This window comes from Peromyscus eremicus, chromosome 20 (assembly GCF_949786415.1).
Source record: "Peromyscus eremicus chromosome 20, PerEre_H2_v1, whole genome shotgun sequence".
Classification (NCBI taxonomy): Eukaryota; Metazoa; Chordata; class Mammalia; order Rodentia; family Cricetidae; genus Peromyscus; species Peromyscus eremicus.
This window is the reverse complement of record NC_081436.1, coordinates 44,983,157-45,055,245: the sequence shown is the minus strand read 5'-3', so window position 1 is coordinate 45,055,245 and position 72,089 is coordinate 44,983,157. Positions and strand designations below refer to the sequence as shown.

The 72,089-nt window shown below is 39.2% G+C and overlaps 1 pseudogene; it reads right to left on the bottom strand.

Annotated features, from left to right (window-relative positions):
• Positions 1-15,944: 15,944 nt before the first annotated feature.
• On the bottom strand, positions 15,945-45,096 carry LOC131896407 (eukaryotic translation initiation factor 1-like; annotated as a pseudogene).
• Positions 45,097-72,089: the final 26,993 nt, after the last annotated feature.

Here is a 72,089-nt window from a genome sequence, read left to right as displayed (position 1 = left end):
AGGGAGAGGAGAGGGAGAGGAGAGGAGAGGAGTTCCAATGTCCAGAAGGCAAGCCTGAGATGAAATGAAGAAAATATGACTTTTCAATGAGTTTTTAAGTAATATTATATTTATAAAGAACGTTGGAATACTGAGATCAGTTTTACATTGTTTTCTATGTAATAAAATTATAGGATAACGTTACTTTTGAATGTTCCTACTGACAAAAAAAAGAAAGAAAAGAAAAAATGTCAGGAAAGAAAACTGGCTCTCTGTTAGTTCCTACTACTTAAAAATGTCCCTGTTCATTTGATCTTTGAGGTGTCTTCTTCACATAATATTAATAGATAAAGATGAGATGTTTTCAATTTAAAAGACTCATATAGCTTGCAGAAAAATGCCTAAGACTTACCAACTTTAAATGAAACGGATGTTTCTAAAGCTATTGTACATGCAAGTCCTTTCACTTTATGGTGGTTATCTCACTTTTAGGAAAGAAGGGCAACATTTCCTTTTCACTAATAGAAGAAACAAACTATATGATTGCAATAGTTACTTTTCTACTTTTGTACTAAAACACCATGACCAAAGCAACTGAGGAAATAAAGAGCTTATTTTAGCCTATGGTTCCAGAGGGATAAGAATCCAGGATGGAAGGCACAGCGGCAAGTATCAGCCATTGCACATGGTGGCTAGAGCTCACATTTTGAACAGCAAGCAGGAAACAGAGAGCAACTGAAAATGGGGCATATCTTTAAACTCTCAAAGCCTGCCTCCAGGAGCATTCAACCACCAACAATGCTACACCTCCTCAGCTTCCCCAAATAGAGCTACCAATTGAGAACCAAGGGTTCAAAAATGTCTATGAGACATTCTTACTGAAACTACCACAATGGTTTATGTCAAAAGTCTGTGTATCATAAACCAAGGACAATGCATGGATTATTAGGTTTTCAAAACTATCTCTAGGATTAATTCATCTGCTAGTTCCTCTTCATCTAGTGTCTTTCTTTGGTTAGTGTACACCCTCCCCAGTGTTTCACATAACTTTGGAATTAAAACTGTCAAATAGATACATTGGATAAAAACAGCATATTCAACATTGCACTATTAAAACAGGATATCCACTGGTAGGTGAATGAAAACAGATCCACATCTTTCACCCTGTACCAAAGTGCATCTAAAACACTCAATTCAAAACCAGAAATGTTGAAACCATTAAAGGAAAACATAGGGAATATGCATAAAGATATAAATATTCGTAATACTTTTTGGATGTGACTCTAATAGTGCAAGAAATAGCCCAAAGAATTAACAAATGAGATTAAAGTTTCTGCACAGCACAGGAAGCAATTGACAGAACAAACAGACATCATATATACAATAACAGACTTAATGCTAGCTATAATTCAGAAAGTGGTTTAATATCTAGGCTATATGAAGAACTGCAAAAATAAACATACAACACATTTTCTAATCAACAAGTGGGCTAATGAAATAAACAGATAGTTTTTTTAAAATAAGCAAGCAAACAAAAAAAAAAAACCAAACCAGAATAGGATGAAACAAATAGAAAAAAAGAGCCAAAGAAAAAGCATATACACACAAGCATACACACACACACACACACACACACACACACACACACACACACACACACAAATACATGCAGCCGCAGACACACCCTCTCACACACAGAAATTCCATTAAAATGCAAAAATTGGAAGCCATCATATGTAAGCGAAAAGACTTGTAAGATTAAAAAAAAAAACTCGAGAGGTTTTTCAAAATAAGAAGAACAAATGGTCAATAAGTACTTTTAGAAGATTTCATTCTTAGCCAACAGATAAATTCAAATTAAAACTACTTTGTATTCCATTTCACTCCAATCTGAATGAATATCATCAAGAAAAGAGATACTAACAAATTTTGGCAGAGATATGGTAATAAAGAACAATTATTCACTGCTGGTGGGAGTATAACCTAGTAGAGTCATTATGGGAATTGGTATGGAGGTTTCTCAAAAAATTAAACATAGAATTATTCTTTTATAATACTCCTGAGATGAATCCAAGCACTCTAAGTCCTACCACAGAGTTACTCACACATCATGTTCGTGGCTGTACTATTCACAGTAGCAAGAAAATAGAACTGCCTAAATGGCCACCAACCAATCAATGAATGCATAATAAAAATGTAGTGTTGACAAACAATGGAATTTTATTGCAGTTGGAAAGAAAAAAGACCTTGTGAAATTTGAAGATAAATGAATGGAATTAGAAAGAATTGTATTACAGGAGGTAACTGAGATGCAGAAAGAAAACAGTTGCTTATGCTCTGTCAGATCCAGACTATACTCTATAATGTTTACATTTACATGTGTAAACGCGAGTCTAGGTTGGTTATAGTACCAGAAAAGAGACAATTAGAGGGGAAATAGAGTCGCTGAGGTGGGAATCGATGACAAGAGACATTAATGAGGAAGGGAGCTGTGGGTGAAAAAGTACAAGGCAAGGTCACTGGGATGGAAAGGAAGAGGTGAAACAGCAAATCGAGAAGACAACTTTTGCTTGAAAAAGAATTAAAGCAAATACTGTGTATGCTAATTAAACTTTTTCTCCTTTTACATTTAAAAACAGCATAGGCCTGATTAGGGCATAAATTAAAAGAAGTAAACAAAAATCTACATCATCAACCATAACTTTTCATAGTCCTGTTATTTTCAAAGAGAAACTTATTAACTCATTTACAAATTTACATGATCGTCATTATTAAGGAATGATGGGAGGGGACTGAGGAAGAGCTGGTGGAGCCAGCTGTCTGAAAGAGGAATAACATATGCTCCCCACTCCCTGAGGCGGCCGAAAGAAAGTTTCAGTGGATTAGCTCTAATTCTCTTCACCGCAACAGGTGACAGTGTCTTGTTCAAAACAGTCGCCGAGAATAAGTATTCGGTAAGAACACAGCACAGTCAGCGGGAGTATAACAAGTCAGAGCCAAACAAAGCTCAAGGGTTGTTGCTTTTCCTCACAAAGTAATATGTTAACATTAAATTTAATTTGTCTGTTAATGTGGTAGCACCATTAAAGTGTCTCCCATTCACCTGTGGTTACCTGTTTTGAGGGTGTTTGCTGGCTTTAGTTAGGACCACCTAAAGGACCCTCAAATATTCAACAGTGAGGAAAAATTCCAAGTACTTCTGTGTATTTTCCTAGGGAAATGGCTTGATCTGGAAGGTAGCCGCTGGCTAAATATTTGAAGTTGATGAAAAAGTGATGGGTTGATGTGGAGCTTTTGGTAGTCACCAACAAGACTGTGAGGGCCACAGTAGATAGGGAGCATTTAAAGTGTATGTGTGTGTTCCACTTTGAACTTGGTACACTCACTTTTCTGTATATCAAGAACTTAGAATTTATACCTGGAGTTTTGAAACATGTATTCTTCCGATTTGATATTAGCCAGCTCAATGCACAACCTTGAGAAAAAGCAGGGAAGGGTAGACACTCAACTCTTGACACTGTGTGACCCATAATATAGATTGGCTTATTCAAGTCTTTGGCCACAAATCTGGTGTAACGAAGGTTTAAGAGATTTTACAATGCTGAAGTGACCAGTGGAAAGGTCTCCTTGTTTATAGTCAAATATTAGTACCAACCCTGGGTTATGGTGAGTACTGAAATATAATCAGAGTTTTGGGAACATTTTAAAGAGTAATAGTTCCCTTTCATCTTTATCTCCAAGTAGGTCACATGTTTATGAATAAGAACACTTTGAGCTATCCCTTCCTTATTCAGATACTCCTACACTTTAACAGGTTATGCCTCTGGGTAATCATTAATATGACTTAAACGAGTATGTATTCTTTTTATTTAGAAAACCACAGTCTCATCACAAAACATGTTCTTAGGAAAAAACACCGTTTCATGTTATTCAAATGATGATCATTGCTCACAGTTAATGTGTGAGTGTCTTTCGGCCCAATCTCTTTTTAATAAGGAATCATTTCTTTTATTTGGTAATAGTTATGAATGGGTAATATTGTTTAAGATCTGGATGGAGATATTAGTGATTCACATTAGTGAGCAAGAAGAAAGTGAAAGCAGGGAAGAAACAAAAACCGAGGATCAAAACCATTCTAATCAAAGGTTCAGATTCTTCCATCAAACCTTTTCCTAAACAACTCCTTGCTTTGGTTTCTGTCACTTTTATTTTTACAAGGGAATTATGGGTGTACTGTGATTTGTTCAACAGTTCTCATGTGACTTTCCTAAGACTTAGTAAGCATTAGTTACACCATACTTGAACATCAATTAATATGGTTAAAGCTATGGATGAGGTGTTTGAACTCCTCCACTAATGTGCTTTTCATTACACCCTAGGAATTTGGTAGGTTCCAAACACTCTTCAATAAACTCTGGGATACACTTATGCTACTCATCTTGTGTGGTATATGTTCTTAAAAGTATGGTCCAAATCTTAAGAGTCTTGCCTGAACCCAAGTCCTGATTAGTTTCATAAAAGTTAGGTTGCCTTATTTCTGTTGTGCTTACAGCATGAACTATTGAAGATGTGAAAGGAAGGTGTTTCATTTGCGTTTTTGTTCCATGATTTCTAGTTGTGTGACCCTGGGTTGATGATCAGTAAAAAGAAGATGATGTCATCTCTTAGCACATAGTATCATCCCAAGAAGCTTGAATATGATGACAAGTGTATAGCACTTTGCATTAGTAGGAAGCAACTGATAAAATACTCATCACAGACAAATCACATGTCTGAATGAGTTCCTCTGCAGTCCTAGGAGAAACTACACTTAGCATGGAGAAGATATGAGCACCTGGAGGGAACATGAAAGAGCAGTAAAGTCTCTTGGGGATTCTGTAAGTGGCGGGGGCGGGGGAGGTCTCAGCATGTTGCTTCACATTTAACCTTGGAAACAAGAAGAGATGTAGAGACAAGAATCTGGTTGAAAAGAGGATGGAGGGAAGCCAATGCCTTTCCCATTGGTTTCCAAAGATCTGTAGACAACCATCAGACTCATCACAATTGTATTTGAACTTCCAGCACCCAAGCATCTGTTGACTAATTAATATGTACCAGGAAGTCATCTAATTGCTACATAACAACTGCGTGAGAAGAGAAGACTTCTAACAACTGGTTGTCAAATGAATCTATGAATTGTGGCACTGGCTGGTGTACACTCTATGATCAAGTCCTGAGATCATGTTTTATCTTCTTTTGATCCCCAATCTTCTCTTCCGTTTGAACCAGACTGAAAAAAAAAAATCAAATACTTGAAGTTGATGAAAGGATGGTGGGTTGATGTGGACTATAAGCAGCTACCAACAAGATTGTAAGAGCTTTGAATTAAGCTGATCTTATTTAGTCCTGGAATTCAAGCTCGGGTTTCACTGACTCTATTCCCATTTTCTCTTTTGCTGTAAGCTTTTCTACTACCGTCTTCTGTGAGTAGCCTAGACGGGGAATTAATACATTGCAAATCCTTGATTCTGCACTTCAGAGAGCATGGGAGATAGTACTAAATATAGGAAACAATAACAACCAAAGTAAGACAATACAATAACTTAGTCATCTCCTCTCATAAGAATGAGGCATGTGCACAGGTGAATTCCCAGGGAACTGAGGTAATCCTTTGTGAGTTTCAGTCCTGTTAGGATTTGTGCCCTCTCTTCTTACATAGCACCATTTCTACATGATTTTAAAGTAATTCTGAACATAATTTTTTACCTTTGTTTGAAAACTGGAACATCAAAACATTGCTGGCAATGTCCTATTGGATTTTTCATTCTCTCTGTCCCCTCTCTCTCCCCACTTCTCTCCCCTTTCCTCCCACCTCTGACAGGATCTCATTGTATAGTCCAGGTCAACTGACCTGCTATGTAAGCCAGATTGGCCTGGAACCCAGGATCATACTGTCTCCATCTCCTGCATGCTGGGATTATGGGACTGCCTCACTGTGCCTGGACCTTGCTTCTCTGCATCTTTTCCTTTTCGTTCTGACTGTAACCATCAATCTGTGTCTGTTGATTTCCCTCTTAAACTTCCCCTTTTTTCTTTCCTCTCATCTTCTCCCTTTGATGATCCTTTGTGGCTTGCTGTTGCTAATGTTCCTGACCTAAAATCAGATATCCAAATGAGTATAAAGTATGAACAACACCTTTTGTGCACAAAATAACAGGTAATTGTTAGTGAGGGTGCCACGTATTATGATTTTGTCCGAGTTTCTGCCTTTTCTCATAAACTAAGGGTGTATACTGGTGCAGTGAAAGGGGCTTGTTTAAGGACAGAGTCATCTCCAAGTGAGAAACGTTCTAACTCATCAAGAAAGGCAATTTGCAAAGATAAGTGGAGATAGTAAAAGTGGGTGGTGAGAGCTGGAGCCAGTCTCTGGGACAAATTAGATCAGGGCAGATTTTAGAGGCTGAGAAGATATGGAGAATGGTCAGAGCCAAAGTTCAAGAGACAGCAAGAGTAAATACAGAAAAAAATGGGCTGCTACAGGTGCACCTATGACAGCGTGGTATTCTAGCTAGTCTTCAGATTAGCATTGTATAATACACCATGGATACGCCCTTTCCTCTCCGTGCTTACGTTTTCTTCTCTCTACCTTTCAGTGTCTCCTCTGGCTGCTATTAATATTGGTTGGAGGAGTGGTACACTGGCTTGTTGCTAGAGTTTTCCTGCCTGGCCCACAGTCAGGACAAATCTCTGTCACCTGCCAGTCCCACAGCCACTCAGACCCAACCAAGTAAACACAAAGACTTATGTTGCTTACAAACTGTATGGCCATGGCAAGCTTCTTGCTAACTGTTCTTATAGCTTAAATTAATCCATTTCCATAAGTCTATACCTTGCCACGTGACTCGTGGCTTACCAGCATCTTCACATGCTGCTTGTCATGGCGGCGTCTGGCAGTGTCTCCTCCCACCTTCCTGTTCTCTCAATTCTCCTCTCTGTTAGTCCTGCCTATACTTCCTGCCTGGCCACTGGCCAATCAGTGTTTTATTTATTGACCAATCAGAGCATTTGACATACAGACCATCCCACAGCACTGCTTGGCTAGTAGAAGGTGATCGGAGATGAACTCAGAATAGTCATTTCTCTGAGTAACTGATAGATGCTGAATCCCTCTCCCTAAAGGACCATCACTTGCCAGGCCACCTGCCAAGAGCATGGTTCTAGTAACTGTTTCCTCCCTTACTTCTTCAGAACTTCAGTCACATAGTTGGTTCTTCTAATCCCTGCCTAAACTTTATGAATGGTCTTTGTATTACATCAGGACCCTGCTGTAATCATAGCTGGTCCAGGCTCTGTTTTATTTTCTCTTTTGTTTATGGAATATAAGTTTGAGGGATTTGATGTAACGTGCCCACACTCATACACCTAGTATCAGGTAGTTCCAGAACCATCTAGGTTTGTCCAAAGCCTGTGTCATATGCAAAGCACAAAAATGTGTGAAAATTCATGGAGTAGTTATGAACTAGTAATCTTAACTGAGAGGAAGTAACATTGTGGGATCATAGTGTTGGATACAAAATTTGAATGGTTTGTTCCTTCCAAAATTTGTTAAATTTTAATTTCTCCTAATGTGGTAATGGGAACTTTATGGCCATATAGAACAGTAAAATATCATTTTTAGGAAGATCAATAATACTAGAGATCATCATGTTAAGTGAAGTAAGGCAGATCAGAAAGACAAGTATGTTGTCTCTCATATGTGGAGTCAAAGAAAGTAAAATAAGATGACATGAAAGTGGAATAAAGATTATTAGAAAAGAGAAAACAGATCAAGAGGAAAGTGGATATAATCAAAGGATATCATACACGTGCATGAAAATGTCATGATGAAAATCACTATCCCATATAATTAATCCTACTAAAATGATATGGTTGGGTGATTAAAAGGGGTCAGCACCTTTCTGGTGGGAGTATGTTCTTCTCTGCTGGGTCTGTATTAATTATTACATAAGTGGGTTGTCATAAAAGAAAGCTGTTCTTTGTGATTTTCTTTTTTAGTGTAGGTCCGATTCCCCTTTTGTTTTCCTATGCAGAATTGAAGAAATAAGTAATTCTCAAAAGAGGCAACCACCTGATTTTGAACTGTTCTACCTTCAGAAAATGAAACAAAGTACTTCTAGATTCTTTATAGATTATTGGGTCTTGAGTGTTCTCTTGAAAGCAAAACTGAATAAGGATGGAAAAAAAACCACATTTTATACTTCCATTTGACCACCAAAATTAGGAGCCTACAGGATCATGAAACTTTAAAGTCCTTATCTGCATCAGTTTTCACATTGTGGTTATTGGATGCCCAGAACTTCCACTTGGAAGCTTCTGAGATTTCCACTGGACCAAAGAGGATAGCAGGAGGGTTTGGGATATCTCCTTCAGCTTTATTAAGAGCCAATACAGTTCAGTTACTTTTACTGTTTTCCTCTGTATCCAAAGGACAGAAATTACAAGAGCCAAGGGCTTCAGGTTTCTCTTGTGTGTTAGAACTTCTGTCATTTTGAAACATACATGAGAGAAACAATTTACAAAATAAAAGTTAACGCTGGTTTGTGATTTCAGAGCTTTTGGTCCCAGTTGGCTGGCCATTGCTCCTGGACTATGGTGAGGCAGAAAATGATAGGGGCAGGATGGTGTAAATGGCCTGTGATGCTCACCCATGACACCAGGGAAGCAGAGAGCAGCCTGGAGGGAAAGGGCATGCCTTTCACACTCACCTGTGAGAGCTAATTGTCACTGTCAACTTGACTGGGTTGTGGATCCCCCTAGGAGACAATGTTGCATGTATCTGTTAGGTGTTTCCAGAGAAGTTGAACTGAAGGGGAAAGACTAACGGAAATTGGAGAGCAGGAATGTGGGATATGGCCCGGGCTGAATAAAAGGAGAGAAGAAGCATAGGAACAGGTCACCAGCATTCATCTCTATCTGTTTCCTGACTACAAATGCACTGTGACCAGATTCTTCATGCTTCTGCTTTCACATCTAAAGACACTTTTTACTACCATACTCCAAAAGAAACTCCTCTTTCCTTTAGCTTCTCTTCCTTCCTTGCTTGCTTGCTGCCTTTCTCCTGTTCTTGGAATTTTGCCACACCCCCCAAAACAAAAACAAAGAAACAAACAAACACAACTTATACCTAGCTAAGTCCTACTTCCTAAAGTCTCTACAATCTCCTAAAACAGGACTGTCATACAAGATCCTATGGGGAATATTCCACATCCAAAATGAAGCTAGCACAACCCAAAGAATCAGTGGAGCTATTAATGAGATTTCATATATTAAAAATTTGGCTTTTAGTTAAGTGCCTACTTCTTTAAGATTTTCATTCTTTATGAGTATAACCAGTGAGGGAAAAAAATATGGTTTAGATTCTAAAGCTTATAATTTGATAGTGATTTAGTTGTGTGTATTTAACAACTGATAGTCTTCTACATGTGGCTTTGTTCTGAAAAACTGTAGCAACTGGAGGGTGGAGGAGACAGATGTAAGCTTATGCCTAAATATTGGCATATCAAGCATGTGACTTATGTAGGAAGATGTAGTAGTGGCCACTCTGGTTCACATTGACACAGATAATCACAGGGCTAATCCATGGACGGTACTCTTTCACCCACTTACAAGCAGTTAAGCAGCTGGTTCTAATGGCTTTCAGTTCCTTGAACAGCACTCTACTTTTCTTAGAGCTGACTAGGCACATCTTAAGTTGGAAAAGATGCTTGAGTAGTGTGTCTGTGGCAGAAATATTGGAGAACAACTGATATAGGTGAAGTATCTCTATGTAGATATGTATACTCAGTTTATGTGAATGCACAAATGCTCACATAACACAAGCATACCAATTCATTCCACAATGTAATGTTAGTCAATGAGGAATTGAACATAACCAGCCAATGACTCTCTCAAGTTTGGTTGCCTAATAGCCTTTTCAAATGATCAATGTCAATTAACTACCCAGATTATTTAAATCAGCAATTCTGGAAATGGACTGACTCCACTGACTTCTTAAAAAGAAAAAAATCATAATTTTCACCTTCACGTAAGGTTATTTCTGCTTCAGGTATGATGGGATAAATGTAATGGGGCTTTCCCACTCAGTAAACAATTAGAAAAATATGAGGTGACAGTCTCTGGACACTAAACAGTAGGCAGTACAAGAGTCTGATCTCCAAACCACAGCAAAATGGGAAAATGAACCTTGTGTCTTCTGGAGGCACTTTCTGAAGGACAGTTCAGGGAGAGGAAGTATGAACCAGAGCACAGAAGAGGACAGGCTGGAGTTTTAGTGTGAGATGTTTGTGTCCTGAGAGGTAGAGCATGAGAAAAGAGCAAGTGCCTGGAGAAAGAACTCTGAAATTTTCATAAAGCCCCCCTTGAGTGTTGAAGCTGGGTCAACAAGAACCAAAGAAGAACAATCTGAAGAGAACTAGGGTACACACAGGGTAGGAAGATGTGGGAGTTCTGGTCAACCACAGTGAAGAGTTCTTGTTGAAGCTTCAAGGGGTTCAATGTAAACAGTAGGCAGTCAGACTCCACATGAAAAACCAACTAGCTCTGGAGTCAAGGACTTGCTCAACCAGCCCTAACAAAGCTTGTAAGAACAACTTTGAAAGGCTCAATTTTATTTGCAAGTGACTTCAGGGTTTGCCACAATCTCACACAAGGTCTTAAAGGAAAAAAATATATTTAAACCTCAGTAACCAACACAATTTCCAGGATCTAGTACAAACCAAACCAAAACAGGCAACAAAGAAAAAACAACACCAAACAAGCAACAACAGCAAACAAACAAAGACCCGTGGAGAAGTAGAAATTTTAACTTAACCAAAGAGACACAATTTTTGCTAGAAACAGAACCCAGTGGGCAAATAAGGATCTTGAAACAGACCATAAACACCTTAAAGACAAAGAATCAAAGCCTAATGAGAGGAGTAAAAGATTTAAAAATAGAATAATATATGAAAGATACATTTTCACTGAAGGAGATTGACAGCTGATTAACATAAAGATAGAAAATGAGTATTAAACCATTGCAATTGAAATAATGCAACTGAAGAGGGGAGAGAAGGATTGAGTATGACTTTAGAACCCCAGGGATAACATAAGGCATTAACACCTGTGTAATTTGAGAGTTTTGATCAGTAGAGAGAGAAAGGAAAGTAAAATTATTTGAAAAAAATGATTCTTTAAGTTTGATGAGAGCTACAAATCCACATGTCTAAGATGTAGAACAGAATCCCAACCAGCATGGACACAAAGAAAACCTTACCTAACCGTTCAATAAAACTCACCATAAACAACAAATATTGAAAGTAAAATCTTTAAAAACAGCTAAAAAATAAAAGAAAGGAAGGAAGGATGAAAAGAAGAAAGAAAGAAAGAAAGAAAGAAAGAGAGAGAGAAAGAGGGAAAGAAAGAAAAAAAAAACCAAAGACCATAAACAAAAAAGAAAAGGGCTGGAGAGCAACACTTGTTGCTCCTGTAGATGACCTGGGTTTGGTTCCCAACACCTTCATAGTTGGAGTGATATATTGTGTACCTCAATAAAGCTTCCCTGAGGATCAGAAAAGCAGAGTAAGCCACAGCTAACCCCACCTTAACAACTACTCAGTCGATTTTGTTTCCTCCGACTGAAAGCTTCTGAGTCCTCACCCAAAAGGATCTTAGCTAAACTGCTTTAGTTCCTGTTTCCTCACACCTTATATACCTTTCTCCACCTCGTTTTCACTTCCTGGGATTAAAGGTGTTTGTGCTTCCCAGTACTGGGATTAAAGGTATGTGCCACCCTTATCTGGCTGTTTCTAGTGTTGTCTTGAACTCATAAAGACCCAGACGGATCTCTGCCTCCCCAGTGATAGTATTAAGGATGTGTGCCACCACTGCCTGACCTCTATGTCTAATCTAGTGATGGGCTCTGTCCTGTGATCCTCAGGCAAGCTTTATTGGGGGTACACAATATATCACCACACATAGTGGTTCATAACTATCTGTAACTCCAGTTCCAGGGGCTCAGATGCCTTCTTCTAACCTCCACAATCACCACTTAGGGCACCTAAGTGGTGTACATCCATCCATCCATGCAAGCAAAGCACTCACACACATAAAAAGTGGATCCAAAGAAATAAGCAAAAACAAAATTAAAACAAAAACACTTGAATACAGACTGAAAGGCAAGCATTTGCAGACTTCTAACTGAAGACAGTGCACGTAAGGAGACAATTGAATGTCATCTTTTAAGGGCTGAACAAGAAAAGACCAACTGCCCTAGAATTCTATATTCAGTGAGAAGAGCTCTGGGCTGTAATTTTGGGGCTATGATGACAGCACAAAGTCATATCTTTCCTACTTTAAATTTTTCCCACAGATAATGTCCCCAGCCCCCTGTACCTCAGTATACCATTGTCACTGTCCCATGTTTGGCATATTGCCACCTCTGTGAGTTTTTATTTCTCATATTTAAAACGAAGGCTATCATTATAGGTAGCAAATACTTGTTATGGTCCTTTATCAGGCAGGAAATTCTCAATGTTTTCCATGTTTCAATGTATTTAATCTTGATTACAATATTGGAAGTAAGGAGTTTTTTTTTTCCTTCTAATTTTACTGATGAAGAAACTGAGGCCCATGCTCACACAACTGAAAGAAGTTGAACTAGGTCTTTATTCAGACAATCTTACTTCACATAACTTGCTTTTCTTTAAAAAAAAAAGATTTAATTTTAAAAAAGTGTGTGTATGTGTGTGTGTGTGTGTGTGTGTGTGTGTATTAAGTGTGTGTGGGTACTCTTGGAGTCTCGAATGTGGCATCAGATCTGGAGGTGGAGTCATAGTAGTTGGTGAGCTGCTTGAGATGGGTATTGGAAACTGAACTCTGATCCTTTTTACACATTGCCTGTTGACAGTAAGACTGAAAATACAAGACTGGAGACCCTGAGATGGGAGAGACCAATTGGAGACCCTGAGATGGGAGAGACCGATTGGAGACCCTGAGATGGGAGAGACTGTTTGGAGACCCTGAGATGGGAGAGACCGAATAGTGTCAAGCCCATGGCCGATATTTAGAAGCCAAGAATAGCTCTCATGTCTCCTATTGATAATGATGTTTTTCACTTAAGAATTTGTAACAATAGGCAGAATACAGGACTTCCCAAATGTACCCAACTCAACCTCTCAGAAGTGGAAAGGGCTTGACATTTCAACTGCCAGCTCCCAACATGACACCTCTGTTCTGTCTGCCCCTAGAGAAAACTGAAGAAACGCTACAGGAAAAAAGAAGAAATGATGACATTTTGGTTAAATGAAAGACTGCTTTTTTCCTTTCAGTGGCCCAAGGACTCGTTTCAGCCTTTAACTTCTGCAGGATATCTCACAAGAACTCTCAAAAGGAATGTATCCTAAAAACATCCCCTTACCCAATCCAAGCCTTATATCACAGACAACAAATGGCATTTAGTATTCTAAGACTATGGAAAGATCACAGTTTTCTTTTTAACTTTTATTCATATGTTTTCATAAATATTTAAGGCATGCTATAATTTGCACAAAGCACAAACTTTTAAAATTTAATTTTAATTTAATTTATTCAATGAATTTTTATAAAAATGTGTATATATCCAGGTTTCTGAAACCTGCATAGATAGACTGTTTTGCAGTGTCTCAGGTGATTCTTTTGCAGTTCTTCAAAATAAAACTTCCCCTGCAAGGCAGTATAACTTTGTTTTCTATGAATTCAGGTTCATTAATTAAACCTCATACAGGCCGGTCAAGAACTGTACCACTGAGCTATATCCCCAGCCAGCTGCCCTTTTAAAATTGGTGAGTAGTATTCTATCTGGTGACTGTGTATAGTAATTTTCTTCTTTTTTCAAGACAGGTTTCTCTGTGTATCACTGGCTGTCCTGGAACTCACTCTGTAGGCCACTTTGACTTTGAACTCAGGGATCCATTTGCCTCTGTCTCCTGAGTACAGGGATTAAAGGCCTGTACCACCACTGCCCAGTGATAGTAATTTTCCAGTTTTAATTTTGTTATGTTTTATGGGTTTCTAGTCAATTATGAATAAAGCATACATCAAACTATAGTATATTTTATTTAAAGGGTATAAGAATTTATGTTGATTAAATTCATACATACTCATGGATTACACACATATATATAATACATACATATATAGTGTGTGTACATATAATACATATATTAATTATATATATTTATTATACACCCACATTAAAGTGAATAGATAATGCTAAGTGCTTTAAGTAAGTCATGCCAGATTCCTGTCCATCACAGTGTGAGGATTTTTATTGCTGTATATTCTCAGCAGCATTTGGCTTGGTTACCATGGCTTCTGAATAATCTCTGTTTTGCAAATAGCCTCATTACCATAGCATGTGTCAAATTACATGTAACTCATTAATTAGGAGAAGATAAATTCTTATAGCTTAAAAAATTTCATTGACAATGAAGTCTCAAGAGATGTAAGCATCTTATTCTTTTAAAACATCACCATTATTAAAATATAATTCACACAATAAAACTCACCAATGCTAAGCAGAATACTTATCAGGTTTTAATAATTATGCATAATTGTATCAACTCCACAGTAACCACAATATGAAGCATTCTCATCTTGCCCAAAGCTCCTTTATGTCTCCTTAAAACCCCCACCTCCTTGTTCTTAACAATTACTGATCTATTTTGTGCTATCATATGCCTATCCAAAATAACATTGCATGAGAGAAGTACAGACATTTCTTTCATTTAACAAAATGCTCTTGATACTTAGTCACGCTACTGTTTTAAATCAGTGGATTTTCTGCCATTTTTATTGCTGAGTTATATTTCACTTAGTCATTTAGATGGTGATCAGAATTTTAATTTTTCCCAATTTGCTATAAGTAAACATGCTTTTTGTGAACAAGGGTGAACTAATACTCATATATCTTGTGTAAAAACCTAAGAAAATAATTTGTGGACAAATGATTAGTGTAAGCATGTGGCTAGAGTACATGTGACTTCTTCAGAAACTGCCACTATTTCCCCTCGTACTAGTGAAGGAGAGCTTGGACTATTCCAAATGCACATCAATAATTGCTGTTAATATTCTTAATTATTGTGAGTGGTATGGGATTGAATTGATTTAATTTTCATTCATGTAATGATGAAAGGTAAACACAGTTTAACACATATGTTTTGTGCAGTACCACTGTATTATCTTCCATCTCTTTATTTCTCTACCTATCTCCCTACCTGTCTATCTGTCTGTCTTTCTATCATCTATCTATCTATCTATCTATCTATCTATCTATCTATCTATCTGCTATCTATGTATTTATCATCTATCAGTCATCTATCTATCTACACACACCCATAATCATATACATCAGATTATTTACCCTCTGTTCCTGTGCTATAAGAAATAGCTATGGTGTCTGGGAAGTAGATAGGACATTAGAGTGCTTGCCAAGCATGTACAAGGCCCTGGGATCTGTCTCTAGAACTATGTAAAACAGGCTGATGTAGCATATACTTACAATCCTAGCCATGGGGAGATAGAGGCAAGAGTATCTCAAGTTCAATGTTGTTCTCAGCTACACACTGTTTTGAGGCAAGCCTGGGCTACATGAGATCATGTTTAAAAAGAAAAAAAAAAGAATTGGCTATGTATTTTAGATGTGAGCAACATATTCTGAAGACTTCTCACCATCTATTATTCTCCTTTCTGTTTTGTTGGTAATAGTGGGCTTTTTGTTTGCTTTGTTTTGTTCTGGGCTCTTTTCAGTTTATTGCTTGAAGGAATTACTCTAGTACAAGTGAAAAGGAGACTCCAAATGGCTATATGATATAAGTTGCAATGTTTTTAAACTTGTGACTAGAGACAGAAGGGAAATTCTACTTCCTGGAAAAGAAATCCTCACTTAAACTTCAGAGAGCCACAAGCACCTAAAACCCATGGACCTTCAGCTGATCCGTTAGCTGGTCCAATCTCTATCAGGAACTAGCATTTGTTCTTGTGACAATCACACAGCAGCCAAATCCCTTCTCCGTACTCCAGATGCTCAATTATAGGACTACTGTAAGCAAATTTCTTTTTAAATGCCTTGACTGACTGGGTTTTTGTTTTGTTATTATTATTATTATCATTATTTTACTCAATGATCAACGATGCCTTGGACAGTAGTTAGGATTTTCCTATCATTTCTCTGTTGAATTTGAATATGAGTAATCCTCAGTGCCAACAGGAAGCAGGTCATCACCCTTACTTGCATCAGTAAATGGGTTGAAACTACAGAGGATCTGGGATAGCAGACACAGAATAAACTCACCTTTCCTCAGTGGAAATCACCTGCAGGAGGTGACTGCAGAAGGAGAGGACTCAAGGCATTGGAGAAGGGATAGAGCTCAAGAGGGGTGGGCCGTGGGGGGGGGGGCTGCCTTTTCAAGTCTTAAAGTGTCTTCTAAAAAGTGGAGGTTAAATTTCAGTGAAGTCAAATCAGACCTTGTTCTACTATTCTGTGTTTTGTGGAGAATTCTGTGTTTTGTGGAGAACTTAATCTCCTTAATCACAGCTGAATCTAGAGTCACACAAATTTTTATTTTTTTTCCTTGAAATTTGCATAAGCTCTTCCATTTACAGATCAGTTCGAGTTTTGGCATACCATTTTTATAGGTGGTATGATGTAAGAGCCAAGGGTTAAAATTTTTGTTTTATTCTGCATCTGGAAATTCAGTTGTTAAGCTCCTGTTTCTTGAGTATATCCTTCCTTATTGAATTACATTGAGATAACTGACAAGACCCCCATACATTACTTACCCATTTGTGTTGTGAACTCCAGTGTAGTCTCTTGGTCTCAATGCCTCTATACTAATACTACACTCCTTCTGAATGCTCTACCATGGGAGTAAGTACACATCTTTTGATTCATTTTCCTTATGAGGAATATGGGCTTATGCTAGTTCCTTGGTGATTTCATACACAGTTTAGAATGAGCGTGCCAGTTCCCTGGAAGATCTCTGTTGGCATTTGAGATGAGATCACACTCAATTTACAGAATCCCACAGAGAGAGTCGACATCTTGACCTTCATTAGCCATTCAGTGTTTGATATCTCTCTCCATTTATTTAGATATTTTTAAACTTCTCTTAGCACTGTTTGGCATTTTTAGCTTACACATCTTGAATTTTTATTAAACTTATTGCTAGTTATTTTATATTTTTACACTTTTGTAAAAATGGCTTATCTACACATTTTCAATTTTGGTAAGAAATACCATAAAGAATGGATTTTTTTTTCATATTGATTTTGTTATTCAGAACTTTGCTAAACTCAGTCACTCCTTTTCATATTTACTTTTTGTATACTCCACATGAACAAAAAAACATTATGTTCTGCTAATAAACAGAAATTCTTTGTAAATTTTGTTTGTGTTTTTCTTGAGCTAGCACGGTCAGTCAGTGTTAACTAGATGCAGAGAGGGGAGGATGCTTTGGTCTTGTTCTAGTCTTAAGGGTAAAGCTATTGATCTTCACCAGGAAGGATGATATTAGATGTGGAATTTCTTGTGGATTTTTATTTGTTTGTCTTTTGAGACAGAGTTTCTCTGTGTAGCCATAGCTGTCCTAGAACTTGTTCTGTAGACCAGGTTAGCTCTCCTCTACCTCCTGATGGGACAAAAAGTGTGTAGCACCACACAGGCTTTTATTTCATTTTTGTAGATTGAAAAAAAAAACAAAAAACAAAAAACAAAATCCAGTTTGAGTGCTGGAGAGTTAACTAAGTGGTTAAGAGCAAATACTGCTCTTCCAGAAGATCAGAATTTGATTATCACCACCCCACTACATGACTCACTTCAGATGTTGTATTTTCAAAGACTTTTCAAGTTTGGTGTTTGGGGTACATGTCCTAAGTGTTTTCCTCTGTGATGATGGCTCTTATTCTCAAGATGTTGGTGTGGAAGACATAGGCGACATGGCTACTCTGTTGGCTGTGTTCAATTTCCACAAGTCTATCAGCTTCCCAGACATCCTGCCTTTTAGGACACCAGGCAAGGCTGACATGTTGGAAGGTCTAAAGTCCTTGCCGAACCTTCTTGATTTCCTTAACCTTATTCACATTTCTATAAATAGTATCTCCACTTAAATTTTTCAGTGTGTCTGTCTTTTGATACAATCAATGTTCTTAAATATCAGGTCTTCCTTAAGAGTTAAGCTGTGTTAACACACTCAGAATTATCTACATCTTTTCATTAAAGAAACAAAAGCCTTTAGAGGTAATTTGATCTTAAGGTCAGGTGGGCTCTTCTAAATGCCACTTGATTACTGTGACTTTATACTTAAGCATATAATTCTTTTTTTAAAAGGCAGTCTTAAGGTTAGTCCCCCTTCCTAAAACAAAGAAAACTCAAGGAGTTGAACTAATCAGCTTATGTTTTAACTGGTCTTTGCCTCTCTTTTCCTCTGTAGTAAATAGAAAGCATTTTTGGTGATGCTTTGGAGACATTGTGGTGTCTATGATATGGAGAACTTGGAGTGTCATTATTGCTATATAAATTTCTTTTCTTCAAAAGCCTGAGTTCTTTTTTTTTGTAACCTAGTCTCCTTTGACTTTCATTTAGCTATATTATTTGGCTTTCATTTTTCTAAACTATTTCAATAAGGTAGCATGTTTGCATTTCTAATTTTAAGATATGCCTTCATCAACCTAAGATTTCTCCACTTGGAAGTAATGGAAAGCGTTAATTTTCTAGTACACATTAAGGCAAGGTTCCACTGTGTTTGGGGAAAGTTTTGTTTGAGCACTTTGATTAAAAGAGAAGAGCAATTATTACAGACTATCTATTCTTCCTACTTGATTACATAAGCCAGCTCTTGGGGTCACTATCTGCTGTTGACTCTGAGTCCACCCCTACTTAAGAACAAAACTCTGCTTTACTTTATCATTTTTCTCACTGATTGTCTTCAGTCATATTTTAGCCCTCACATTAGGGTTGCATACATGCTCATATTTGAGTTTCTCTTTCATTTTAGCTCTTGACTCTTTAAAGCAGAAACAAGGACAAAATCATAGGGAAACTGCATACCTTGGAAGTTGGGTAAATGTCTTGTAAGTTTTAAACTGACACCATTGCCTGGATGATGGGCTGAGAGAATAAAGTTGCAGAATCACTTCATACCTTTGAAGGTAAAACATAGAAATATGTTAACATCATCTTTTTGGTGTGTCCAAGAACATATATATTCAGTACATGAAAGAGATAAAGATGAAATATATATGGAAGATACTTGTTTTTTTAAATACTCATAATTTTTCCTAAATGTATATATAGATATAATTTTATAATAATTTATAAATGTAGTCATGTTGTACCTCCTGCTTTTTTCAATTTAAGTTTTGTGTATTGGTTTACCATTCTCTCTTCTTTCACTTCATGTTCTTTTATTATTATTATTATTATCATTATTACATGCATATAATATATTTTGATCAAACCCACCCTGTATTCCTACCCCCCCAAATTCCTCGAATCCCTTCCTTATTCCAATGACACCTTTACTTCCCAAGTTAATGTGATCTTCCCTGCCCACCTCCACAGTGTGAGTGCAAGCGTGCGCGCACGTGTGTGTGTGTGTGTGTGTGTGTGTGTGTGTGTGTGTGTATGTTTGTGAGTTTTTCATCTACTGAGTCCACTTAGTGCTGCCTGTATGTACATGTGGGTAAAACCATTTATTGAAGCATGGGTAGCTTTTCAGGGGTCACATCCCTGAAGAAAACCTTTTCTCCTTGCATTGGTAGCTACTGATTGGTAATAGCTTCTGAGATAGGGATGGGACTTCATGCCCCTTTTCCTGTCCATGCTGGTATTTTGTCAGATTTGATCTTGTGCAAGTCTTGTGTGTATAGATCCAGCTGCTATGAGTTTGTGTATGCAACAGCCCCGTCATGTCCAGTAAACGCTATTTCACTCTAGAGGTCCACCACCTCTGGCCCCTAGAGTCTTTCTGTCTTCTCTACCCCAATGATCCCTGAGTCTTTTGGAAGGGTGTGTGTGATACAGATGCCCCATTCAGGGATGAGTACTCTGCAGTCTTTAGTTCTCTGCAGTCTTTTATTCTTTAATTGTGTGTCTCTTCGTGTTATTTGAAACACCCCAATACTTTTTTATTTTTAAATTTAAATTTAATTTAAAAGTTTTGATAAATTATGAATGTGAGATGACCAAAAGCAGAAAATTCCTATTCTTGTTCTCTAATTTTCTCTGAGAATTAGGAAGCATGGTCATTTGCTCGGAGTGACACATACGTAGTGAATTCGGGGTTCAGGATGTGAATGTAGTTCACAAAACCTGATGAAGAGGAGAGACTGACAGCATAGACATCTCTTCTAAGCCATCATTCTTATAACTACATAGCATTCCACTTCATGGATACAAATAGCCCTGTCAATAGTGCTTTGCTATTGGAAGAACAGCAGATTGAAAGAAAGAAAGATTGAGTTGGCTGAGCCATTATTAGGTTTTTTTTTTTTTTGGTCATGGTTAGTGTTAATAAATGTATTAAAACATGTAACAGGTGTCAGTTATGTAAAACACGAAGAATTCAGTGATAACTAGGGAATTACTAAGTAAACAAGCTTTATATGTAGTAGATGACATTCCTACCTCCAAAATAAGGAGGATTGTGGTAGATTTCAAGACAAATGATGGAAGTGTTACTACCAAATCTACTTAACACCCAAATCCAAAAGCCAAATCTCAGTAGATAAGAGTTGGTAGGGAGGAAATCAGATTTATTTAATAACAACTCCCTGAGAAAATGAGGGTGTGGCAGAGATACTCTGCTCCTTCCCCGTCCCCCCAAAAAAAACCAATCTCAGAGAACTGAGGTTCACAAGATGGCTTTTAGCAGGGAGAGGGATTACAGGGACAATGGAAAAAGAGGTGCCCACTATTAGCAATGTAAACGTGTGATAAGAGTACAGACGAACAAGAGAGTCATTCTGCTTCTAGAGAGGTTCATAGACAGGAGAGCATTTGAGGAAGATGATAAAGAACATGTACATTTGAAAGGAGAGATTTTTACAGAATCACATTCCATGGGGAAATCAACCATTCAGATTATGCCTGGCAATGTGAAATATCTTGGGCTGTTTTTCATAAGGATTATATGAAATGGAGAGATGGATTGAGGCTTAAAGAGAATGTGGGTACATTATGAAAGGAAAGGAATCAGATGTTATTCTTCAGCCATCAAGAAACATAGTCCTGCTGGGTGGTAGGGGTGCATGTCTTTAATCCCAGCAGTTGAGAGGCAGAGGAAGGTGGATCTTTGAGTTCAAAGCCAGCCTGCTCTACAAAGTAAGTTCCAGAACAGCCAGGACTGTTACACAGAGAAATCCTGTCTCCAAAAACAAAACAAAACAAAAACAACAACAAAAAGAAAAAAAGAAAAGAAACATAGTCCCTTGAAGAGGGAGTAAGACATTGAGACATGCTAGATTTTCAATGATATAACATGGTAAGACGTGAAGACATGTCAGCAGTCATCAAGTAACAGCCCTTAGCTTTGACTCATCTTACTGATAGAATAAGTCCTTAAAGAATGAATGGGACTGAGAGGTGAAATATGAATAGTATGTTAATTCTAAAAGTGAAAGCATTGGCTACAGTATCGAAGAATTATTGCCACCCCCAACAACTTTTTACTATCCTTAAGGTTAGAACTTGATATGCCAAGTAGTGTCAGTCTAACACCATTTACTTTCCTTACTAAGACAAAATATCCATGACAGTAATTCTTAAATTATAAAGAGCCGTTTGGCTCCTATCTCTGGAGGCTGGGTATTCAAGCAGCATGGTTCCAGCATCTTCCAGGTATGCAGCAAAGCCTTCTTGCTGCATCATAACACAATGGAGGGCACCATATGTCAGCAAAGAACAACCACAAATAACTGAGTCTCTATTCTTCTCCTAAAGACTTTCTAGTAAATGTCGTTGTGGGGCCCTGCCCTCATGGCCTCGTCCAATCCAAATTGTTCTTAAAGAATGACTTCCAAATATCATCATCATAATGGATTTATAAGTTAAACATTTTTCTATTTTCTTCAAAGTGCAGCTGATGGTGGCTGTTGTTACTTTTGGAGATTTTATAACCTCAACCTACTTATTGTTTCTGATAGATGCATGTTGATGCAACCAGTGGTTTTGATAAGTTGGTGTCAGGAAACTTGATGATGGAGTTCAAAGCTCTTTTCACAAGTAAGCATGTGATGATGATGAATGGCTAGCATGATTAGGCTGGGACTCAGCCAAAACATTTATTGATGTCTTAATTTTGGTAAAATCTAGTTTGCCTTGAAATGACTTTCCCTATGATTTATACCTAACATTCCCAATTATTTTTAAAAAATTTCCCTAGTATTTTGTGGGTAAATAAAGTATCTGTACTTAGACTAAACTTCTACCTTGAGATTTGCAGAATTAAATTGGAGTCTATATTCCTTAGAAGATAAAACCCTTCCTAGGATTTTAGCCTATGGAACTTCAGGGACAATGGAATGTAGCACAAATTCTAATTGATCTTAATAATAAAAACTGAGAGTCAGATATAGAGATAAATGCCGAAAGATCAGAGACACAAAGGAACAAGCCACACCCACTTCTTACCTTGCCAACTCCTCAGCCTGAAAAGGGGCTGAGCTCCTGTCTCTGATCGCCTTATATTCCTCTCTCCATCCAGCCACATCAGTCCCTGTCTCCACCTCCCTAGTGCTGGGATTAAAGACATATGCCTCCCAAGTACTGGGATCAAAGGCTTGAGATCCCGAGTGCTGGGATTAAAGGTGTGTGCCACCACTGCCTGGCTTCTATGCTTAACTAGTGGCTAGCTCCTCAATCTCATCTCTGGGCAAGCTTCATTTGTTAGAGCACAAACAAAAATATCACCACAATGGATGTTCACTTTGAAATATGTATTTGCAATGAGGTAATTAGCAGTTCCATTCACTGTATATTTTGAGATTTAACGATTTCTTAGGGAAGAGATATTTCTGTATTACCTTCTGTTTGGCTTTTGTTTCTGTTAAGTCACTTAGTGGGATGGGGTATAAGAGGCCTCTCTTTCTTCGCATCAATAGTCTGAAAAGACAGCATCTCCCTCTTCTTTGAGCAAACGGGAGAGGAAACTAATGATGGTGAGATAGCAGCTTGCCAGGCAGCAATTTGGAGGAACTGAAAATTATGTCACACTTTCGTGAAGCTAACTCTGCTCTGGCCTTAAAATCTCACATCACCTTAGGCCCTCCGGCTCCTCTGTTATATATGCCTGTAGTTAGACCCAATCAGCTTCCAAAAAGGAAAGATTTTATACCTCCTTCCCCAGCTCCCCAACCAGGGGAGAGTAGAACTCACCCCACCTGACATTTGTTCCTATGGAAACCCAACAGGGGACAGGAAGGAGAGTCCAAAATTATGCCTCTTTCAGGGGGCAGTATCCATTAGGCCCAGATATGTGTCTGTGGGTTCCTCCTCATGGTGATTTTAAAGTAATGAACTTAACCGTTCTCCAGGTTTGATGCATGCTTTTTACAAAGTAATAAGAGAAAGATTTTCTTAAGAAGATGGTTCTGCCATCTATTCTTCAGTAAAGATAGACTTCAAGATCACATGCTAGGTGATGAAGCACTCCCACCCTGCTATCATTTTTGAGCTGAAAGCAACTTAAGACATTGACTTGACATTGCTCAGCATTCCTTAGAGATATTTCTCTGTGTCAGGTTGGAACAAGTAACACTGTATACTGGGTGCCACATATGGCAGACTGTAGAAGCAAGAAGGTGGTTAACAGAGTCACCTTGAAGGTCTACTCTTTCCCAGACCAATAGGAGATTGTATACACACACATACACACATACTCATCATACACACCCCAACTACATACATACATACATATAACATACACATCGTACCCCCACATACAGCATAACATCATACTCACAATACATATCCATGTCTCTATATAACACACACACACATATGACACATGTACACATACCCACACATATAACACAGACAATATGCACACATAACATAATATCATATACATATACACATCTATTTATCTCTATATGTATTATAATACACACACACACACCACAGACATATGGACACACACAAATACATACATAAGCACAAATTAAATATTTTTTGTTCGTTTGTTTTATTTGAGAAAATGTCTCTCTTTGTAGTTCTGCCTATCCTGAAGCTTGCTTTGTGGGCCAGGCTGGCCTCAGGCTCACTGAGTTCCTTCTGCCTCTCAAATGCTAGGATTAAAGACATGAGCCACCATACCTAGCCTACAGATTAAATCTTGATAGCACCATTATTCAATTAGGTGTTGCATTATATATGAGAAGAGCTAACTTTTATTAATGTTTTTGATATCTGTAGTTGTAAAAATAGTTTAGTTTTCCAATTCATGTACACTTGTACATCTAGGTATGCATATTTCATACAAAGTTTATAAAAATTGTATTATAATATTATAGGATTTTTTTCTACCTATTAAAATTGTGAATTAGCATTTTACCAAGCATTATATATCAAATAAAATAACGTTTGTCTTTTAGGTGGGAAAATATTCAGTCATTAGTTCTTATTATTAGTTCTACTTATTAGTTAAAATATGTCACCATTGATTAACTTAACCACACTTCCTCATTTAACATTTATTGATACCACTTTTTACTACTTAATACTATAGTTAACATTTTAAAATAATTTTAATATACCTTTTTTTTTAGAATTTTATTGCATTAAAAGGCAGGTGATACTTAATCTAGATTGCCAAACTGACTTGCAAATGGATCACTGTGGCTGAGTCCACATACCTTAGAGGTAAATTAGAGAAGTCCTCACTCAATTGTTAGTTTAGGCACTTTTATTCTTATCTTTGACCCCCTTTCATTCTTAATCCTTACCAGCCCTGTGGGGGCAAAAGAAAATATCCTATTTTAATTTGTGACTCCTGATAGCAGTTTTAAGGCTCTTCATACTTTGAGTAAAACAATAAAACCAGAACTTAATTTCTCCTAAAATAAGGAAAGTTATGATGACTTCTATTACCCATGACATATTTGGAAACAATTTAAAATCAAGGGACTTGATTAGAACACTATTGTCGTTGTTTGTGGTATTTAGGGAACTTTTTTTTTCCCACATGGAGTCGTGCTGTGTATAATTGCATATAGTCACAGCAGGAGACAGACATTTTACAGAGATAACGTTTGAAGCCAAGTTTGAAAGGCGTCCCTCATGATCCCTACCACTTTGATTTCATGTGGTAATTATTTTGTAATCATCTACACATGGCTAGAATGTGGTGTTGACAGGAGCCACCATTCCCCCGCTGGGCATTACAGAACTGAGTTTGGGGAAATATGATCAGAGAAGGTTTATTGAATTGTCACAATTTATCAATCTGACAAGTTCTCATTTCATTCTACTACTGTCTTCTTTCTTCCATTAAAAAAAAAATCTCTTTGTAAGAGGACCAAACAAAATGTGGACAATGGAATGCAACAACAATAATTAATAATAATAATAATAATAATAATAATAATAATAATAATAAATACCCAACTATGTTACCTGGAAGGAGATACGTTTTAACAGTGTTTGTTCAGGGCAGCCCAGTATATGTCTCTCTAGTTATTCTCTTCTATGGGCTTCAATTTTGTGACCTAAAACATAAAAGAAGTGCGTTAGGAAATATTTATGGATCTAGTCTCAGTCCAATGTTTAATTAATTCATTCATTAACTAACTAACTAACTAACTAATGTGTGTGTATGTGCGTATATGTGTATGTGTGCGTGTGTGTGTGTGTGTGTGTGATGGTGGTGGTGTGGGTACTACAATATACACGTGGCAGTCAGAGGACAGCTCCTGTGGAATCCATTCTTTCCTTCCAGCTGGACTCTGAGAGTCTAACTCAGATCGCCGAGCTTGCACCTCAGGGCCTTTACTTACTGATCTACTTCTTTGGTTCCAAGCCCAGAGTTTAATTCTATGTTTTGTTTGTGAGAAAAGGCAATCATAAAGATTACATTTCAGTAGATGTAAATAAAATAATTTCAAATCTAATATCTCCACTGCACATCTATGAATAACAGAAGACACTGGGTAGGGTGATCATATCATTGACTATCCAGTTACTGCTCTGAAATTTTAATTTAGAAGAGAGTAAGGCAATGGTCTTGAATATGCATGTTGACCCTTTGGTATGTTAGAGACACATATTTAATGTATTAGGTTTCTAAGGTTTTGCATGTGACCTGAATTGTAGTTGTGTATTAAAGTACACTCTAGTTTTACATATTCAATATCTTTTTCGTAACCAGAAAGTAGAAGGTACTGCAATAGCTAATATTTTCTTCAGCTTGGCATCCTTTATATCTCCCTTCCCTGTTTCTGCAGGGAATATTTTCTCACTCCTTGAGATTCTCACAGGGTTGCCAATCATATTGTCTTTTCTGTCACCTACTGTGGTGGCTCGAAAGAAAATGGCCCTCATAGAGAGTGGCACTACTAGGAGGTATAGCTTTGATGGAGTAGGTGTGGCCTGGTTGGAGGAAGTGTGTCACTGTGGGGGTAGACTGTGAGGTCTCCTTTGCTCAAGCTTTGCTCAATATTACTCACAGTTGCTTTTGCTGCCTGTGCAGCAGATGTAGAACTTCCAGCTTTTCCTCCAGCACCATGTCGCCTGCACACTGCCATGCTTCCCACCATGATGACAAAGGTCTAAACCTCTGAACTGCAAGCCTTCACCTCAATTAAATGTTTTCCTTTGTAAGATTTGCTGTGGTCCTGGTGTCTCTTCACAGCAATATAAACCCTAATCAAGACATCTACCTTCCTCACCCAAATTCACCCCTGGAAAGGCAAGGCCATTCTGGGACTTTTGTACTGTAGCTTTAGGGAAGCGTTAGTTTGACTCTCAAGTTGAAAATTTAGGACCGCCTGATGAAAGAACAGCTTGGTAGAGGAGCACACACTCAGAGAAAGGGCATATAAACAGTGGAAGGACATTGGCTCAGCAGAAGATGGCAAGTTCAGTGTTAGCATGCACAATGACCTATCACAGCAGAAAATAAAACAATGAAAGCTTTCAGAGCAGACCTAGCCAAAGAGCATTGTTTTCAACATGTAGAAATAGCCAGTTGGCAGTAAGAGGGAATAAGGCCAGGCTAGAAAGAGCGTTTAAAGTGAGTAGACGTGAATGGACGACAGAATGAGAGAACTCTGATGCTATTGGTTATATCGCTGGATTGTATATACATGACTCAGTAGACTGAATTTGTTTTCCAATGCTGATAATCTGACGAATTCTACCACAAGTAAAAGAATAATTTAAAAAATTATATATACATTTGAGACAGAGTTTCAAGTCCAGGAAGACCTCCAACTCCAACAGGCAGACCAACAACTATGTAGTTGTAGATGACCTTGAACTTCTGGCTTTCTTGTTGCCATCTTCTAGGTGCTGGAATTTCAAGCCTGTGCCAACACACCCAGTTTATGGGATGCTGGGCTGAAATCTAGGGCTTCATACATACTAGTCAAGTGTTTGACTGACTGAGCTATGTCCCAGCCCCCACATAAATTTTTAGAGGCCTGTTTAGCCCCAATAAAGAATAGTCAGTGAAAATAATATTGCTAATTACTATACTCAAATGTGGACCCAGGGTTGTTAGTTTGGGCTTTAAGAACACTTATCCAATACTTTCTTCCTGAGCCCAAAATAGTAATAAAATGCTAGATAGTATTACATAGCCATAGAGAATTAAAAACCATATGGAAATGTCATTGTATTTTTATATTAGCTTTTGGGCTTTTTAACTATTGTTGTATCTAGCTCATGTCCAACACAGGGCAAATAGATTCCTTCACTACATACCCCTACTGTCATGATGTTCTGTCTACCACAGACTCAGAATCAGCAGAGGGGCCTAGTTGGAGAAGTAAGTACCTGGAGGTGGGCCCCACCTCTTAAGATTACTACAATCTTCCAAAATAGCACTACTAGCTGGGAATCAAGGGGTCTGTGGGGCACAGGAGCCTGTTGGGGAAATTCACGTTTGAACTGTAAAAAGTCATCCCATGATCAAAGGATTGTTCAAACTGGAAAGGAGCCAAATCAGCAAGGCTGCTTATGTGTTGTTGTTTCCCAAACTCCTTCCCTTTTGATTAGATTGTATTACTGGCTATGTTTGCAGCTTGGTGTGGCCCACTTTTTCATCAGACAGGAGAATAAGTCACAAAAGCCACCTAGAGGCTTGCTTAGCCATTAATCTTCCCTCTCAGTCTTTCAGTCATCAATCCCTGGTGTATTGATGGGCTACAAGAGGTTCAGCTGGTCTTCAAATGCCACTAGGGCAGCTAGAAAGAATATGCTTCCCTGTACGAGCCACTGCATGGAGGAGAACCACACTGTCATGGGGTCTTTTGGTTCTTATCTTCTTGATGGAAAGAATTTAGGCAAGAGACACAGATTACTTAAGCATATATTAATTCAGCATAACAAAGCAAAGTTTCCAGGGATTGAGTGGGCTAGCCCAAAGGGAGAGGAGGCAGCGACACAGAAGGTTCTGATTGTAGGTTTTAGCCAAGTTTTTAGGACTATTTATAGGGTGGGTGCCATATTTATGAGATAAGATGATACCCTTCCATCCCAAACCATGGTGGAATGGATTTCTCTCTTAGCTTTTTTCTTCCCACAATTCTCTAGAAAATCAAGGCAGGGTCAAAACCATGATGTAAATGATTTTATGATGAAGTTGAGGACTTTTGAGTCTCCAGACCACACATGGGAAAATGCCCAGGGTCTTTGTTTTGAATGTAGTGGGAACAGTCTATCTCTAACTTAAAGAATACTTAACCACAATGAGGCATCCTGAATACCTGGAGACACAGCTACCAAGATACGTCTGTAGTCTTTCTTGGTGGTTTCATGTTTATGTTCTTCTTGAGACCCCTCAAAGTCCATGATGGATCTCATGACTTTAAGTTAAGGCAGCCTGCTATCCAAAGACTAATGAATTTTTCTGTTTTTCAAATAGCTTGTTGGGCTGTACAAACAGGAACAGGGTCTTGGCCATGGTTGTACCCCTCACACTCCTAACACCTATCTTCTCCCCAAGAAGGAGATTGCTGGGGTTTCTTTCATCTTTATCGAATTTTTTATTCTTCCTTCACTTATTTACTTACTTATACAACACTGACCAATGTTATTACTTACTAAGATACTTTATATAATTCTGTCAGGGACAGACAGGATCCTTTATAGACTAGACAATGACACTATCTGAATGTTATTTTTGTCATTGATTGAATCCTTATAATACGATAAGACAAAGCAGTAGAGTAGAAGTTTGGGGAACAGTAACTGTGTTTGCACTCTGTTTATATGTTGTCTTATTTGTTTGTTTGTTTGGTTTTTGAGTCAGAGATTCACTATGTAGCTCTGGCTCTCCTTGTGCTGAGTAGCCCAGGCTGACTGTACACTCAGAGTGATTTTCCTGATTCAGCCTGCATTTAGGATTACAGGGATGAACCTTGTTGTGTGTGCTTTGCAGTCATCAGAACTCCCGTTAGTCAGTGCCATTTTTTAACTCCTTTTCTCTTTTAGTTACGATGCATGTGGTGTCCCCATTAATCTTCCAGAAGAGAGCTTCCACAGTCGATGAGTTGCTTCTGGAAACTTCGCTCATATTTTCTGTCTTCCCTCTCCAGCAATGGGCTGAATGTTCTCTTGAATGGCAGGGATTATTTATGGCATAGGTCCTTCAGTGTCATTGTCCACAGAGAGAAGTATGATGCCAAGGGCATTCTCTACTCTGGATGCCAGACACAACGCCCATTAGCAGTAACGAGAACTACGTGTATGGCTGTTGCTTTTCCTGGACCACTGCTCCACTGCTGCTAGAGAAGAGACTCTGCCATCCATCACATCACCATCCACTCTTGCTTACTTACACTTTTCTTTAAATAACCTTCCAAATAAGAAAGTGGAAACATTCCATTGTTTATCTCTGACTAATAGGCCCTTTTTAGTAATAGGCATAAGGTCTTCCAAAGCCGACAGGCAGAGTTTGCTTTCTCTTCACGAAGGACAGCGCTGAGGAACTCGGTTTCACGGGAAAGTCAAATTGACCATTAAGCGGAATGGACTGTAATAGTTTGAGGTTCAGGAACTCTGATTCCTCTGGATCCAACACAGCACTTACTGCCCTTTTAGGCAAGCAGTGGAGAATCCACAACAGTAGCCAGAACTTGCTTTGCCCTTCATGTTAACTCATGCTCAGAGAAAACCTTCAAAAAAAAAAAAAAAAATATATATATATATATATATATATATATATATAGTGGATATTATTCTAAGATTTGGAAAATTCCTTCAAATAAAGATTTAGAAAAAATATCACACAGTTATTTCCTCAGTTTTCCCTAAACTAAAATGGGGGGGCATTATAAACTAACCCTCCATTGTTCATTGATTTTGCAAATTTGAGAGCTACACAACATACTTTTATATAGGATGCAGTAGAACACTGGGGGTAATTTTGCCCCTGGGGGAAGATGAGCAATGTCTGAAGATGTTTTTGTTTGTCCTATCAGAAGGAGGGATAGTCATAGGATGAGCAGAGACAAGATATGCTGTCCAACACTCTTCAACGCTCAGGCTAGCCCCCACTACAAAGGATTATCTGGCTTAAGACATCAGTTTTGTTGAGACTGAGAAATTCTATACTGGAGGTAGTTTCTGTGGCTCATAAGGAAAAAGAGAATAAGAGAAAGTTTCTCATTAAGCAACTTTCTAGAACAGATGATCTTTTAATCCTGTTTTATAAGGAAAAGATTTGAATTAGGTTAAATAAAATAGATCTAAATAAACACTAAAAGATAGCCTGGAAAAAAAGTCAAGCCAGGTTAGATTTTCATAGTTCTTTAAAAATATTGTTTTTAATTTTTGATATTATAATTATGCCATTTCTTCTTTCCCTTTCCTCCCTCCAAAACCTCCCATATACCCCTTCTTTCTCTCTTTCAAAACCATGGCCTTCTTTTCTCATTAATTGCGCTTTTACACACACACACACACACACACACACACACACACACACACACACAGTCTAGGCTCCATATGTCAAAGAAAATATGTGGTATGTGTCTTCCTGAGTCTAGCTTATTATGCTTAACATGATTTCCAGTTCCATTCATTTTCCTACCAACGTCATTTTTCTTTATGGCTGAATGAGATTCTTTTGTGTCTGTGCGTCATCTTTTTCTTATCCATTCAGCTGTTGATAGATATCCGGGCGTGACTCCAAGTCTTACCACAGAGACACTTTCATGTGTCTGTTTACTGCTACATCATTCAAAGCAGGTGACAATATTTCTATTCGTTCAACTTTTGACTTTATTGGGTTTCTTATGGAAGTTGACCTCAAATGTACCCCTGCAAGTGTCCTTAAAATAACACCTTACCTTTAGGCGTCTGCTGGAAATATTATGGAGCAGCACTCCAATGCTGTTAAAGCCACTTCAACATTTCTGAGGTCTTAGTCAAACTAAAGGAATGTTCTTAAATAGCAGTCTGTGAGGATTTAATCAGAGATTGGGGGATGGGGAAGGGTCTACTCCTAAGAAAAAACAGACGCTGTTGTTCACAATTTCCACCACACGAACATAGCTTTCAGGGCTTAATTAGTCCTGCTCCTGCCAAAATAGAGAGCTTTCTCAAGTGGAAAAGAGAAAAGGCCCTCCTTGTTAGCACCCACCTATGTCAGCTGAGTACTGTTGTGATTCACATGTCCAGGCAGAGCTGGGAGCCTATTGAAATTCTGAAGATGAATAATGTATGATAGAATGCTGTGCCCCAGAATTTGTTTTATTATCTAAATTTTGCAAACTTTAATATGCCTCCCAAGAAGTTGTCTTCTTTTATTAAGTATCACAAGGAAATGAAAGAGAAACAAAAACTACAGAGAGAAGAAAATCATTTTTCCAAATTATTTCAAAGCTGTAGTATGTGAATTTGAATTAATAAGTGAACCTATTTCAGCATAAATTATATTTAGAGAAAAATCTGTTTCTCTTTGTCCAACTGAATAAGTATCTATATTAGTGTGAAATAGCAACAAATTATTAGACACCGAGAATGCCTATATTAACTACTGTGAACTTGCATAAAAATCCTATAAATAAAACAATAAAACAATGGAGCAGGACTTTGGACTTGGCAGTATAGATGGTAGGAGTCATATATTATGCCTAGGCCTGGGGAACAAAGGCACCACTCAAGGCCTCACCTGTAATAGATATGTTTTTGGACTGGATGTTTCTGCACCACCAGAACCCTTAGGCTGATGTCCCAATCCTCATTTGATGTCGAGGGTGAATAGTAATTGCATGAATGAATGTTTTTCATTGTAACACTTTATAGATGCAGATATTTCTTTAATCACGTTCATCCTTCATTACTGTTTGTCCTTTCCTCACACCCTCTTCTTTCCCTTCCATTTAATAGTCTCCCTTATACTTCCTCTCATTAGTTTTTCTTTGTTGTTGTTCACCCAGATTATCATCTGAGACAAAACACAGGATGCTGGGCTTTTTGAGTCTGTCACATTTGTTTAGCATGGTGATCTTCAGTTTCATCCATCTTTATGGAAATGTCATTATTTTGTTCTATTTTGTGGTTACAACTCACTCCCTCCTCCCATGTGTGTGTGTGTGTGTGTGTGTGTGTGTGTGTGTGTGTGCACACACACAAGCATTTGTTCCTATGCACTCTAAGGATGCAAAGTGATCAGCTCCTTTGGTCATGCCACACTGACCTCCTCACCTCTATGAACTGCACCTCTAACTGTGAGCTAAATTAGACCCCTTCTGCCTTCAGCTGCTTTTGTCAGGGTCCTTTATTGAAGCCCCAAGGAAAGAACCAAAGAGACATCTTGATGGGGACACCATTTGGGGGCTATGGAGAAACCTGGTGCCAGGGAAACTCTCAGGAATCCACGAGGGTGGCCCCAGCTAAGACTCCTAGCAATAATGGAGAGAGTGTCTGAACTTCTATCTACTATAATCAGGTTGGTGACTAGCCTAATTGTCATCATAGAACCTTCATCCCGTAACTGATGGGAGCAGATGCAGAGATCCACAGCTAAGCATTGGACTCAGTTCTGGGAGTCCTGCTGAAGAGAAGGTGGAAGGATTGTATGAGCCAGGCTGGGGGCGGGGGTCAAGGTCATGATAGGAAAACCCACAGAGACAGCTGACCTGAGATTATAGGAGCACATGGACTCTGTACCAACAGTTAGGAAGCCTGCATGGGACTGACCTAAGTCCTCTGCATGTGTGTGACAGTTGTGTAGCTTGCTTTGTTTGTCAGGCTCCTAACAGTGAGATCAGGACCTGTCCCTGGCGCTTAGCTGGCTTTTGGGAACTTGTTCCCCATGCTGGATTACCTTGCTTAGCCTTTATGCAGGGGGAGGAGCTCGGTCCTACCACAACTTGATGTGCCATGCTATGTTCAAGCCCATGGGAGGCCTGCCCCTTTTTGAATGGAGACAGAGGAGGAGTGGATGGGGAAGGGGTGGATGGGAGACATGGTAGGTAACAGGAGGAGAGGAGGGAGGGGAAGCTGTGGCCGGTATGTAAAAATAAATGAAAACAAAGTTAATTAAATAAATAAAATTTTAAAAAAAGGGATGGGGGTTTGGGGATTTAGCTCAGTGGTAGAGTGCTTGCCTAGCAAGTGTAAGGCCCTGGGTTCAGTCCTCAGTCCGGGGGGTGGGAGGGAATTAAAAAAAGAACCAAGGCATGAAACTAGCTGTCTTGTAAGAAGAGACAGAGTTTACACGTCTTCTCTTTGCTGTTTTATAAAGAGACATTAAGATTGCTGTCTGCCAGCTAGGAAGAGTATTCTTACCAGACAGTACATTTGCCTTGTCCTTGGGTTTCCCAGTCTGCAGCGCTAGGAAGGACTAAAATCTGTCACTGAAAGCATGCAGTCTATGGATTCTCTCATAGCAGTCCATAGCAACAAAAACACCCTCTCCTCTTCAACTGTTCCTTTTTCTTTTAAGAAGGTTGCAGAAACTTTCAAATAGTTATTTATCCACCTGCTTTGTCTTTACTTATTTTTTCTTTTTTTCCTTTTATTTAAAATAGATTTTTTTCTAACCTATCATATACCGATTAAGGCTTTTCCTCCCTCTACTCCTCCAAGTTCCTCCCCACCTCTCCTGCTATACCGACCCACCTCTTTCCTGTCTATCACCAGAAAACAGACTTTTAAGGGATAACAATACAATAAAAAGTAACGAACTGAAACAAAAACTAACACATTGGGGATAGAACAAAATGAACAGAAGGAAAAGAGCCCAAGAAAAGGCACAAGAAACAGACAGAGACACGGAGACCCACTCATTTACCCACTCAGGATCTGATAAACCCCCTAAAGTGGAAGCTATAATATATACACAAAGGTAAAAAGAGAGAAAAAATTGTATGTGTGTGTGTATAATTTTTAATTTAAAATGAGATAAAATTTAAGGAAAAAAAAAGGAAGAGCCCTGACATGACATCATAAGACAAGGAACCTCCAAAGATGCTGTTGAGCTTGTTTTCTATTGGCCGTCGACTGCTGGGCATGAGCCTGCCCTTCGAATAGTTTGTTTCCCCAGTGAGAATCCCTTGGGGGAAAACTACATTTTCATTTGCAAGTAGTTATCAACTGGAAAAAGCTTCTGAGTTAGGGATGGGTATACGTGTCCACTTCTCCTTTGAGCTCTAAGACCCCATCTGGTACAGACCCATGCAGGCCCTGGGCACACTGCCCCAGTCTCTGTGAGTTCCTATGTATGTGGATCCTGTTGATCTAGAGTGCATTGTCTTCTTGGTACCTTCCATCACCTCTGGTTCTTACACTTTGTCTACCTCCTCTTTCACAAGGTTCCCTGAGCCCTGATGGGAGGGATTGAATGTTGTTTAGGGTTAAGTATTCCAAGATCTCACTCTCTGAATATTGTCTGGTGGTGGGTCTTTGAAATTTTTTTCCATCTGCTGTAGGAGGAAGCTTCTCTGATGATGGCTGTTGCTTTGTCTTTATATTAAAGCAGCTTAAGATTAGTTACCTATATACATCTCAAATAAACGTTTTTCCTAACACTGTGACTCTCATCTTTGGAAAGAGTAATGATTTTGCTATTCACATATTTAGAAATTAACTGAGAATAAGAACTGGAGAAGTGACTCTCTGGGTACAATGTTCACTGGGCAAGCATGGGGTCCTGAGATCAGATTCCCAGTACGTATGTAATGAATGGGGTGTGGCATAGGTCGGGGAAGATACTGTGGATTCCAAAGGCCTGCAGTCCAGCTGAAACGAGAGCTCCAGATTTAGTGAGAAACTGTCTTTTTTGTTTGTTTCTGATTTTTAAAATTGTTCATTTCATTTCTTACTTACAGAGAGAGAGAGAGAGAGAGAGAGAGAGAAAGAGAGAGAGAGGGAGAGAGAGAGAGAGAGAGAGAGAGAGAGAGAGAGAGAGAGAGAGAGAGAGAGAGAGAGAGGCAGAGAGAACATAAAATTGAGTGAATGATCTGGGAGGAGTTAGGGGATGTGAAATATGATCAAAATACACTGTAAGAAAGAAATTTTTCATAAAAAATCAAATTGGATAAAGGCTGTGTACTTTTGGAAATACTGATTAAAATTCAGTAAGTTAAAGAGCCCAATAGTAGTCTTTAAAGACTTTAAGGCAACTGTGGAAGCACTGAGGTAATCTTAAGCAGAACTCATGGAATCAGTGCAGACAGAACCCAAGTCAGAACTCTGAGCAGACTCTTCTCTGCAGAGATGGATGAGCGCAACAACATCAATGCAGGCCTGTTTATGTGAGAGGCTCCCAAACCTGTACAACCTTTGATGACATAAAGAGCAGACTAGATGATATAAAGACCAAATTTGAAATACTCAGATGAGAAGAACACTGCACAGAGCATATGACTACTCAGAATTGCTGTGTAGATAATTGTCAGTCCGCTGAGAACTTTGCAGAGATCCAGTTCTTCAGCATCTTATATCCTCTCTTGCCTCCACAGGCACCAGATATGCACGCATGAGATGCATAGACATATATGTGAGTAAACACTCATAAGATTTAAAAAATGAATGAATGTATAAAAAAGAAGAGAAAAAAATCCCAAGCAAGCACTGGCTACATCCAGAACTGTAAATAATGGTAACCTAAAATTATAGATTGAAAGTGACTTGGAAACTACTAGAAGAACACGTTTGGGAGAAAAGGTAATGAAGAAAACATGGACTATTAACAAGAATCTCTAAGATAAGGGAAGTAAAAGAGTTCCAGGTTTAAAGAGAAATAGCTCTGCCCATGTTGGGTCTACTAAAGGAAGAATATAGTTTCAGGAAAGGAAAATGAGCTATACCAGCTATTGTGAATATGGTACAACTGGACCAAGAGAAACAGCCAGGGACGAAAGAGGCCAAACAGACCTGTATCTGGTTTCTTTTTTGTTACTATCCAAATGAATACCTTTAAAATGTACAGTTTTGTTTGCTTCCAGATGATTCAAATGTGAAAAGAAAGATTCTCTCTCTTAATTGCCTTTGTAACCCGAGAATGTCTTAGTACAAAGTAGTAAAAGGTACACTACATAAAAGTTAAAAATGAATGGAGGATCATGCATATAAAGAACACAAAAATGCCTAGAGAACACAGTGAGAGATAAGTTCAGTATAACACGGACTTTCTAACTAGGTGAGGTGGGTATGAGACACAAGAAATTGCCTGGTCAGATGTCCAGTTCAGAAAACTGGTAAGGAAAATCGGCCACCAGTTCATGTCCCATGACCATGAATATCTCTCAAAGTTCAATTTATATGTATCAGGTTATTTTAAAGACCATGTTGAATGAACAATTGGCTAACACAGCAGGTGGCTGATAGCTTTTTGCTCACTTTTGGAAAAACTGTGATTCTCGAAAATATCTTAAATGGTTGAATATTTAACTAACAGTTGCAGCCCAATAAAATTCCAAAATCTTTTAAAGCCATAGTCAGAATTACTTTTGTTATGCTCAAAGGATTCATTTTCTCCTAGCTCCATGGGGAAGGCGATAAGACAGTTCATTCCCAAGGTAGTAGCATCAACAAGTGAGATAGTGTCTGATGTCAGCAGTTGTCACTCTAAAGCAGGTCTCACTCCCTCCTTTAGTTTGTGCTTCAGTTACATCAAGTAGGGTCGCAGTGATAATTAGCTCAGAAGGTGATCAGTATAGGTTTGTGGAATGACCGAACGAGTCATTTACTGAAGTCCGTTTTCCAAGCTGACTCCTCCATTCTGTCGTGGTCACAGCATCATAGCTGCACTCCTCATCGCTCTATTTCGTTTCCATTTCTCAAGGACACAGATGCTATGCTTGTGCCCGTGACTCAGCAAGCACCACGAGGCAATTATGACACAAGGCTGGGAAGGCAGATGTTATCTTGAAATGATAGATTTCTCTGTTCTGTGAGCTGCAGTCCCACCCATGCGGCAACACGCCGTGCAGGCCACCTGCCATTTAAATGCCAGGCATTGGAGAAGGCAGAGCTGGCTCTTCTACAGGATGGAGTCTTTTGCAATGTGTATAACATCTCATTCTTTATACTGCTTGCATACTAGTTCACTCCCACTTGGGGTTAGCCCGAAGCCAACTTAAACCATCCTATGCAAACCAACTCAACATCTCCCCAATCTCCCCCATCTTTAATCTCTTTAGGAATCAATTGACAAGTGCCTTGTCAATCACTTTTTCCAAAAAAAAAGTTCTGATATACAGTTTTTGAGGAGAAGCTTCAAGTATTTTTCTACTTATAGCTTAGAGAAAATGATTGTGAAAAGCACACCATCTTATCACTCTAAATGATTGCAAGAGATGGAGACAATTGCTGGTACTTAAATCCCATGGGAGATCTTATTACTGGCAACACAATAGCTGTATTTTTGCCGACTATACTCAGAGAAAAGCAGCTGTAGTGAACCTTGATAGGGTTTACAAGGCTCTTATTTGAATAATCAAATAAATTACCAATTCCACTCCTTTAGCTAGTCACGTAGGTGTCTCGCCAAGTGCAGACTTGATTGCTTCTTCTTTGTCTTAATGGAGAACATTACTGTGGCCCAAGATGCTTAAACAGAAACTATATTCTTGCCCCAAACTAGCAAAGTCCTTCTTAAAAGTTTTAGAGACTGAGCCAGGAATGGTGGGGCACACCTTTAGTACCAGCACTGGGGAGGCAGAGGCATGCCAATCCCTGTGATTCCAAGGCTAGCCTGGTCTACACAGTGAGTTACAGGACAGCCAGAGCTACACAATGAGATCCTGTGTCAAAAAAAAAAAAAAAAAAAAAAAAAAAAAAAAAAAAAAAAAAAAAAAAAAAAAAAAAAAAAAAAACCAAAAAAACAACCCAAAACCAAAACAAAATAAAACATAAAACCAAAACAAAAAGCAAAAAACAAGCAAAGAAAAGAACAAAAGAACATCAACAAAAAATTTCAAGGGCAGACTACATATGTATGGCTATATAACAAATTACATGATTCCATGCTAACTTAAGCTACACAACACCCTGTTGTAAAATAGAAAAAAAAATTAGAGACTGAATAATTGGAACTTTATTCCCACCTCTATATTCGGGGAACTGTTATGTATCAGAATCCTAGTTCTTCATCTTTGCATAAAAATTAAAATAACATATAAGCAGCTTATTGAGTGACTGGCATCTTCTACCATCCTTGCCCTGGGTCAAGGATTGCCTCACTCTGTAAGGATACTCACATGGAGGCTAGTCGGCTGAGTACTCAGTTTTTGTAGTTAGCAGTCTAGCTAGCAGTTGTTATTTGACTCAGCTGTGACCAGTGACAGATAAGTGTGATGGGCAAGGCTTCCATGAGAAGGGAACCATTAGGCAATCCTACCTTTGGCATGATGGAAACCACTTATCATCATAGGAGGTTCAGAACATCTCCAACCACTGTGGGAATGAAAGTCTTGTACTAGGACGGTAGATAGGAAGACGGAGAAAGTGTGGTACCTGACTACATTATCAAGTATACATTTTGTATTAGACAGAAAAAAATTGTAACACTTATTCAGAAAAAGTAATTTATTACCATTCATGAGAAATTGTATTTCCAAGTATCATCAAACGATTTTCTTATAAACCAATCATCTGATATTACTAGACTAGGACAGATTCAGGAGAATGATTGAATGATGAATAGGATGTGGATCAACCTTAAATATTTCACAGAGTCAATACTCAAATCAATGTATTTTTTTACTTGGATGCCTTTTACATTAATGATTCACTGCACTTCTATACTGCCCTAAATGCCAAATGTTCAGCTAAATGACAAAGAAAACCAACATTGTGGATTGAGGGACTCAATAGACTTGCTTTATTTACATTAAAAACTCCTCTTTTACCACAGTCTAGTATTGCTAAGGACACCAGTGCCATAGCCTAAAATCAAAGATTCCCATTAGCTGACTTTTCTCTCTGTAGAAGTGAGAATTGAGCTGAGTGACAGCTGAAATAAATTTCCCGTGGTATTGGCCTTGGATGCCCTGATGAAAGGCACGTCCCGACAGTCCTTGGCTCAGGCCCAGGAAATGCACACTTGTGGCCTTAGAGGCATGACACTGAAGAACCACTTGGGGAATCTGCCAAATGCGCATGCAGCAGGAATAAGCCTGCCTCAGATAGCCTTGCTGGGCTCTGTGACTGCAGCCCTTTTAAGGGATCATGGCAGAGGCAGTGAATTCCTTGCTAATCCACCCTTTAAGAACAGAAATGTTGGTATTTGCTATTAGCTAATAAGCTCTGGTGAGTCAAAAATGTGTCATAGCTATTACCTTTTGCTTCTATTGCTGGCCAGAAATATACTGGGCATTGTAACCTGTGAGATTAGACTGGTACAGATCCAGATAGCACACAATCTTAATTATACACGTTCAATAAAGCAATATGTTCACCTGAAACAGTCTAGATTTCTTCTGAAGTTTTTGCTTCAGATATGAAATGTTTGGGACAACTACCCATTTCCTCTTACGTGCTTGGTTGCCTATTTCCATAACAATGAAGAAAGTTTCATTTTGGTATCAAGGGTTGTAATTTTTTACTCAAAGAAATGTCATATGCTCAGGGTTATAAAAATGAAATAGTAATGAAAAATGGAAATCCAAGAGGAAAGTTCCCCTTATCTCAAAGTGAGACACCTTACAAGATATCTCAACCAACAACTTGAGTACCTGCGCAAAATTCTTCTATGAATTACATATATGTTATGAGCTGAAATGTACATTCCCAAAAGGCATGTTGAATCCCACTCCCTGCTCCTTAGAATGTAACCTTACATGGAAATGAGTTATCTTCAGAGATAGTCAAGGAAAGACATACTTAGGAGAGTGAACATAATCCAATGATATCCTTACCCAGAGGGACAATTTAGAACATTGGGACAAATACACATAAAAAGCACACCATGTTAAAATAAAGACGGGAACTAAGATGGCGCTTCTCCAGTATAAGAAATGCCAAAGACTGAGAGCAAACCACCAGAGGAGAGGAAAGAACATCAAACAGTTTTTCCCCTGTGGCCCTCAGAAGGAAGCATACCATGGACACCTTGATTTTCATTTTCTAAAATCAGAAATTGTACGTCAATAAATTCATAAATTTCTGTCGCTTGTCACCCAGATGTCTTTTTGTTAGAGAAAGCTGATTGAGTGGATACAAATAGTGATATTGTTATGCAGATGTAGGTAGACATGTAGTGTTTTCTTATTTACCATAAACCACCATTTATTCTTCATTCTCATCCCACTTGGATTGCTTTAATAACTTTGTGACTTTTCCTCCTCAGGATAATCATAATTGAAAATTTGACAGTAGCTGGACAAGATGGTGGATGACTTTAGTTGCACCTACTTGAAAGGCAGAAAGACCACAAATTTAAGGTATGCCTAGGATGAGTCCATGGCAAACCTGAGGAACTTGCAGTGTGACCTTTTTCAAAAATAGAAGCTTAAAAGATAAAGGAGAGGATGGGCAGTGGTGGTACAGGCCTTCAATCCCAGCACTTGGGAGGCAGAGGCAGGTGAATCTCCAGGTTCAAGACCAGCCTGGTCTACAGAGAAGTTCTGGGACAACCAAGGCTACACAAAGAAACTCTGTCTCAAAAAACCAAAATAAATAGATAGATAGATAAAAAGATAAAGGAGATGAAAGATGCAAAGATAAAAATTGAAGACATAGTTCAGTGGCAGAGCATTTGCCTAGCCTGTGTGAGGACATAGGCTCTATCACCAGAACCAAAATTTAAGAAAAAAAATAAAAAAGAAAAAGAAAAAAATTTAACAGTGTGGTTACTTTTATAAGTCTTCCCACAGTTGTTAGTGGATGTACCCCTGACTTTGAATAGCATTCCACTGTTTCATAGATGCCTGGATATTTCTAACCACAGGCAATGTTTATCGGGATAGAGGAAGGATTATAAGAAAATCATGGGCAACCCTGTGCTTGACACTGATGAGACTCCAGGAAAGTACACGGCGAGGATGACATACTACACTCATGATATAAAAACTTGACGCCAGCTCTTCCTGAATGAATAGGAAGACATAAATATTCAGCCCATCAGAGGCTGATTGAATGTGGCTTTATGTTGATCACGTTCTTTTTTTCTCTAGCTATGCAACAGAGAACCTTCCCCATGTTCAGCAGTTTCCTGTGCTAACATTCCCACTAAACAGACTTATTATGATGGACATGTTCACTCCCACATTCCCCATGCTGATTCCCATGCCTGGCCCATAGTGTGTATTCATTAAGTTGACTAAACATTTTACATAGTCAACAGACATTTCTGCATGCCCTCTGTGAGTTAGGAATTGTGTTTCAACATTTTGGCATACTGAAAGAGTTAACATTTCTCCAAATAACTTTCTACATTGGCATGCTGATGTATTAATCAATTAGTTGTGAATCAAATTAATATAGACTAAAGCCCTTGTAGCTCATCATCCCTTGTAAAGTGTAGTTTCTAAATGTATAAACCCAAGGCTCCGGAGTTTGTCTAAAATCTTCAGGTACTTGGAAGAGCCCCACTAAACAGTCTTTTATATCTCTTCTCTTATTCATCATTGGTTCAATTATCTCTTCAAGTCTTCCTTCACTTGATTCTCTTTCTTTAACTCTCCCCTAAGAAAGATGTCCTGTTAATGATGCAGAGCGTTTGAGAGCAATGGCATCTTTCATGTCTCAATTGCGCATGATTCAAAGACCTAACATGCTGGACGTTCGTGGGCGTCAAAGATTGACTGGTGACAGTGGCTCTGAGTTTGTTGTCTTACTCAAGTGTGGATTAGTAACACGGACTCTTGTAGGAGTATGCAGAACAGAAGCAGGCTTTATTAAGAGTTATGACAGAGAAGTGAGGTGAGAAACAGCCAATGAGATGGTTTAGAAGGTAAAGGCTTTTGCCTCCCAGCCTGATGACTTGATTTTCACCCCCAGAACCCACATGGTAGAAAGATAGAACCAACTCTCACAAGCTGTCCTCTGACTTTGAAACACACACACACACACACACACACACACACACACACACACACACACAGAGTTAAAGTAAAAGAAAATAAACATGTAAAAGTGAGACATTAATGAACAGTGAAGCCTGAACTCCCAACTCTAGGGCAATGGCAGAAACTGGATAAGGGCTGACAGCATTTCTACTGAGATTAGTGTTCTCTGTGTTATAATGAGCGGAGACAATGGAGCTCACACTCTCTATATACATGTCCCCTTGGCCCAAGCAGGAAGATGATCATGCATTCTTTATGTGCTACCCACCCTGTGAAACATGGTCAAAGGCCCCTCTCTGTCTACCTCTGATTTGTCCTTTGTAGACTTTGTCTGCTAGCTGTCAGTCACTAGCTGATTCTGCTACCTCTCATCTTGGAGGTGTCTCACTGGTTTTCAGACCATGCTCTCTTTGTTCTCACGTTTACATGACCAGCTTTTGTCTTTACTGTGGCACATAGTTAACTTTGCCACAGCTTGACATAGCTGCAGTTAGTTCCTTGTCTGTGAAGACCTGGGATGGTTTTCTAGGTGGGAGCTTCCTGATTGTATCCCTTCTTACTTATAATTAATTTTGTTGCAATCAACTTAATTAAAATGAGGGTATGCCAGGCAATGTTGGCTCATGCCTTTAATCCCAGCAGAGGCAGGTGGATCTCTATGAGTTTGAGGCCAACCTGGTTTACAAACTGGGTTGTATGAGAGCTAGAGATGTTACACAGAAAAACCCTGTCTCGAAAAAAAAAAGATCTGAAGGGGGATATATGACAGGACAATAGTGTCCTATATATACATTTCTCAAAGGCTTTGGGAAACAGGGGTACAACTGTCCTGTGGTCCAGGCTCAGGGATTTGCCCTTTCTCCTATCTGTTCAGCTTGGTTACCTTGTGGTCATTGTAGGTCCTCTTGTTCATCTTCCTCACAGGGCTGTTCTTGGTTGGATCTGTGCACTTGGAAAATGATGAATGTGAATGATGGTGAAGAAATCCACATAACTTGAAAATGGGTAATATCAAGAAGCCATGGCATGGGGCGGTGGAATCCATTGAGAAATGTCTCTGGATGATAGAGACTGCTTCTGTACTCCTGATGGAGAACTTCTCAATGCTTTAAGAGAGATGGTTTGGGGAACAAAAGCAAACTAAAAGCTGCTTCTATCATTAAAAGTGTCACTAAACATAGCAAGGTTACATGACATGATATGATGGAGCTCTTACCCAGAAGGTAGGACAGTGGGACTTGCATGTCCTCAGAAGAGTGTTGTCTTTTGTTCTTATGTTTCCATTGAAGAAGTATCAGTGTCCATCATCTTTCTGTACCTTAGATATTGTGTGTGTGTGTGTGTGTGTGTGTGTGTGTGAGAGAGAGAGAGAGAGAGGGGGGGGGGGAGACAGACAGACAGAGACAGAGACAGAGACAGAGATAGAGAATTTATTATGGATTGTGGCAAAAAAAATTTGTCTTTTGGGATTTTCTTGCTCCAATGAAACATGGTTTCTCATCTGCTCTGGGATATAAGATAATTTCAGTAGCAAAAGCCTTGCTCCGAGGGGAGGACTCTGAGTTGCTGAAGGTCTGCTTATGATGGATAGGCCAAATTCCCAGGTTCAGTGTAAGAAAACCCAGTGTGGCCACATACCTAGCCAACATTTCCACACCTGTTATGGCTGCCTGCCTAGCTATCACTTCCATGGCAGCTTTATCAGCATGGAATCTGACATTCTTCCCGTCATTTACCTGACCTTTTTCTGACTCTCAGTGATCCTTGTCTTGGAAGAGTAGCAGGGCCAGGGTAGTTTGAGAACCTCCAAACGTAATAATATAAAAAGTTTCTTCTTATTAAGCAATAAAACATGTTTCAACGATATAGATAGACATGGAAATGGGCAGCAGCACACTTGAGGACTGCAATATGTAACTTCACAAGCCGTGGCTTTTGTTTGGCTTTATTTTCCTTTGTCATGTTACAGGGTTTGATGCCAACCTTTGGCCTTCCATGTCACCAATTTCTCCATGAGACATTCCCTTTGTATGAGAGCTGGCTTGGAGGGGTGGGTTGACAATTGACAAGAATCCTCTCAAAAAAAAATCACAACCCATTCACAGATCAGAGACTGTTCTAAGGGCTTTGCAAATATTAATTCATAACATCATCAAGTTAACTCTGTTTTATCAATGGAGAAACTGAGACACATGAAAGGGTGATGTGTTCAAGGCCACAGGGCTAAGGGAGTGATAGAGCTGGGGTTCAGACCCAGGCCACCTGCCACTCTTCTTACCTGTCACACTTGTCATCTCTCCATGCTGGACCCATTCCACCAATTACACCTTCATCAGCACAGCTTTTCAAAATGATCACCACGAAGCAAACTCCGGTGGTCATTTACTCTCACTGTCATCTCTAACCCATCTCCTAGTCACACAGTAGTTTGAACTATTGGAAGCCCAGAGAAGGGTGCCGTGCAGGGTGGCTGCCATCACCTGGCACTGGTTTAGGGTTTCACGTATAAGAATACGTTTTCCACAGATAACACACTATTTCTATTGTGAGCCGTGTGAAATGGAAATGAACTTGAGAACATGAGAGGGAGGGACTTTCTCTACTTTCCGAGGAAGGAGAACTTAAGAAGTCAAGAATGGCTCTCAGTTTCAATACTCTTAAGCTTAGAATGGTCCTCAGTCTGCTTGTCCTGAGCTTGATGTGTGCATCAGAGAAGTGACTGGTTGATTAGCTCTGAATAAGCTCACAATCTGTAATACTAGAGACTGGAGGGAGGAGGATGCTTCCACTGGGACACTCCTGCAGGGCAGAGGGGCTGTTTCTACCCCCAGAATCTCTCCCTCTACTTAAGTGTTTGCTGACCATAGAATCACAGTAGCTACACAGAACTGAGTCTTTCCTTGAGACTCTTGGCCTCATGGGTCCAGTAGTTCAAGGACAAGTGACCCAAGTTCAACACTGAGTCCATGTGTATTTCACCTGGGGACACTGATAGCTACAGCTATTTAGGAAAAACATAGTCACTCTCGGGACTGCTTGGGTCCTTCCTTTTGACAGTCAGAACTGAATATTTGAGCAGAGGAAGGCTCTCAGGGAAGGGGACCTGAGAGACGTTAGAAGAAACCTACGAACAAAATGAAGGCTAATTTAATATTAAAATAGTTGAGTTTGTTTACTTTATACATTACCTGGGTGAACATAGACACAAATACCTGCCATTTAAGCTTCTTTGCTGCCACTGACGTGTGCATACTGCCTACATTCTGTGGATCTAGAAACTAAAGTTAAATCTGATTGGCTTTCCCAGGTCATGGGGCTGGCAAGTAGACACATATTATTTTCGCCCTATAGCCTATATTTTTCTCTCAAGCTTAAAACATGACTGCTCTAGTATAAAGAGTGTAATAGGCCTGATTTCACCATTATAAGAACATTCACCTCTCTGGGCCATTTGATAACCAGAAGGTACATGTAGCTTGGTAAGAAGGCCTTATTATTGCTATGTTTTTGTAATAGATCTTATTAGGGCAGAGAAGAGTGATCTAAGATGTGATGTGGGATTGATTTGGGACCTAGGAGCAGATATTAGCTCCTGCTGTTTGTTGAAATGCTCAGGTCAAGTCTGTGCAAGGCCATCAGCGGCCAGCAAAGGACCAATGGTCTTGTAAGGCAGCACCTGGCAAGTGTCCTGGCTAATGGCATTCTGAGGCTGAGTCAAAGGAGCTGCCAGTAGCAATGAAATCATGCCAGCCATAGTGTCTGAGTCACTTGGGGGGATCCTACTGTCAGTGAGTACCTCTGTCATGCTTATCTGTAGAAACTTCCCTTTGGGAGGAATTATTGTGGTCCTTGCTGGGTCTGTACCATACAAGGATCAGGTGAGTAAGAGATAAAGGGACACTAGCTGACAGTAGAGCTAAACAGGGACTATGGCAAACAACTTCCCTGCTCCCTAAGGGTTCAGTCATCATTCTTTTGAAAGTGACAATCCTCTTCTAAAATTTCTTGTCCAAACAGTATATTTCTGGTTGGATAGGAGACAGTACATCTGCCCGCCTGAACTGATCATGCTCTATAATTTATTAGTTTGAAGTAGTATTGGTTCACCCGTGATGATGGCTTTGGTAGAGGACTTGAGTTCATGTGTGTTCAGGACTTGAGTTCCTTCTTGAAGGAGGGTTATAGTCAGTAAAACTCATTAGTGTGGCTTAAAAGGCTCAGCCTAGTGTCATCTTTCACAGACTCCCTGACTTGCCTTATGTGCCATTCTGGCTTTTCAGTTCCCCAGAGGACTGTGATCTATTTTGCTCATCTTGCTTCCTCTGCAGTCATTTGATTTCCGACTAAATGTATGTTCTTCAGACACCTTCTATTATGTGTTAGAGCAGAGTAGACCCCCGTTCTTCTCATATTATACATCACAGTGGCTCTCAATCTTCCATAGCCTAAAGCATTGGTTTACCATGGTCCTAGCACCATTATGACTTTCTTGTCATGAAAGTATTTAAGAGTATAAACGTTGGCTCACAATCCTCTAGTTCAAGTCCTGCTCTTTACTGGTTACTGTTTTGTCTTTGGGATATTACTTACCATCTTATCTCTAAGTCACAGTCTGACATCTGTGACAAGAGGAGAGTAACAGTACCTACTCTAAAAGTCTGAGGAAAACATTTGTATACATTGAGAAGGAGAACGTTGGCTACGTAGGATACATTCACAAGTGATTATGGAGTAGAGGTGATTGTGTTTATTCCTCCTTGGGGTCCATTTTTGAGTGTCAGAATCTAATATGTTTTGTTCATCTTTTAACAGTAAGTCTTATTTGCAAGATGCTGGTGAAGCATGTGAACTGCTTATTGTAACTCTCTCTACCTTCCCTTCCTCCCTCCCTCCCTCCTTCCCTCCCTCCCTCTTTCCAAGTGTGTATAGATATCATGAAGCCTATGATGCTGCTTACTAACTCTGCCAGATTCTCCAGTTTCCTCTGGGCCACAAAGAAGTGATGTGAGCAGAATGTTAACAAAGAAGGGAGTTTATTACAGAATATAGATGGCAAAGTGGGAGGAGGAAGGGGTCCCATTAGCAGTCAAGTCACTTAGGAGGTCTTAATACGGTGTGCGAGAAACACTTCTCTGTTAGCCAAGAGTTCCTCCTGTGTCTCATTGGGGGCAGCTGCTCAGTTTGAGTGATCTTTCCACTTTTTAAAGCCCTGAATTAATTCCTGTAGGAGACTTTTTTTTTCTTGGAATACCAACTTGAATGATTTTCATGTCTAGTAATGTTTTCTACAATTTAGCCAACAGTAAAACGCTTGTGAGCTCATCATAAAAACAAAACGATGGTGCATCAAAAGCAGCTGCAGGGGTTTTTCTTTCAGTTTTATTGTAAATGCCTTCAGACTCCAAGAGAGGTCTCGAGGGTGTTGCCACACTAGAGCAAAGAGATCGAAACAGCCTACTGAGTGTGAAAGTTCTACGTGGTGTGAATATAAGAAAGGTCTCAAGCCCTTTGAGAATGACCAGGACAAAGCCTACAGTTATAAATGGTGATGACATATCCCAAACCCAAGTGGATCAATGCCTGAAGACCAGGAGTAAAACTCAAGATCAATAGATGCTCTTAGTGACTGTTTTGACCATATGCCCTCACCTCTACAATGTACGGGCACTCCATGAATGCCCCCACAAACAGAATGTCACTCCTTCTAAATAGGACTCCGGAGTTACCCAACAATAAACTAAAACCCCCAGTAACAGAAAAATCTGTGGAAGAAATAGAGTGCACTGTGTGTCAGTCATTTGGACTCAGAGACTGACATTGTTCTATTGTTCCAAAGGAAAATATCCAATGTGTTTGCACCAAATCATTTGTTGAGGAACTTTTTTTTTTCTTGCTGTGCTTCACAATAGCCTCCAGAGGCAACTAGTTCAAGTATAGGCCCTTGAGCCCAAGCAGATCTCAATGGTTGGTCTCTTCAGTGGTGGGAAGAGTGATGGATAATTATAGCTTAATTAACAGTAATTTAACTCAGACAAGAAAAGCTCCATAGGAATACTTTCCTGGTGTGGTGGCTGTCTTGGTGTGTGGTACACACTTAAGGATTAGACTCTCTAGAGATTGGAGATTCTTGGGTCAACAGGATTAGGGGAGAGAGAGATGGGGGAGGGGTAGCCATGGAAGCAGACTGACTTTTACAACATGGTCTCAGTGGGTACTCTACACTCATTTAGGATTTGCTGGGGATTTTAGGAAAGCAATGATGGAGATGTGGAACTATAAAAGATAACACTAGTGACTCTGAGGCTCGGGTGTGTGAGCACAAAGCAAGCATTTCAATATATAGGCTTGAGGAAGACGTTAACTGGTAGGGACTGGAGAACTTGAATTTGATCCTTGTTGTACTAATGAGCAGAGGGTGGCAAAATTTCTGGTCTTCTCAAGAAGGCTAGATAGATAGCTAAAATCTTTTAGCTATTATGTAATCCCATTTTAAAAGAAACAGAAATTACAGCACTCAGGATGTGAAACCACGGTAAATAAAGGATGGCTGAAAGATCAAGAAATATTTACCCACAAGCAGCAAAACTTCAGGTGCCAGGAGTCAATTTGAAATACTCAAAAGTCTCTCACTTGAGAGAGGGACTACATTTATACATTAAAGCCCCAGGCCAACCTAGAACCAAGAGGCAGGAGTTAGGGACAACTTTGAATTTATCCCATGGAGCTGAGAATTTTAGCTGAGAAGTCGGACGATCAAGTGAACTGGGATAGAGTGAGTTCAGGTACAGTTTGGCTAGATAATAGAGAGACCAGCTACAATTTAGCGAGTTGTTTAATTTTTCTGTTTTTATTAAATGTGGATATAACACCAACTGTGAAGTTACTAGCAAGGAATAAATAAAATAATCATTTAGTACTTAGTTGTTTACATGGTATGGTATAGTGTGTGTGTGTGTGTGTGTGTGTGTGTGTGTGTGAGAGAGAGAGAGAGAGAGAGAGAGAGAGAGACAGAGACAGAGAGAGACAGAGACAGAGACAGAGATTTCTTGTCTGCTCTGACCTAAAGTTTTATGATTCTAAAAGCTTTTTTTTTTTTTTTTTTTTTTTTTGGTGGGGGGTAGTGGGGAACACTGAAAGAATTAGTTTTTCTTCTATATTCAGTGTGTATTACTCAATATTGTGAAAAAGGTCTCATAGCATTCAAAAGTGTTCTAGTTTCCCGTGAAAATGTTTTGATGTCTTTTTCCCCAATCAAAAAAAAAAAAAAAAAATCCCATCTCTAACAGATGGAAAGCATTTGACACTTAGCCTGACAGCATCACCCACGACTGGAAAATGCCCTCCTTTGCTTGTGCAGAATGAAGAATGAGGATGTTTTTATATATATGTATACAGAGGGGTTGAATAAAAGACAGAGAAGGATGAGCCATGCAATTGTGTCCCCTGGGTGACAGCATGATTTGATTGTGTTTACATATCAGGCTGGTGTTTGGGAAGCTTCAAGCCTAATGGGGCACGTTTATCAAATTGCAAACAGCACCACTTATGCACTGCCTGTGATAAAGTACCACCAGAGTGGAGTATCTGTCCCAGTAGAAGATGATTATTTCCCAAGATAAAAGCTAACTACCAGATGCCAAAGCAATTCATCAATTCAGTGACAAAAGAAAAAAAAAAAAGATTCAAGCAAATCTCTTCTTGGGTGTAGTGTAAGGCAAACAATGGGTTGATTGACTGTTTTGGCCACAAATGCAGCCATGGCAAACCTAAACCAAGGGTGAGGTATTCATAGGGATTTTCATTTGAATGTCAGTGTTACTGGAAGCCTTTCTTTTGGTTTTCCAATTTGCTCCCAAGTTGGTTGTGGGAGTGGAAGTTCAGTGATCACTTCATCGCTATGAGAAAGGGTTTACTTTCAGGAATTGTGGTTTTCATTTCAAATCTGCCAGCACTGGGGAGCATCAAAGAATGACAACTTATATGGACGGCGGAGGTTTGCTTTATAAAGGAAGAAACCCTATCCAGGTGCCAGTGCACCTCAGAGCAGACATCTCAAAATCTAAGGGAAATGGGCATTTGAGTTTGGTTTTCTAGTTACAAGCCAGCTGGAGTGGAACACTCCTGAGCCTCGAAATAAAAAAAAAAAAAAGACTATTTTATTTAATATATTTTTATTGAGTTCTGTGTGTGTGTCAGGTGCTGTGTCAGGCTCTGAGGAGTCTGATTAGCAGGCTGCCTGCCACCTGTGGGGGTAGAAAAGCCAGGAGTTAATCATATGAACATTCTTCAGATCTCAGCCCCAGACTTTTATCTTTGGATGACATAGGGTCAGTTGTTGACCTAATGATGCTGCCCCTATAACCGTAACTGGCAAATGATGGTTCTCTCCTCTTTGTGACCATACCCTCTATCCTACAGGACATCAGAAGTCAAACAAATTAGCTCCTTCTGGTTCTAATTGATGTCATTTGGGGGTCAAAAAAAAAAAAAAAGCTAAAAACAAACCAACAAACCAACAAACAAAAATCCCCTTTGTCACCTCTATGACCATGAGAGAGAGTTGGAATGAATCAGTGTCCCTGTGTAAGGCTCCACCTGTGGGGAGGGCTTGTCTCCCAAGGCCCATAGTTAGTCAACCTCTTCTATTTTTGCTTTTCCAGAAAGAACACTTCAGGTGACCTACCTTCAGTTCATAATTGTTGAATTCCTGAACTACAGAGTGTGAAAAGCTTGTCCTGAAATTAACTGATCCTACCATTCACTGAACTCTCCCAATTAAGATGTTTAAGGAAAGCTGTGAAATATAAATATTCTAAATATCACTTTCTGATAGACAGAGCTGGCTTGGTGCTCTTGGTATGGATATGTGACTACCTTGTTAGAGACTGGGGCATATAAACGGGGGGGGGGACTTATTGATAAGGTAACAAATATATCCATGCTTCTTAACCACGGGGATGAATTCTGGTACAGGCATGGTTAGATGATTTCGTCATTATGCAAACATTTTAGAATGTGTTTCCACAAACCAACACAACCGTGACATCACTGGGCTTTATAGTCTTATAAAATTACCTTAGTGTATCCAATTGCCCCGAACAAAAACAGTTGTCATTTGTGTCTCTACCAACATTAGCTGGTAACTGTAATTTCAAATACAAACATATGCATAACAAAGAAAACTGTGGTCTCTAGTACTTTCTCCAAGAAAATGTGTCTACAGTTCCAAGCAATTAAATTCAGATAAATATTTGCATAAGAGCCTGTTGAGAAGTTAAAGGAAAGGAAGTGATACAAATTCAACAATCCTTTCATCTCTTTCCCACTACCTTCCTTTTGCTCCCGCTACTAATAATTTATATTTTATCCTTAGTATAGAGGTTCATGTGAACTGTCAACCTATTTTCTCCTTGAATAATTGAGTAAATTTCTATTATGTGGCAGAAAAAAAACATTAACAAATATTTACAAATATTACCCAAACTTCTGACATCCCTAGAAGATGTTCACACCACTTAAGAAGCTGTCAGATTTTTTTTTAAGCTCTGAATTAATTGAGAGAACAGAAGTCAAAGAAAGTCTGAAAGAAACTAAACAAATCAAGGGGACCTTTTTCCAGGAAAAGGCAGAGAGCAAAAGATAAGAGAGCAAAGGAACCCGGAAGCCGAGACCTGGGAGAGATAAATTGTCAGAGTGGATGAGTTGGAATGAAGAGACTGTGACACCACATGGGTGACACATAGACAGGGAGCCTGTGGGGGAGGGGTGTCGGTGAAGAAGCTTTTGCTCCTCACCAGAAGGAAGCACTTTTTTCCTAGTCTTCTTTAGTAGGTGACAATAAAGACATAAATTACATTCCAAATATTGCAGCTTCTGGGTGGGCCCTCCTCCTCTCTCTAAGGAAAACTGTAGCCTCACCTTTATACAATTTAACTCTGAGTAAAGCATTTAAGCCATTCAGTCTCCCTGTTTCTCTAGGTTTTATTACAGACATTTCTTTCGCGTTGGGATGAAGTAACCGAAAATCTAAGCGTTTTGAAGTTGGACAAATCTGGTTGGAGTCTTGATTCCTTGCTTACTGCCATTTCTGCTGGGGCAAGTCATGTCACCTGCATAGGTTTTACTCACTTCATCTATGCTGTGGATGGAAAAGATCTCATCTGCACACCTCTTATCATTGCTGAAATAAAACATCTGGCAAAGATCTAGAAAACAATTGGGCTTTACCCATCTGAATCCTTTCAGAATTGAAAAATCAAGGAAAATGTAATAGGACTGTTAGAAAACATGTACAGACATTCAGGCTTAGAATAGCTGTCAGAGATAGTGAAGTACTCCTGGGTAGCCAGCATGAGCCATGAAGCTGAGGTGGAGGGCTGTTTCCTGGGATACAGAGGAGTCTATGCAGAGAGAGCTATGGGGAGGCTGCTGAGACCCATTAAAAAATGTGGCCAGTCTCTGACAAGTGACTTATTGGGAAAAGAATTTTTCTCTTTTTTCCACCCTCCAATTTCCTCAAAGGCTCACTCTTGGTCATACCCAACTGGAAGCTATTTGGGGAGAGAGTCTGTTAAACTCATAAGCCTGAGACATGGGGCAGACTGGAAAAGGGTCCTGAGTAAATGGAACTTGTCCATCATGCCCACTTTCTTCTTTCTCCTGTCCTAATAGCATGGACATGAGCGTATATTGGGTGACCGAAGGACCACTTTTTATGTAGGCTTTGTAGGCTGTGCCACATCTCAGACTTAGTTCTGGAGCTGCAAGTCAAGACACATCAATCTCAATGTAAAGGAATAGCAGGGAGAACACAACTGGTCTCACAGCTAACTCTCCATGAGGGAGAGTGATGCAAAGGGCTTGCTGTGCCGGTGGGAGATAAACAGGAGCTCCTGTTTCAACAGCAGCTTTTCAAGTTTGCATCTTGGCACGAGGCTGACTTTGGCTGAGGGCACCACATAAACAGAGCATATGCCCAAGCATGCAAGCCCGTCACAACTTGTTGGATACATTTTCACCTTCCATCCCATGACCCACAACTGACAGAACTGATGCTAGAACATTTTTTCAGAGGATTGATTAGATACTCTCAAAATTTGTAGCTAAGTAGAAGATTGGCTTAGGGAAAAATGATATTTTGTCATCACCTGGGTAAAGCTTTGATTCGTTGTTTGTGAAATTCCTGAACTTTGAGTCAATGACTTCGTTTTGACTTTCTGTAGGGTCTTATCAGTGTCCTCCTGAGGGTATATTCATATACCAAGCCTCGATATTTATGAATGTTATCTAATTTGGTAAAGGGCTCTTATAGATCTGATTAAGAATACTGAAGTAAAGAGAATATCCTGGTTTATCTGGAAGGATCCTCCCTTTAATGGCAAGCATTCCTGAAAGAGCTACACAGAGACCAGGCATGTTGAGGAAAAAACTATGTGAGGAGCAAGACAGAAGTTAGTGTAATATGACCCACAAGCCAAGGAAGTGGGCATTTGCCAGAAGCTGGAAAATACGTTGAACAGATTCTTCTCTGGAGCCTTTCAAAGGTATGTGACCCTGGATATAGCCTTCCAGCCTCCAGAATTGTGTGAAAATAAATTTCCATGACTACAAGCCACCAGACACAGTTGTTTGTCTCAGTGGCCCTAGGGAACTATCAAAGCTCCCATGAAACCATCTATGCTGACACCATGACTGCTACTCACCTTGAATTTTAGTAGCTTGAGAAGTCATAGAAGCAGAACAGATATTGTCTACTTGAGAATATTGTTCTCTCTGCCAAGAACTGTTCAGTACAGGAGGAATGCATTGGCTAACCTGGATGTTTTTCATTTCATCATAAGCATAAGTTTGTCTTCCTTCTTTTTTAAATCCATCTCTTTTGTTACCACTGCTGCATGGCCTGGCTTCTTTGATCTTTTGGCTAGTTCATGATTCTTTAGATCTCAGTCCATCAGCACCAAAGTAAACCCATCTGACCACGTCATTTCTCTCCTTTACATCCCTTTTGATAGTTTGAAGGACAAAACTTATGTTTTTTTTTTTTTTTAAATTTAAATATGTTCACAAATTCCTTGAATTCCCTTGAGCATAGATTCAATGAATAGTATACAACAGAACTGGTGGTATATGATTTCCATGAATAGATCATTAAGAGCTTTATGGGTTTCTTCTTGCTTTCTGTGTTGGCTCATTTATTCTAGTGGAAGCCAGTTCCCATTTCATGAGGATACTCAACTGGTACTATGGGATGGGTAGTCCACTTAGGGAGGAACTGAGTAAGACCTACAAAAATCAGCTTGGAAGGGATGTTAAATTATAGTATCATAGGGAAGATGTAAACTAATGTGGCTTTAGTTACTTTCAGTTGACTAAACTCCCCTAACTTTGGAGGCCATTGCTGGGAAATTCATGTTTAGTTTTTCACAAACTTTGTTAGAGCTGACACACAGTCAGAGGTGTTATGATAACAACTAACAGCAGCTTGCTGCTTCAAGGACCTGGACCTGGGTTTGCTAAGTCCCCTTTGGAGGGATTCTTGTGCTTTGCCCCCAAGTTGTAGAAGCTTAATCACCAGCAGTCCTTCAGTTTCTACCCATCCCTCATGCTTTTTTGGCCCCTGGAGTCCTCAGGCAAGATGAAGACAACCTATTTAATTATATCAGCCAGTCCAGACAAGCCTACCCCTCCAGTTTGTTTAGAGAACAGTGGGTTCTGTCTATGTGGGTTCCCTTTGGTTCATAAGTCAAAAGCCCACTAAAGCCTTGCCTATATTTTAGCATGCTCAGCCTCATTTCTAATCCTTCCACGCCAAAGATTGAACTAGAAATTACTCCCGAGTTCATGGGTCTTCAGAACTGAAAGAATGCTTTATATTGCCAAATTCAAGGTGAGATCCAGATAGATAATGTATATTATCTACCTGGATTACTTCTATTTCTTTATCTATCAATACTCATTGTACTTATAGTTTGAAATTACTAGAATTTGGAAACTTACAATTTGGAAATTACATTTCCTGTTTCTGTATTGTTCCTCTTTACTCTTTTCTTTTTTTCTGCTGTGGCTTTGTATCTCTTCCTGCCTCCACTCTTGCTCCTTTTCTTCCTCATTCTGGATAGCTTCATCATATTACTAAAGATCTCTATTCTTTGTTGCATAATACCTTAGCTCCTTCTTTAAACATAGCACTCAGCAGCTAAAGGTTTAAAACAATCACATGCACAATCACTCAGTTTCCTCAGAAGTCAATAGTCTGGATAGAGCTCAGCAGAAACAGCTTAACTCTGATCGATGTGGCATGAGTGGGGCACAGTGAGGGGCTGGAAGATCCATTTCTTCTCACTGTTCCTCACCATTTGAGTTGGATCTTTGGAGTCCAAATCGTGGAAGGAGAAAACTGAACCTGAAGCAAGTTGTTTTTTACCTTCCACACAGGTGGCAGTCATACCACCACATACCTCCCACAAATCAATCAATCAATCATCAATGCAAAAAAAAAATTACCTCTAGAAAAGATGTGAGATTGATTTGCAACATAGCCTGTTGTGAAGGCAGGTACTGTATAGCTCCTAAGTGCAGGGATGAGGAATGCACAAAGTCTCCCATTCTAACTTCATCTCTCTCCCAAGAATAGATTTTCTCTCTTGAGACTGAATAGAACTTTGTGACTCCTTCAAGTAAAAACAGAGCTGAAGGGACATTACATGACTTCCAAAGTCAAGTGGCTAATGATTCTGGTTTTTGAATCAGCACCATTCTGAGACTAGGCTCAACCTTTAGAAAGGCCCACATGGAAAGGAAGCAAGCCATAGCTCACACTTCAAGCTGAGCTCCTAGGCTCTATTCAACATTCACTTCCCAACCATGTGTGTGGCCTTTAGAAATGGATCTTCCAGTTTCTAGTTGGGTCTCCTACACCAATGAATGGCACATTGATCAGAGTTAAATCATCTCTGCTGAGCTCTCTCCAGACTGTTGACTTTTGAGAAACTGAGTGATTGTGATTGTTTGAAGGCACAGAATATCAAGATAATCTTTGTTATAGTCACTTACACAGTGGAAAGTTCTGGCAAGGAATCTGCACTCTAGACATTACATGGAAACACTCAACGAGCTGATGATCTTTGTTTCCCTTTAGAGCTTCTTCTGGAGCACAGTAACATAGTTTCTCTTAAAGTGCATCTTTGATATGTACATATATCTTAAGATAACCCCCACTTCCTATGTCTGAGCTGTTTCTTCTGCCTTGAGTTGATTCCCTACATTTGGTTAATGCGTACACGTGCCGAAGTCCTGTCTTCTGAAAAAAAGAGAAAGAAAAACTACAACTGAATTATCTTTCCTACATCCCCTTCCTGACCCCTTACTCCTTTCACTCCTTCCCTTCATTCTTTCCCTACCATTCACAAACAGAACATGGATGTCCATGATACAAAACACTAATGCTAAAATCAGCAATATAGACAGAGTTCCTATTCCCCCTGGAACTCTACATTTCAATGGGAGAACTTCAGTCAATAAAGACAGGAATTCCAACCAATAAGCAAATAAGTGCACATCTGGAAAAACCATCAAGACCTGTGTTACTTGTACCTTAGAGGGGCTTAAATACTGCAAGATCATGCAGAAGAATAGGAGATGGAAACAGATATGAACAAGACTATGTTTTAGATGAATTGTTCAGGAATAGGCTCTCCAAGGAGGTGACATTTGAGTTCTGCATAATAAGAAGGAATAGCTTATATTCTAAATGCAATGCATCCTGGGCAAAGAAAGCAGCAGGCCCAATGTCATGAGGTGGGAAAAATATGTTGTGCTGCACAATAATAAGGGAGGTTTTTATGGCTGCTGCATAATGAGCGAGAAGTTAATAAGACAAGGTTGGGAGAATGAGCAGACAGCAGAGCATACATATTTAGAGGCCACAATAAAAGGAATTCAGTTTAATTCCAAGTACAACTGATAACCACTGAATAACTTAGAAGCAGAGGAGTCCCCTGAACTGATTTTCATTTTAAGCCCCCTTTTACTGCTGTGGAGAGAACGGATTGGACTGGCAAGATGAGGTCCTTCCTTCAGGAAACAACCAGCCATGAAATTATGTGCCTTGGTTTAGATGGTAGCAGAAAAAAAAATGAAAACAACAACAACAACCATACTTTGCTGTAAAATGTGTAGTTCGAACATGTGAAGCTTGAGGGTATGTGGGTGTGGGTGACGAAGAGAAGGAAAATTCTAGCTTGGTAAGTTTTCACTCGCTTTTGAAGCCTTGGAGGCCATTGAAGGTTTTATCAGGAGAGTGTGTTCACTTATTGCTTCCTTCATGAAGCATATCCAGGTACTTCCTGCTGGAGTTCATCTTAGAGTTGAATAGATTTCTTTAAGACATGCATTTCATAGGAAGGAAACATGGGGCCCAGATCAATTCAGCCATAAAATAAGTTAACTTTTAACCTACTCCTCACATTACTTTTCACAACAGTGAAAATCATCAGACGTATATATTCAGAGCAAGGAGAGATGAATGGCCCCAAAGGCTTCAAAAGAGAGTGAAAACTTAACTACATACTGCAGCATGCAACTTATATGAACTCCCTTCTCTTATTCCATTTCTCCCTAAAGCTCCCACACAGCAGGGAGTATGTGTCTTGTATCTCATCCCATTCTTTCTCCCTGGCACATTGCAGCAAGTAAATTCAGATACGCTGAGTGAGTAAAACTTCAGGTTTTTGACTCATTTGTCAAGGGTTTTATTTTGACAGAACAAATTCCAGAATTCTATTCCCTGGATGATATTAGACCTTCCATGGTCAAGCAAGAGTTCTGTTACCCAATGTGCAGTGCAATGACCTTGGGGTGAATTGACTTTGTCTGTTTGGTCTGGGAAGCTTAGACACTATACAATAAAACCTCTATTAACAAGACCACTCAGGAATGGGGTATTCTGTCGACTAAGGCAGCAAAAGAAAGAACTTTTGTTTTGAGCCATTTGGGAAGTCTGTTCTGCCTTGGTAAGAACTGTGCAGTGAATATGACTTTTGTCTCCAATCACAATGACAGTGATTCTCCTCTCTTGTGAATGCAATGATGTTAAGGCTTTATTCCAATGTAATTATTTTGGAGAGGAAGCTCTGGGAAGAGATTGGGTTAAAATGTTCTGGGACTTGAAGATGCTCATTTTAAAATAAAAGAGCAATAGGGACTTACTTCCTCTCCAGAACTGACCTTTTCTCTTTAAAAAAAAAGAAAGAAAAAGAAAAGAGAGTTAATGAGGGGTAGATATAACCAAATACATTGTCTATTTGTATGAAAATTTTAAACAAATAAAAATATTAATTAAAAACAATTCACACACATAAATAAAAGGAATATTAATGAAAGATCCTGATTAAATCTTAAGGCTTCCTTCAAATCTCAATTTAATTTCTGCTTTATATAGAGTAAAGATTTTGGGCTTAATCAAAACTACATTTGCTCTGTTTGATTTAGAATATGTAGCTTTTCACTGGTCTGCAGAACAAGGAGAAGAAAGAAGAGTTCCGTGGTAAAAGGAGGTAGGAGAAATGGATTGTTCTGTATCTTTCACAGCAAGTCTTTAGTGAATTTACCATGGTACCAGGACTGGAAGGATACTATGATAGAAGGGTACATGATGTGATTGTAGCAGCAATGAGACAATCCTTTTGCCAAAAATAGACCCACCTGCTTATGAATGTCTGGCATTCCTTTAACTTGGGGCAAAGTCAAAAAGGCCAGCTGTTCTCTCTGATACCCTTCCCACAGACTGGCTGAGCCTCAGCATTCCAGCCATAAACTTAAGGCTATATTTTCTTTCACAGCCTACCTTAAGACATGTTCTTCTCTCTCCATATCTATCTCTCAGATATTTCACTACAGTTGAAATTACCTAGACATGTTCAATGAACAGAGATGATGTAATAGGTGAATTCAGATTATCCCTATTCCTTTCTCTATGACTCGGGTGAACTCTGTGACTCTGGTCAAGCACCTAACTGCTTATGCAGTAGTTTCCATCTATATTAAATGCTAGTAATAAGTTGAATTAACAGGTCTCTCAGGATGTTTAAATTAAGCAAATATAAAGCAGTAATTAGCAACCTGAATGTCAACCAAGGTGAGAGTACTTCCAACACTGTAACTAACCCTCATATATTGTCACAAAATGTAGCTGTGGAAAGAGAAGGAACTTTTCTGTATGTACTGACATGTGTATAGTATCCAAGGCATGTGAAGCAATAAACACAAGATGTATGGTAATGTTTATAGTATTCTATAGTTTAGATTTTAAAAGAAGAGCAAATAAACATATATATTTACTTATAATTTCACTAGCAGGATAAACCACAAACCAATTAAAATTTGGTTACCTGTCATGAGATGCAAAGAATGGGAAAGCTGGGATGTGAAAGAGCTGGACTTCTCTACTAATCTTAATTTTTAAAGACTTATTTTATTTTATATTTAGAGTGTATTTCTGTTTGCATGTGTTTGTAGTGCCTGTGGAGGCCAGAAGAGGGCATCAGATTAGCTGGAGATGGGGTTACAGGTGGTTGTGAGCTGCCCAACATGTACAGGAAACCTAACTCAGGTCCTCTGGAAGAGGAGCAAGCAATCTTAACCACTGAGCTATATCTTCAGCTCTTTATCTTTTTAATTTAGAATTAACTAAACACTATATAACTTACTCAGCAAACTTATTTCAAAGAGAAAACAGCATAATAAAGCTTATTACTTTCTAAAAACCTATTAAATATGAATTCTGTCTTATAACAGTCACCAGAATTTCTTTGAATGCTTTTAAAACACTAATCTCCAGGTAGGATTGTACATCTCTAGGGAGACTGACTCTAAGAATACAAAGAGGTTCAAGGGTTTCTTAGATTGAGTTCTGGTGGCTAGTTACCAGTGGCAACAATTATGTTATTATTAGGACTAGTATTTCATTTAGATTAAGATAAAATTACTAAGTAATTAAATTAGTATATTTGGAAGATAAGATGTCCAGAATAAGTAGGTAATTAAAGTAAAAGAATATGTGTTTAAAATCCAGTAACCTTTATTTCTACTGAAAGGAAGTGACATGAATTTGTATATAGCATGTGTTATTCTTTATAAAAGGTACACATTTCCTCAGTATATCTGTTGAAGAGACTAACACGTACATCTGTCCTAGGAGAAAGAAACTCTATGTTTTGGGAATGTAATATCTATGTTTCCTCCATGAATCAGGCTCCTTGGAGAAGTGGCAGGTTCTAGATTTGGGGCAGGAAATATTTCAGATGAACCTGAGACATGTTGTCATGATCAAAAGCAAGAATATATGAGCCAACTTCAAGGAAGTCCTATAGGCTAGAGTTGGTGAGAAGGTAACATTAAAATATGTCAGCTATGTAATATCAGAAAGGTCTTTGGGAAAGCATTGAGCATTGACTTACTCTTGGGAAAATAGGAAAATAGAGGGAAAGAATTGCTGTAGGATAATGATTTTGCTCACTGGTTTAATAAAACACCGATTGGCCAGTAGCCAAGCAGGAAACATAGGCAGGATAAGCAGACAAGAAGAATTCTGGGAAGAGGAAGGCTGAGTCAGGAGACACCAGCCTACTGTCCAGGGAGCAGCATGTAATCACACACAGGTAAAGCCATGGAACATGTGGCAATATATAAATTAATAGTTATAAAACTTATTAAATAGTTAATATTTAATAAGAGGTAGCTAGCAAAAGGCTTGAGCCACAGCTATACAGTTATAATTAATATAAGCCTCTATGTGTTTATTTGGGTTTGAGTGGCTGTGGGACCGTTGAGTGAGAGAGATTTGTACTGACTGCAGGCCAAGTAGGACACAGGAAAACATTCAACTACAAATGGAATATTTTCTCTGAATTTATCAATGCAAATGGACTAGACACTGTTGATGTATTTATTGCTTGTATGTATTGTATATAGTTATTGTACTTATTATATATAGTATTTCTTATATTAATTATAACTTTTTTATTTTTATTAGACAAAAAGGGGAAAATGTGGTGAGATTTTATTTGTGCTGAAATGTGGTGATATTTTATTTGTGCTTTAATAAAGTTTGCCTGGCAATCAGAGGAAATAGCAAGTCATTTTAAGTAAACAAAGAAGTCAGGCAGTGATAGCACATACCCTTAATCCTATCACTTAGCAGGAAGGGTCTCTGTGTGTTCAAGACCACACTAGGGAACAGAGCCAAGCATGGTGACACACACTTTTAATCCCAGTACCAACCATAGAGGCCTGGAGGTCTGTACAGACAGACAGAAAGTGACAGAACTATGTAGGAAGAGAAAAATGAGGTAGCTGGGCTAAGAGAGCCAATGAGAGGGCAGAACAGCAAGGCAATAAAGGCATTGGTAGACAGGAAGTAACTCGCACTGGTGAGGTAAGGTTGGCTGGTGGCTTGCCCTATTTCCCTGATCTAAGGCTTTTACCCCTATATTTGGCGCTGTATTTTTTATTTAATAAGACCATTTAAAAATTCGGCTACAAAGAATGAAGTATTTTTCCTACCTCTTGTTTGTTTTTCTTTTGTTTTAAATCACCGCCTAATTGAGGAGGGGAAATTCCTCATTTGAATTTGTCTGGCTAACAAATTCCGAAAGAATGACAGAATTGGAATGTCTCCACCCTCCTAATCCTAATGAATGCTGGATCTAGAAAAGGAGCGTTTGTGGCCCCATTAAGTAAAGGGTGACAGGAAGCTTGACAATGGAGGCCTATCAGACAGACATTATCCAAACATAACATCAGCAAGTGGGGAGAGCTAGGCATCATAGGAGTCCTGAGATACAATACAGGTGAAACCGTCAGTCCTTGTGTGGACACTTCCTTTGTCCGCAGAGAATAATTTCTGTGCTCTCACCACGCATTTGTACTAGCTGTAGATGGGAACAGGAAAAACTTAAATGGCAGTAGAGCATCATCATAGCCATTATCAGAAGCATTTGATAGTTTAAATATTCCACTTCTTTTTCAGCACAGAGGATCACTCACATGGAAGTAGGAAGAAGGGAGATGTTGTGTACCCTAAAAGACGGAAAAGACCAGCACCAGTGAAGCTCATTGGGTCCTGATTTGACCAAACAATGGGAAAAGTGCATTTTTGAGACAATTATGTAAATTTGAATGCTGGCTTATTTATCAAATTTTATATAATGATTATTAATTGTGTATAGTGTGATTGTGATGAACGCTGGTTTACTAAAGACACATAACTAAAGAAACATGGCTAGAGTTAAAAAGATACAATATCTGGGCTATGCTTATTAAATATTCAAATGACGGATGAAACAAATTTGGCCCACTATTGAACACTGGTAGACGACGATGTGGGCAATGGGGATGTTTTTGGTATTTTTTGTGTATAATCTAAAGTTAGGCAAACCAACCACCCTTTGTGGCTAACACCTTATGTGTCTAAGATGTAGACAAAGCCAGTAAGCACTTCTTTCCATCTCTCTATCTCTTTCTCTGTCTGTCTGTCTGTCTTTCTCTCTTTATCTTTCTATGTATTTAATTATTTTACCTAAATTCTGTTTTTCTCCTCAAATGACTCCTGACAAATGATCTGTAAGAAAGAAAAGTTCAGTTTTGAATCCAGTGTGTGTAGCCAAGGGAAGGGAAGAGAATATGGTGGTCTTAAAAAAAAAAAAAAAAGACAGTAGGGGGAGGGGAACAAGAATTAAGAGCATTGGCTCAGCAGGAGTTACCTGTAAGTTGAAATAATCCATCCTGTGTTTATAATATGCCAGCCCAGATCACTAGGTTCTAGAAAAGTGTACACTGTCTTTTTGTAACTCACAGTAGGACTTGAGAGCATATGATAAGGAAAGTCAGTCTAAATGGACTTGAGCATCCCACAAATCCTTCCTTTTGAGGGGCACAAGCTACGCAGACACAAGTGGGTCCTGGTTTTATTTGCCAACCACGTGAGTAAGAGTAACAAGTCCTTGGAATTTATAGTTCACTCTTTTTTAGTGCATGTTTCATTTCTGTTTTTCAGTTTTGAGGATGAAATACAAAGTTGTGCTATGCAAGCACCCTATATTGACATATTTTATATCTATGCAGCCTTCTGTCCACACCCTATTCTGCCTTCTACTATCATGTGATGTTTGCATATCCTTTTTAATTCTATGGATGAGCTGAATGGCTTGTTAAAAGTGATCAGAGTACAAGAAGACAAGCACCAGCAGAAGATTCACTTGGAGAATCTGTAATTTTCTTATGTATTGCTGCTTAAAACAGCTAGCGCTTCTAGGAACATGGACCTAGTGTCTGAGGACTGTGTGTGAGATGTGTACATGTGGGAAATCGTGTCCTGACTTTTATGGTTAAAATCTGAGCAGGAGGGAGAAACCAGGAATTTTCCAGGCATGAGAAAGTATGTCTTGGGTATAATGAGCTTCAAGTCCATGACATACAGAAAACCCTCAGACTTGGCCTGGGATTGGCATGATGCCCAGACAAAACAAATAGCAGATTGAGTTTAAATATTACATCACAGCCAATGTTAGAGGACCAAAATGGATTTCTCTACTGTGACTGTGGACCAGAACCCACCCAATAGCTATGGGTGGAGGTGGAGATTGGTTGTTGACATGAGGTTGAGTTTGACCAGATGTAGGAGCTGCATTTATCTGGTGTTCACCTTCTGATCGTCTTTGTTCCCAGGGAAGGGCAGTATGTTGAAGCAGGGGTCACCTGAAGCAACATGAGGTGGCCTGCAGCCCAAAGTCCCTCTATTTGGTAGTCTCTGCAGTGACAGAGGTGGAAAGTCTCACCCTGGAATTCTCTGAGTTCAAACACTTGGTAGCTGTGGGGGCCTCGGACACATCATTCAGTGGATGCAACTCACGTTCCTCCTCTGAAACCACAGGGCAGTCATTCAGGGTTGTTGGGGACCCGAATCTGACACAATCCTTCAACTGCTTAACCCACCAGCTCCCGGGAGAGACTCCCTCTGCTTCAGAAACCATCTTGATTTCTCCCATTATTTGGGGAGGGATGGGGGGTAGGGCTTGTATCTCTGCTTCTGTGGAAGCTTTGTTGGCACGGACTTTTGTGTCCTGATTAGTCAACTGGAGCAGAATGTTGGCCAAGAGAACTCTCCCCAGTTCAGTGGAAGTAAGCTACAAATTGCATTGTTTTAGACCAACTCATTTTTTTTTCTTCTTCTTACACTGACCATTCTTCTTCTCCCAGGAAGTTATGAGGCATTTTATTTAGTACAGGTCTCATCACTGGGATGACTCTTTCCGCCTTGTGTGTGTCACCCTTGAGTTTATGAAAGACAGGCAAGCTTAAGTCCTGTTTAGTGAAGCAATCTGTGTTAAAGTAAGAGAAAACATTTTGGATCAATAAATTGATATGTAAACCATTGCCCGAGGCACCTTTCAAATATGCACACACAAGCACCCAACTGATTATTTGCTCCAGTAGGGTTTTACGCTTCCTGTATCATTTGGACAGCCAAAAGCTAGTGATCCACTGATGGAAGAAGGCATTTTGTAGGTATTCTGTTCTCAGGGAGACAGCAGAATTCTCACACTCTGTCTAAAGGAAGTTTTGTCCCCAGAAAGCAGAAAGGGAGCAGAAACAGTTCTCTGGCAGGAAACGGTGGGAGAAAACAAGAAATATGACAATCAAAAGGATATCCTAGGATGTAGCAGGAATCTTACAAGGTCTTATTAATAAAATCAAACCCGAAGCCAGTTATTGGGGTTAATGCTGGTAGATCAGAGAGACAGAACAAGCCACAGCTATCTCACCTTGCCGGATCCTCAGCTGGTCTTGTCTCCTCAGACTGGAGGCCTCTAAGTCCTCATCCAGAATGGGTCTCAGCTGAATTGCTGCTCGAAAGCCTGAACGCTTAACCAGCCAAATGCTTAACCAGCCAAATGCTTCTAGTTTCTGGTCCTCACACCTTATAAACCTTTCTGCTTTCTACCACCACTCCCTGGGATTAAAGGCTTGCTTTCTGGGATTAAAGGCGTGAGTCACCATGCCTGGCTGTTTCCAATGTGGCCTTGAACTCAGAGATCCAGAGGGATTTCTGTCTCTGGAATGCTAGGATTAAAGGTGTGAGCACCACCATTTTCTAGCCTTTGTATTTAGTGGCTGTCTGTTCTCTGACCCCAGATAAGTTTATTAGGGTGCACAATATTTTGGGGAACACAATACCACCACACTAGGATGTTTCTTTACCCACCACTACACAGACTGCTTTTTTTTTTTTTTTTTTTTTTCTGAGCTGATCTGTGCCCTTAAAACAAAGCAAATAAGAATGTGAAAAGGCAAAAGGAAACATTACCAGCAACCTTGGCTACACAGTCTCTTGGTATTGCTGCCATCTAATGGCATTAGGTGGTAACACAGGACAAAGTGAAGCCACCTTGTGCTTGGTGTTTATTTCCTGAATACCAACAATTCTGCAGGTATAACAGATCTACCTTCAGAAAAGGAGGGTCTATGATAGGACTTTAGTGGTAAAAATATGATATGATATATACTCTTGAGAAGGTCTGTGTGGAGTATTATCCTAATGTATCCCACAAGGGCTCTTATCAGCTGAAGAGCCTCAGTAGGGTAGATTAATACACACTGTGTCTCAAGGAACAACCTTGACAGTTGCATTTGATAGCAAAGACTCTGATGGCTCTTTGGACGTAGGTGGAGTTTTTCATTGGGACAGCCAGTCAGTTGGCTCCCAAATAACCATACAGAGACTTATCATTAATTATAAATGCTTGGCCAATAGCTTAGGCTTGTTTTTAGCTAGCTCCTATAACTTAAACTAACCCATTTCTATCAATCTATGTGCTACATGGAGGCCCATTTACCTCATTTACATACTTTCTATCCTGCTTTTGCTCGCTGTGCTCTGCATCTCATGGTGTCTCTCGGCAGCTTCCTTAACTCCGCCCTCTTCTTCCCAGCATCCTCTCAGTTTGGCTTGCCTGCCTAACCTCTTTTTGCCTAGCTACCAGTCATCTCTTTATTAATCCAATCAGAAGGTGTCTTGGCAAAGCCATATCTTCACAATGTACCAAAAGATTTTTCTATAACGTTGGGGGCCTTAGTGCATGGTAAAGACTTGTTCCAGTAAGGTCCAGCTGTCAAAGTATGAAGTCCAGCAACCAAAAGCCACCTGTGGCTGCCCTAGTTAACCTGTCCAATCAATATTAAACACCTCATCCTAATACAGGGTTTCTCCTTTTACCTTTATCAGTTGCCATTTTCTGATGTGCCTAGCTGTCTCTTGTCTATCTAGAGCAGTACTTGTCTCCCTGGAGCAAATATTCCTTTCCCCTAATCATTGTCCCTTTCCCCTTCTCCCTAGCCCTCTACTCTCTGTCCTGTGTCTCCTGTCTTTGTTTCTTATTCCTGCGCTTTGTTCCTCTGGGGCAAATAAATTTTTGTGTTGAGAACTTGGTCTTGAGGTGTCTTGTGCTGATACTGGTCCCTTCAATTAATACATATTAAGCACATTTGAAAAGCTTATAAACATTGAGGTTTCATAAGGCCACATGACTGATTTTAAGCAGATTAAAATCTCTAACCATAGTCCAAAAATTAGAGAAAAACAAAACAAAAACAGGTAGCCTTCTAGGCCTCATATTTAGAGTGTACATTCTCCTCAGGAGGTCAGGTTTGCATGGTAACCTGCCAGTCCAGGAATCAGGCCAGAGTCATGTCTACCTGCCCTTGACAGCATGTCTACTAAACTAATACTAAGCTACATGAAGCCACTGTGAATGTAGCAGCCTCATGGTGAGAGCCGTTTGCTTTTGACTCAATGGCCCCTTGTGTCATAGGTGCAGATCAGGCTCCAGAGGCTCATCTCTGGTCTATGAACCAAGCTGAGCAGACTGAAGAGTTGATACAGAGCTGGCATCTACACCCTGGCTAATGGCAAATGATCAGCAGAGTAATACCCTGTTAGAGAGGAATCCTATTTGCAGATGAGTTTTGTTAATAGCTCAGTTGTAGAATTAGGACTTGACATTCAAAATGACCTTGGCTTTCTTTTACTCATTGGGTAGGGAAAGTCCTATAATCATTTCCCTGAAAACATTATCAAGTGGAGAGGAAGTGATTAAGGAGTTATTTATGGGATCTCAGCAGTCTATGGGGTTTGGAATTAGCTACTGACTTTAAAGTCTTTGTTGGCAAGAGAATGCTAAAAGACCTAAGAGCCGCCGTTGATCCAAGGGTTTGAAGAGCAATGCATTTAGTAGTCCTTAATCTTCTATTGAAATTCCGGGTCTCATATTTAGGGCAGAGCATCAAGGAGAGTTTGGTTACCAGGCAAAGATGCTGGGCCACGCTAGGGATTCAGTATAAATGAATCATGTGATTTTGAGTTTGTGTGCCTCTGAGTGTAATGAGGTTTGAAAAAAAAAAAAAACCTGTCATATATTAGGTATCAATTTCCCAACATCCATCCCCGGAAATTCTGTGCATGGAAAATGCTCTGTGTGAAATTCCAAGAAGTACAGCAGAAGAAAGCTCCCCTTCTCTGTTGAGCCATTTGCCACACAAAAGTCAATGCATTAGTCATGACGGTGTTCCTAAGCTACCCCTTTCTAAGCACCTGCAATGTTCTCGGAACTCTGTGTATATCAGCTATAACACACAAAACAACTTTTATTACATATAAAGACACTACATCTCAAGTAGGGCAAATAAATTGGCTAATGTCACACAACATGTAAGTGACAGAGATGTTTATGCAAACTAAGGTGTGTCCATTTTCCTAGCCAATTACATCAATACATCAATTTCCTGCATTTAGAGTCACGAATTGGGCAGAAACCCAACTGTTTCTTCCTATCATTCTTTACTGAAAAAAGTCCTTATCTTCTTCCAGGTGTAGCCCAATGGTAGAATGTTGTCCTGGCCTGTGCAAAGCTCTGGGTTTAATCTCCAGTCCTGAAAACAAAACAAAGCAACCAACCATATGTGTTTGTTTTTCCCAGTAAGCATATTGTATCTCCTCTTCCAAAGGGAACTCAGGACTGACTTTTAGTGATTGGAGACATTGGAGTGGAGCCAGTATCTTCTTCAGAGGGCATTCTGTGCCTTTTGTGGGGTATCTTGAGGAATTCTACAGGGAACTTCATCATTAATCATGCAAACTGTTCCCTTCTTGGAAAAAAAAAAGTGGTCATAAATTACATTCCTCTGGATGCAAGTAAGGATGGTCATCCCTGGCAGTATAAATTTTGAACATCTCTAAATGAATGTGAAACCACCCACTCTCAGTAATCACGACAGTGGAAGGAAGTAATGGGGCATTTAATTGAAAATAGCCAACACTGTCCTGATCGTTGATGATTATTTTTGGAATATATTATATAATTTGGACAAGGAAAATATTCCATTTCTTAATTATTTTCTTAGGCATGTATAAAAATGATTTTACATCTCCTTGCTTCATCTAGAAGAATAAAAGGGCTGTGTGACACAGACTCTGTGCTTAGACAAGAGAAAGAAAAAGTTAAAATGGTTGTTTAGAAAGAGAAATATAAATAATACCCAAATAATAATGTATCTTGCTGTCTCTTTCTCTGAAGGTTCCCTCTACAACTACACACTTTTTTTTTTTTGGTGGTGTTGAGTGAGGATCGACCCCAGGGTACAGTTTAGGTAATACAATGAATTCAATATCAATTTAGAACAGTGGTGGTTCTCAACCTTCCTAATGCTGCCACCCTTTAATACAGGTCTTCATGTTGTAGTGACCCCAATCATAAAATTATTCTCGTCATTACTTCACAACTATAATTTTGCTACTGTTATCCATCATAATGTAAATATCTGTGTTTTCCAAAGATCTTAGGTGTCTCCTATGAAAGAGTCATTTGATCCCCACCCCCAAAGGAGTCATGACCCACAGATTGAGAACCACTGAGGTAGAGCACCTTGGATGTTTTGTTCATGAATAATATGTTTATAACACAAGTGCTGTGTTTTTGAAAGTGTGTGATTGTATCAATTATATTCATGTGCGTGTATGTATGAAGCATATGTACATTATATATTTAGCACATTACATAAAATACTGTATGTGATATTGCAGGACTTTTGCTGGGTGATATGAACAAATGTCTATTCACCCCAGATATGGCACCAATGGCAAATCAGACACACAGTTCTTACAAGTCTAGTTGGGTGAACCAATGAGTTTATTGAGGTTATTGATGGTAGCGGGGGTGACCTTGGTAGGTCCATCACTCAAGGGCCCACTTTAGCATCAGTTTCAGTTAATACGGAAGGTGAAGCCCTGGGGCTCACTGCACAGCTTGCACACCTCTCCCACTAGAAAGCCTCCTGTTCCCAGCAGTTACTTACTGTTTTCATAATAGTGAGGGAGGGTTTTGTGTATCTTGTAATGTTCCGGCCTTCTTGAACCTCTTAAGTTTCTTTAGCTTCTTAAATTTTCTGAGCCTCCAAGAGGGAAGAGTTACCCAACATATTTATCGATGTGTGCACACATTCTGTGTCTGGCTCAGTAGCTGGATTCTACCAAGTAGGCATGATTCTAATACTTTCTGACAATATGTAAAGAACTAGTTACCAAATTTCAGTTTTTGCCTAGATTTTTGATTCAGTTCAAGTTGAAGCATTATATTGAATGATATATGCACAAGAATTTAGTAGGTCCTTTTTTTAAGTACTTTTGAGATGGAGCAATACTTTGGTTAGAAAATTACAAATTGAATATGAAAGTTTAAAGGTTATTTATTGCTGAGGCAGTAACCATCAGCTCCATGGCTGTAACATTGAATACATCAAGTTCATCATTTATTTTCTGTCTTATCTGGTATTTTTAGCAGCAATGGAAACAAAGTAGGTCAACTGTAGCCATCACACGTTTTTTGTCAATTTATTTTGTTTCAATTTTAGTTTTTCATTTTCTGATACTAGATGTACTGTAGCTCAGGTTAGCCTTGAATCAGCTACATAGCTGAGAAAGACTTTGGATCCCTGATCCTCCTGATTCCACAGACTTTTAGTTTTTGGTGCTTGCCAGAAGCAGGCTTTATTTCTCTTAGTCTGAAGCATAATAACTCATGTTCAAGTTACACAGCTAACAAGCAAAGGCAGGCGTGGTAGTCTAGTTGTTTGGCTCATTTTTTTAAGATTCATTTTTATTTGTGTGTGAGTGTGTGAGTGTGAGTGTGTGTGTGTGTGTGTGTGTGTGTGTGTGTGTGTGTGTGTGTGTGTATGCATGCATGAGAACACCTGCCTGTGCCTTGATGGGCATGTATTCCATGTATTAAGATAGATGCCAACAGAGACCAGAAGATGGCATTGTATCTTCTGCAGTTAAATGTGATTGTGAACTATTAGACTTGGATGCTGAGCACTGAACTTGGATCCTCTGGAAGGGCAGCAAGTACTCTGAACTACTGAGCCATCTCTTCATCTCTAGTTGTCCAGATGGTAAATATAGGGTCTCTGTAGCTGTTGTGGTTCTTTCTAATTACAGCCTAGAAAAGTTACTTGGACACTCCTGAGTGACACAGTTCTGCCTATCACCAGAGTTAAGTAGTCAAATCTTTACTTTGTGAGTGACATACAAATAGTGTGTTGGATACTAAATTTTCTACAAAGTATAGATACACTCGGGGCAATTACTTTGCCAACCCTTGACTTCCTTTTGCATCTTGGACAACTGGAGAGCATGTCTCATTAGCCGATGTGAAGATCGAATGAGCTGATACAGATAGAGTCTGTGTCATGTGCAAAGACTGTGTCATCGTCAGGACAGAAACATCACCACACTGTCACCCTCAGCAGCTTGAAGAATTCTCTTAATATTTTAGGGATCCCAATTTATGCTAAACTGAAATTTGTGGCTTAGACAGAGTATTTTAGGACTTGCCAGCAGGAACCAGAGTTGGAGAGTTTATGAAAGAAATTTTACTATAGATTTTAAGCATGAGAAAAAGAAAGGAGAGAGAGAGGTATTCAGAAAGAAAGGCACACTCAAGATCATGGGTATTGGTGTCCTCAAGAGAGTCATAGTGTTAATCCCATTGAACAAGAGTAAATACCATTACCCAAACTCTTTTGTCAAATTACACAAGCTTTATTTTCTGTCAGACAGGGCTATCTCCCTAAATGGGGGTTTGAGAAAATACATTGAACACAGGAAAAAGTGGGAGATATATATACATATATATATCTCACAAAACTGGAAGGCTAGGGGTTTTCCAAGGGCTTTTGGTTATGTAGGAACTTGGAAGAACATTTCCAAATTATTTGGCAGAACATCTTATCTTATAAGGGTGGAGGTTAGGGTATAGGGTGTGGAA